Below are 70,578 nucleotides of genomic sequence, written 5' to 3' on the forward strand. Positions count from 1 at the left end.
CGCTCCCATCCTTCTGAATAGTAAGATACCTAGCCATCCATATACACTTGGAATACCCCAAACAAATTAATAAGTTATACACTCAAAGAATAAATGCCAAACCCAACCAAGGCTATATGAGAAGCATGGAAGCTGGTAAAGTCATAAGGTTTGTGCTTTGTGAGAGAGGAGAAAATGGAGCGGTTCTACCCCAAGAGAAGGGGAAGTGGTCTTGCAGAATGGAAACAGGGTGGGAGCATGGGCAATGTTTCTGCACCTCCGGGCCATTTGCTCACCATATTCGGCATTGTCATTGGCTTGTTGTCCTTCTCCCGTTACAAAGACTACAAGGCTCAGCTCCATACCACAGCCTTCAGCTTTCAGCTATTCCTCTTCTTGTTGCCCGTCTTCTTCATCTTCTTCATCTTTTCATATTCTACTACCTCAAGGCTCAACTTTCACGCATTCAGACCATGACTCTAACTGCCACTGGAGTTGCTTAATACAAAGTAACGCTTGTCTCTTTCTATTCTTTATGTAACTAATAAATAAACAAGTTAACATTTATGTTGCAACTTAATTGCAAGTAGCTTTTTTTATTTTATTTCTTGCTCTACTACAATTTCTCGCAATATTTAAGCAATGTTTGGATAGCATTGAAAAAGTAATTTTACGAATTCTAATGTACACAATGAATAAGTAAAAAATGTTACTTTTAAAAATACAAGTACTTTTAACAATGTGCTTAATTTTGTCTCCAAAATCACGGTGAAAAATTAAAAAAAAGATGAAACAACTATTTCTTATTTTTAGCTTTTAACATGAAATCCAAACATGAACTTAAAACATCTACCTCCGATTGCTTCTCTTTCTCTTACGAAGTAGTATGTCTTAAGGTATGACTAGAGTAGTTTATTTCATATTTACAAGATCTTGTAGTTAATATTTTATAGAGGTAGTATTGACAAAAAAAAGGTTACTCCTTAATATTAGATTTAAATAATTATCAAATTTACTTAAGAATAAAATATTTCTTGAAAAAGATGGTTTGTCATTTTGGACTAATTATTTTCCATTCTCAGATATTAACTAGCGATAAATAAGTGACTCGTAAAATTTTTTAATAACGCAGATGACAAGCTATCTTACAGAGCATTACTTGTCTATGGAATGTAGAGACAAAGCTATCTTACTGAGCATTTTGTAAAATTGCTTAATAACGCAGATGACAAGTTATTCTTTAACCCGGTTGAGTGTAATTCAGTACACTCAATAGCCAACAATTTATTATACAGGTCTCAACTCTCAAGAAACTAATGATGTCGAATTACATTATTTTAAACCTAAACAACAAGCAAATCCACCAAAATTGCGTTTCTTCCCTCATCTTTTAAGCAGAAATACCGGATCAAGTTTTGTTCTCTAATACTAAGTATCTAAGTAACGCAAGTAAGAAACCGTTGTTTCGATTATAATATAATCTTTTATTTGAATCATCAATAACTTATTTATCAATCTTTTTTCTTTTAATAAAAAAAAGTTATTAAAATCTTTTATATCCCTTTGCCCGTTTGTCATCATCATATTCATGTAGGAAGAAATACATTCATAATCACAAAACACCTTAAATACAATTCATAAATTCATATTCATAGAGCAGCATAATCTAATCATCTACATATCTACGATAATCACAAAGGCTTGCATCAAAGTTACTATGTTCTTTCTCTATAAATAAGTAATAAACACAAACAAAGCTCGTAACTATAGAGATACCAAGAAACTCTAAACAGAGGACGAAATAAAATCAAACAAACCAGGCATCAAGAAAAGTGGAGTGATAATGAAGAAGCACGAGAACAAGCAGGATCAAAGCAGCAACACCCCAAGGGGAGCTACCCTCTGATGGGAAGTGGTGGGTTCTCCTACGCCTCTCCCATGGCGAGGAGTTAAAGAAGAACCATTCTGAAGTATCCACTGACGATAACCAACGAACTACGAGTATTAGCACCACTGGTGTGGCTAACAGCATCCACCCCAGTTGTTCTTCAGCGGCTTCAACTACTTCTTCATACGACAAGTACCATGAAATGCCGAGGAATAGAAGGATCAGTGATAAGATTAGCAGAACGGGGTATGGCACGGGGTTTAGACTGAAACCGTCCAAAACAGAGGATGCTCTGCTTCTACCATAGCCCATTTTAATTCAGAACTGTTGGATGAGTTTGTGTCCTGTTTTGTTTATTTATAATAGCTGAAGATGAGGACGAGAGTGCTACGTTTGGTTGGTCGCTTATTTTGCGAAATAAAGTTTGTACTTGATGATTTGGCGCTGTCTGATTTGTGGGAGTGCAACCCATTTAAAATGATAGTCAAAAGATCGGAGTTAGTGACACTAGGTACGACATCCTAAACAAGGGTAATGTGTAGGACATCATATACCACAAAACAAAGTGTGTGTTTTATATGTATATACTATTAATTTTTAATTAATTGCTTTTTGAACGGGTAGGTTTGCATTGTGAATAACTGAATACATCTGGTTGTTGCTCAATTCATTACTATTTACGAGGGATGCCCCACCATTCAAATGGAGACACGTTGTAGTTATCCTGTGCGAAAGTAATGTTACCTGTTAGAATGAGGAAAAAGAGTAACGTACAACTAGTTAATTATATTCCTCGGCGAAAAAAAAACTAGTTAATTTTTTTATCATATAAAAGCTAGTTCATTATATTGATATGTAGTTAATTATATTTCATAAATGGTTAAAAGTAAATCAACATGATCCTATACTGGTACATAGTTAACGGTGTTATAAGGTTGGGAGAAAGATATTTTAAGTTTGAATTAATAAAAATTAATAACATATTTTTAATAAAAAATACTTAATAATATTATAAGTTTATTGAAATATTTATGATGTATTTGATTCAGGGGATGAAGATAGAGATAATGAAAATAGAAGATTTTTTTAAAAAATTAAATAGATAATGAAAATAGAAGAAAAATTTAATGAGTCTCGCATTGGATGCATCAAATTTCTCTCATCCTTTCTTAAACCAAACATAACTTTAAGGTTTGATTATATTTAGTTTGATAATTTATCTTTTAAAAAATTTAATTTAATCTTTTATCTTTTTAGAGCACGATTTTGAATTATGTTTAATTATTTCAAGATATGAAACTTGTTATATTAGATACCCTTATAAGAAAGATTATAAAACTTAATTGATATTTTGATAACGGTAAAATATGAGCTAATTTAATAGTTAATTTTGACTAATAAATGGGTGTGATTTCTTTATTTTATTATTATTTTTAATAAAATAATGAAGAAATTATCATCTTTGCTATTTTTTATCAGCATAATTCAAAAGAAGAAGATTTTAAGTGTTTTGAAGGGAAAATTGATGTAAAAATTGGACAAAAAAACCTTGAAGAAAAGTTGAAAGAATTGGACAACTTGCTTAGCATGCAATCCAAGCTAAGTGTGCAGTCTCGCTCAGCACGCAACCTAGGTTTAGCACGAGAAGGCCCACGAGAAAGCCTAGATGCGCTAAGTGCGAGGTCAGCGTAAAATGTAAGCTACCTTAGGCCTATAAAAGGAAGACAAAGCAAAAGGAAAATACACATCGAGTCTCAGAGCTATCCAAAGCCTACATCTATCCCTTAGGAAAAACCTAAACTCTTTTTGTTGAGAGTCTCGAGGCCAAATTCTTGTAATATAATTTGTTCCTATTATTTATTTAATGTAATTGCAATTATGTTTTTATTATTCTTCTGTGTGTTTTTCTGTTATTATGTACTGATCACCCATACATGGTAATGCATTAAAAAATGGTTATTTTCTAAAGAAATGAGAAATAGTATCTTAATAAATTCATTGCTAGGAATAGATAAACATTTATTTTACCCACGAATTTTTACATATCTTATCTTAATGCGGTTTGTTTATCTTTATAAAGAAAATTGAAAAAAAAAAGATAAATAAACTAGGTCCTTCATGCAGGAAATTAAAGATAAGATAATTTAGTAGATGAGAGTGAAAACAACGATTTCATTTATTAGAGAAAATCTACTGCAATACATTATAAGTAATTTTGATATGCTAGGTCCCAACATCATATTTCATCTCTTTTCATTAAATTGGTGTTTACTTTCCTTATTATCTTTTTGTCTATCTTACTCTAAATTTCATATTTATAATTTTTTATCTCTTTCTTTTCATTACTTAATAATTGGGTTTGTATCACTTAAAGTAGAACCAAAATTCTTGTTAACATGTTTGAAAAAAATCATAAACAATAAAAATCGTGTGAAAAATGAGTGTTACATGTAAATGAAAAAAATAATCTAATATTAAATTTTTCTATTTTTCAGTTGCTCATTAGATTTATTTTTTTTATAATTTTCAGTGTGTTTATAATCCATTTTGACTTGAATTTTTTTATGTATGTGGATCTAATGAAATAAATTTCACATCTTAAATTAATAAAATATGATTCAAAACCGTGTTCCAAAATTGACAATAATTATTATTATATATGATAAAATTATTGAGATTATCACTTTAAAATACCTGTATAATTTCTAATTAGTTCACAATGTAAAATTTTTAAGCTAACAATACATACATGAAAATTAAATTTATATTACAAATGTATTTAATATTATATTATGTGGAATATTTAATTCTTAATTTGTTTGGATTAAATGGAAGTAAATAACGTAGCGGGTAAAACGATTTCACGCTCATACGAATATATGTGATTTTTTTTTACAGCAAATTTATGTGATTGTTAGTGATCTTTGTTTTAAGACATATTGTAACCCCTCCTTCTCTAATTTTTTAAAACAAACTATATTTTTTTAATAAGAAAATGATATGAATTTAGAATTTATTAATGTAATTATATATTTGGGATAACAATATAATTATATATAATGATATACGTTAAGCTTTGTTTATTTTTAATTTCTCTTAAATGTTTTTTCAAATTCATGACTGAAAATAAGTGTTATTGGTTGATTAGTTTTTTTAGGAAAGTTGATTAGATATCTACTTTGGTTTAGTTAAAAAAAATTGAAGAAAATAATTTTTAAAATATTTAATCTTTCCCAAGTATCTACTTAATTTACTGTATTTGATTCAGTAGGTTTACATAGTGAATGCCAATCCGGAATGATGTTGCTCAATTGTCGATGTGAGGGTTGCCCCACAAGTGAAGCGTAGCCACGTCTTAGTTATTTCGTGCACATTTTTTTTAACTAGCTAAATCCCTTTATATTCCATACTTCACATTTGGTACCTCATAATTTTAAATTTTAGTTATTTACTTATTTATTAGTAAGTCTATTGTAAACTTTTTAACAAAACTTACGGATGTGATATGCTAATTATAACGTGACATTGATAAATGACATATGTTATGCATATGTTAACATATTATTAATAGTATGACGAGATACTAATATCTTGATATAGCAAACACATTAGTTATGTATTGAATTATCACGTTATCTATTAGTATGTTAGTGTTATGTCATTAGTAATATATTACACATAAAATTTGTAACTTTTTATCCAACTATAAATTAATATATAAAATTTCACCAAATGAGTTAAATAAATTTACAAATTATATATTTAGTAAGTTAAAAATAAATAATAAGTTAGTGATGATAATTTGTAAATATTTTTCTGTAACTTGACATTATATTATTTATATTGAAAAAATTGTTAGTTAAATAATAATAATAGAAATAAAAAAAACACATGTCTTGAAGTGTGTAATAACATTATTGTATAGACATAATTAAAACGATAAAGTCGAAAAATTATTAAAAATAAATGTGATTACATCTTAATTATAAGTAAGTGTAATGAAAAAATATAATAAATGACACTTTAATTATAAGTAAAGTGAATGTTATACTATAATAAGAAAAAGCTTGTTAATTGCAATTTGCAAATACATCCCCTGTGTGGTGGTTGCGCAAAGATGCGTAATCCCCTTAAAAGCTACCGCTTTATACTGAGTCAGGCTGATACAAAAGAAAATAGTTGAGCTGCGGTGGGGACAAACTTTAGGTAATAGGTCACGCTTCAGCCATTTCAATTTTCAAGTCATGAAGAAACCATGCTGTTTTCCTTTCTTCTCCTGTTCTTCTTTTTCTTCCCTGTTTAAACAATTGGAATAATCTCAACAAATTATAATCAAACTTCTAACCTTGCAAGAGCCCATTTTCCGTCACACGGTTTTCGCATTCCTAATGCCACAATTAATTTTATGTTCACACGAAAAGGAACCATATTCTCCCCGAGAATTAATTTCAACTATAATTTAAGTATTTAAACTAGAGGCGTCACAATTTACACAAATCCCTCTTCATTAACTGTTTGGAATTGGCTCTTCCAAGACAATAAAGCAAACACGAAAGTTCAATCTCCTAAAAAAAGGTACTATATTATTCTTAAATTATGGTAACATAATGACCCAACCCAGAACAATTAATTAATAACAAAAATATTGTTCTCATTTGGATTATATATAAATTAGTAACACAACCCTGACCCTGCCTTTTAGTTTTCGTAACAAACAATGAAACAAGCACATAATTTACACGATCATAATATTCCAAATACAATATTTTACTTAGTGACCAAAGATATGAGATAATCATAGAGCACTGAACACTAGCAGGTGTTGGACTGACACTAGCAGTAACAGTAGCAGACATGCTTACACCGATAGCACGTTGGCTTTGCATAAACCCTCCTGGGAGTTCCAATCAGTGACAGCAAAAGCAAGATGAGTAGTACTAGTATTGGTGTGATCAAAGCTGACCAATTCGTCTTCTTTTCTTCAACTACCACCACTTGTTCACGCGTAAAGAGCCAAGGTATGCCAAGAAGCATCAAGGCCACCGCCAACATCACAATAACATCTGATGTATGAGTACTATAATTGCGTTTATAGCAATAGTAACCCATCCTCAGAAATCTGGAAATGATTAATTATAGAGATTCACAGTGATCAAGTGGATCCAAGCATATAATAGCAAGGAAAAGCCTTGCCTCTATGGAACTTTATAGAACAAACCACTCATCACATCTAAGATTAATATCCACCTCACAACATTAGATATATAGTTGCCTAGTTGCTCTCACAACTTTTTTCTAGTAAGCCATCACATTCGGCAATAATGCTTAAAACAGGCACCATGACGTGGGGTCAACTATATGGTATATGTGGCATGTGCGTAAGATGGTGATATGAAATAACTTTTGGAAATTGGACTTGTTATAGGGGCAAATCATTTCATCATGAAAACGAATTCAATTTTTTATTTTGCTTTATAGCGCACTATAAACTATTTTTGTTGCACATCACTGTAATGTGATCCTTATCATACTCTTTATCTTGTAGGTAGGTAGGTATTGGGACTGTAGTCTGCAATATATAGTTTTACCTATAAACGCAAATATTTTTCTAACCTGTAGTTCTTATATGTAGCATTTAAAAACTTATTTGATCATCCACAATTAAACAGAAACAAGGAAACAAGGAAACTAACCCTTGTCATTTTTTACAACCACCAAAAGGGTTCAGTCTCTAATCCATTGCCCTACGTATCTCTATTACCTTTTGACTCGTAGAATTTGTTTTTTGTCAAGTTTGCAAAAGTCTAATATCACATCGACACATTATATTGGCAAATTAAGCAACAAAAAAATATCTGTGAACACCGGGTTTTTATTACTCCACAGTGAAAAAATGTCAGGGTGAAGGTTGTAAGCTTGGAGTTAAACGTGAATATAGATATTTTTTTTATGAACAAATATTAGTTGTTAATATTGTTAGTTTTTATTAGTGAAAATTTGAATTCACAATTTTTTTTTCTTCTTAGACCAATCTTATATTAAGTGGATATAAGTATCCTAACTTTTTGAGATGGAGAAAAAGAAAAGGGACAATCTGTTGTGTGATTGGAAAGTATAACATTGCTACTTCTGATGCCGCTACTTTTGGGATCCATATCCTGAATAAACCTATATCATATATAAACAGAGAAATTAAACTGCGCAGTGATCTTTTGCTGTTTTTTGAATCTGCTCTATAATTATAAAAAACAACTGGATAAGCAGAAGGAAATAAAAAGGATGTCATACAAGCGAAATACTGTTAAATTAAGGACAAAATAACCTTATTGCGGAGCCAAATAGTTTTTTTTTTTTATTAGGTATGCACATCAGTTTCAAAAAAGTTTCAAATATACTTGTTCAATTTTAGACAAATAAACAGTCCATTCCCGATGTGTTCCACAAAAGGAAATATCATGGTCCTATCAGTCAGATTTATAGGATAAAAAATGTCTTGAAATAGGCAGAGGTATCAGGTATGAGGTATGTAAGTATATAAAAGATTACCCGACTAATAGCATGCTTGGTTATGCGTGAGTTTTAGAAAAATCGATTCTATTTTCGTGGTGAAGCAAGTTACAAGTAATTACTTCAAAAAATTTCATTGTCATGCCACCATTTTGAACTTTATAATCGATTCTCAATGATAACCAAACACACACTAAAAATGATTTGAAGTTTAATCTTCTTGAAAAAAAAATTATATTAATTTTTATTAGTACGAGGAATTAAGGCAGTTACCTTTTTTTTTTTCTCTTAATAATTCCACTCACTTTATATTTTTATTCTCTTGAAATCCTTCTACTGTACTTACTAAAAATTCACGTTAGCAGAAATGACTGTTCGAAAAGTGGCTTTCAGAGTACAAGGTGTACAAATATTTTCAACAAGAATGGCCATAAAACCTTAAACTAATACACTCCTTTTCAATTTTTATAATAACAAAATTACTCCGTGGTAATCGATACTCACAACAGTGTCCGATAAGCTAATCATAAAGCAATGTCTGAGAAGATACTTTTTTTTTTCCTGGAGAATGTGAAGATATATTGATCAAAGTCAAAAATTTACTTTTTTAAAAAAAAAATTAACGTTGGGTCTTGTGTAAACATATATTATGCAGCAATCTACACTTTGTCCCTCAGCCCAGGTACATATTTCCTTTTTCTTGTGCGAACCGCAATTGTAAGTAATCAAACTTTAAAAGTTACATGTTCAATAATTTTTTAAAAGTATTTCCATACCGAGGCTAATTGAGGTCTCTCTTGTCCTCTCCCTCTTTTGTTTGATAACCAAAAATAATACTTATGAATGTAAAGATCGATATGCGTTTTTGTATTCAACTTAAGAATATGTTTCTATTCTACTATGATTTTGCTGGAAATGAACAGTGGACAAAATGACATTTTCCACAAAGTTGCATCAGTGCCATAAGTGTTCGATTCACCGGCATATGAATTGTGCAGGGTACTAAATATCACAACAAACTTGAGCTTTATTCGGAATCAATTTCTTGAGGGAAGTATTCGACAACTTGGAACTGGTGTTTGGCCCAAGAGTTAGGATGTTCAAATATAAGTAGATCTAAAATAAAAATCAAAAACTGCAAAAGAAAAGAAAAATGAATCAAACCGATTTATTTGGATGCTTTTTTTAACCTAGTTAGTATGGATCGATTTATGATTTGTGTTTTGAAATCAAATCAATCAAATTATAATAATTATGTTAACACTTATATTATTTTAGTGTTATATAGTTTATGTGTATATCACTTTAAGTTTTACAGTATTATAATATTATATTTTTTTTTTATCAATATAGTGTTATGTGGTATTATGTAAATAAATTTATATAAAGTATATCCTCTTCTTTTTAAAATAACTTTTTTAAGATGTGTTTGATTTAAAATTAATGAAAATTGATAAATTTTTATTATAAAAGGTTTAACATATTAATAAATTTCTTATATTGTTACTAATAATTTTTTTAATGAGTTTAATTTAAAAGTTGAAAAGAAAGTATGTAGATATTAATAAAATAATATTTTAGTAAAAATTACAAAAATCGAACGAATTAAATCATAAAATATTAATTTAGTTTAGTTTGAATTTTATTTTAAAATTAAAACTAAAATAAATTAAACAGCATATTTTTTTAATTTTAGTTTGGATAATTTTTTGATCAAAATGGAACCACGAACACACAGAGTGAAACGAGGATCTTTTTGTTTCCTTACTCGTATGGACCCGTTTAGTATAAGTGGACTGGACTGGGCCACACAGCAGGACAACAAAGGATATGTATATTATAAGAGATGGAATACATTGGGCAGGTCAATTTCTACATGGGAATTGCCTTTTTTATTATCTTTCTTTATTACATCACTATTCAGACTTCGATTTTTTTTATCTTATATTCTAAAAATATAATGTATAATAAAACGTCTAAATCTCTAAAACTATTTATAATAAATTTTGAAATTATAATTATTAAATTAATTAACAAAAAATTTTGAAATTAAATTTCCAGAACACATTCAAAATGTTTTTTATGCCTTTTAAAAAAAAAGAGTAGTGATTATATACCACAAAGTTTTGTTGATGCCCAATATTTATGAATAATAATTTTAGTTAAATTTCGATATTGAAAATTTATTTTTTTAGTAATTTTATTAAAAAATAATTTTATTCTAGTAAAAGTTTTGTTTGGTTCAGCGGAAATGAAGAAAAACAGCTAGCCTAGGCTATCCTTGAGAAGGAGAGACTCTAGGGGAGGGGAAGGAAGATCCAAAATGATTTAACTTCTATTGAATATTTAAAATTTTAAAATTTTAAAATTTATCTTGTCATAAATATATTATATAAGATTTATATTCGATGTATTATCGTTAATATACTTATTAAACTTTGACATATAAAATATTTTTTATTAATTATACATTCAAAAATTTAATTAAATAAATACTATTAAAATATTTCTCATTAAAGTTTATAACAATGAGATTAAACGTATTAAAATTTATATAAATTATTTAAGAAATATTATGATTATTTTTAAAAACAATCATCACACATGTATACAGTTTTTAGAATTTTATTATTTAGCTTAATAAAAATACAGAAAGTATTGTTAAAAGTTTAGAAAAAAAACATATTTAATTTATATATACAATGAAAAATATTAATATTTTTACGTAAATACTTATTTTAATGTAAGATAAACATCTTAATAAACTTTTAGCCTGTCCTTTTAACAATTTTTTTTATAGTGAAGGAAAATAAAGACAACAAAGAAACTAGGTTCTAACAAAATGGATGCCTAGAGCATAGTAAACCGCTAAGAATAGAGCTGAATAAATATATACTACTGTTATACAAATAAACAACCAATCATTGATAATTATATTCATATTTAAATAAATATAGCCTATAAAATTTCGTAATTGTATACGAATTTTAATTATAATAGAAAAATATTTTAAAACAATGTGTAATATATTTGCTGAATGAAATTCAAAATAGGTTAAATAGTCATTTTTGTTCCCTAATGTGATTCGTTAACAAATCCGTTCTTAAAGATAAAAATATAAAATTTAGTCCCCGAAAATGTAAAAAGTACAACAAATATATCCGACCGTTAACTTCCATTTGTCACCGTTAATAAAATGACCTACGTGGGATAGAGAGACAAATTTGTCACTAAGATGATTGCCAACGTGATCATATCGAATTGTCAACACATAGACATATTTATCATATAATATTTTTTTGACTTTTTATCTTCCTAATTGCTGAAAAGTCCCTAAGAGATGAAAATACAAAATTTAGTCCCCGAAAGTATCAAAAGTGTGACAAATATATCCGGATGTGGACGTTAATAGTAGATTATGACTAATTATTATAATTTGAAATAATTTATACTGATTGTGACAAATTTTTTTCAACAAACTCATAAATTAAATTGAGTCTAAAAGAAAAAAGAATACTAATTTTATTAACTGGTATATAACTTTTTTATACTCTTATGCTTAATGAAAGGTTTAAGTAAAAAAAATGTTTATTATAAAGCATTATAGTTAAATTAGATTTATGAATAATTTTTAGAAAAAATTGCAACTGCAATGACACTTTTAATTTGTAAAAAACACTCACTCCTTAGAAATGATTTTTTAAATGACGGGTCAATAAAAAATAATTTTGTATGAATAATTTTGTATGACATAAAAAATTAATTTAAAAATCAAGAAACTTTTTATTATAATTTGTAATTTGATGTCGTTGCATATACTTATAAACATTCATATTTTATTATGAAAAATTTATGGAAAAAAATAATTAAATAAATAGTGTTTGATTAAACACAAATAATGATTTCTTATCGTTTTATAATAAATTTTTTTTGTGTTGATAACATTTATTTAAGAGTTAACAACCAAAGTATTGGTTTTTTTTTTGTAGTTAAAGAAAAGTAAGAAGAATTCGTCAAAGTAATAAAAAATCACTTACATTGATAATATTTTGTTGCAATCATTATAAATTTTTTAAAATTATAATAATTAGTCACAATCTACTATTAACGTTTAGATATATTTATCGCACTTTTTACACTTTCGGAGACTAAATTTTATATTTTTATCTATCATGATGTTTTATTAGTGAAGTGAAAGACAAAAAGTCAAAAAATATTATATGACAAATATGTCCCTATGCTGGCAATTAGAGATGACCACCTTAACCATCCTTTAAGTGACAAATTAATTCCTCTATGTCACATCACATGAGTTATTTTATTAACGGTGGCGGACGAAAGTTAATGACTATATATATTTATCGCATTTTTTATACTTTTTGAGATTAAATTTTGTATTTTCATTTTCCAGGGATATATTTATGAGCGAATTACAGAGTTCGAAAAAGTGACTATTTACCCTTCAAAATATGTATCTTGTAAATATCGAAGCAGTGTGAGAATAAAAATGAAAAATAAAAGACAATGTGAATTTTGAAATTGTCACTTTGTGGCTGAGTGAGGGTCATGGTGATGGTAGAGTGAATGAGCAACATTTAAGATCACACGTAGCACCACAACATCAGCCCCTCCGTAAGTCATGCATAATAGTCATACAAATCCGTTCTTTCGTTGTTTCCTTCACAGATCACAAATCACAATCACAACACACAGGGAAAGGAAGAAGGACATTTTTGTTTCACGTGCTTTAACTTCTCTTTCTCTACAACTTTAAAGTACTGTAAACCAACTTCATTTCTACGCAATTTAAAATGATTATCTCATTTGACCCATTGAGCCCTCTTTGTCATGCATCATGTTTAATTTCGTGTTTGTGTTCCTACACTATACATTGTGGAGCTTGCATGATGCCTAAATGTAAAAGATCTTGAAAGTTTTCTGATCCTTAGTTAATTTGTGGCAACGTGCAAGTGGTTTTCTGATCACATTGTACAACCATGGAGATTTTAATTACAATGTTGTTTCTTCTGCATATCTATATTCCCTTACGAAATTATATATATTTCTTGGCTTTCATGATCTCCAGTTACCTCCTTTCTTTCTTTTTCTTTTGTGGTTATCTTCTCTTGTTTGCTCAATGCTTATAATCGTATATGAGACTTTCACTTTAGGATCTGGGTGAATTTTGGCCAGCTAGTTAATTAAGAAGTAACCCTTTTTTAGAATTTATTGAAAAACAATAGTGAGAAAAATAACGTTGTGCCTTTGATAGGGATCTTAAATTGGAAAGTTGGGACTACATAGTTAAAACCACTTGATTTTTTTTCTTCTGTTCCGTAACGACCAACCACTTGAACTAAATAGTGTGATGTTATTTTCAAAATTAATCACTTGGTTCGTGTTTATAGTCTTCATGTGGTATCCAAAAGTATATCTCAACTCAATCGTTTTGAATTTCGGATTAAAAGAACGATGCATTAGTTTGGAAATATATGCTTTTAGGCTCATGGAGTGTTAGCAGCAAGGAATAGGAGTTTGTGGGGGTGGTTTATATCTATGTTAATTTTATGTCAATAAACTTTACTGTGCAGGATTTTGAGCAAGACAATTGCAAGTGCTAATATTTTGGAAGATGTCTTCGTTTCCGATAGATAGATCCCATAATGGGAGTCTTAAGTGTCTAGAGGCACTAAGTAGTGTATCAGAAAAGGAGGAATTTGATTTCTCAAAAGCATTAGATAGGCCTAGGGCTCTGAATATAGAGAGACAGAGATCATTTGATGAAAGATCAATGAATGAACTATCCTTAGGCTTTTCTCCACGTCAATTGGCCACAAAAGTTGATAGTTCATCTCGCCTGGGAGATCTTCTTGATCATGTACATTCTCCTAGGCCAAAGTCAGATATTAATACTCCGGGATCAGTGACATTGGATCCACATCCATTAACATCAGAAGCTTGGGAAGAGCTGAGGCGTTCCTTGGTATATTTCCGTGGTCAGCCAGTTGGTACAATTGCTGCTTTGGATAATTCTGATGAGAAACTTAATTATGATCAGGTAGCATGATCTTGGATATGTATCTGTTTCTTCTATGTTGTCTTTTTTTTTTGTGTGTGTGTATGTCAGTGGGGGGAGGAATTGGCACAATTTCATCACAATACTTGGATTTTGGTTACACTTCTAGACCATGTTAACTATTATGGATCTACACTCATGGTTCAAGTGACATAAAATCCACTGTCCGGATAAGCATGCTATATTACAACTTAATCTTTTAGTTTCATTGTTTTAGTTTTTACTTGTCATGCTGGATCAGTGGCTTTGATCATTATCTCTTTCCTTGTCTCCCCATTTTTGATTTTGCTATGAGATCTAATCTAAGGTATTTTTACATTTGTGTATAGGTGTTTATAAGAGACTTTGTCCCAAGTGCTTTGGCTTTTCTGATGCATGGGGAAACGGACATTGTTAAAAATTTTCTTTTAAAGACCCTTCGCCTTCAATCATGGGAGAAAAAGATTGACAGGTTCCAACTAGCAGAAGGGGTGATGCCTGCTAGTTTTAAAGTATTCCATGACCCAGTTAGAAATCATGAGACCCTGATAGCAGATTTTGGTGAAAGTGCAATAGGCAGGGTTGCTCCTGTTGATTCTGGATTTTGGTGGATTATACTGCTTCGCGCATACACAAAGGCTACAGGAGACTCTTCTTTGGCTGAACGGCCTGAATGTCAAAAGGGTATGCGCTTGATCTTGAGTTTATGCCTGTCAGAGGGGTTTGACACGTTTCCAACTTTACTATGTGCTGATGGATGCTGCATGATTGATCGAAGAATGGTGAGTTTTATGAAATTTATGATTGTCTACTGTCTTGAAACTAGGCATTGATGATTCATGAACTATTAGGGGATTTACAATGACTTTTGTTGCTGTGGTTAATTTATCCATTTCTTTCTTTCAACTTTGTATTATGACTTCAGGGTGTTTATGGGTATCCAATTGAGATTCAAGCATTGTTCTTCATGGCTTTAAGATGTGCCTTGCAATTGCTTAAGCAAGACATGGAAGGGAAAGAGTTTGTGGAGCGAATTGTGAAACGGTTGCATGCCTTAAGCTATCATATGAGGAGCTACTTTTGGTTGGATTTGAAGCAGCTTAATGATGTATACCGCTTCAAAACAGAAGAGTACTCGCATACTGCAGTGAACAAGTTCAATGTTATTCCTGATTCATTACCAGATTGGATATTTGATTTCATGCCTCATCATGGTGGATACTTTGTTGGGAATGTGAGCCCGGCTAGGATGGATTTCAGGTGGTTTTGCTTGGGCAATTGCATTGCAATTTTGTCGTGCATGGCAACTCCTGAGCAGTCAATTGCAATCATGGATCTCATTGAATCACGCTGGGAGGAATTAATTGGAGAGATGCCTGTCAAAGTTTGTTATCCAGCAATTGAAAACCATGAATGGAGGCTCGTAACAGGATGTGACCCTAAAAATACTAGATGGAGTTACCACAACGGGGGATCCTGGCCAGGTAATTCTTAATTACTAATTTCTACGTCACATGTAATTCAGTTTCTCAATTCACAAGAAAAAGTTAATAAACCTCATTAACTGAAATCACTTACTAGGACCATGGACATGTGGTGGTGCGAATCATATGACAGCTTTCCCCTTATTAGGGTATGATATGATCGCAGAGCTAGACACAAGATAACGATCATTAATTATATTGTCCTTCTCTTGCATGTATGTATCCTAGTGTCCAACATCATATCCTTTTACTTAAGAACAGGAGAGGACTAAATCTACATTATATATAAAAGGAACTGTAACATTTTTGTTAAGTGAACTCTAATTTTTTTATCATTGTGAAATTTGAGTAGCTCATTTAGTAGGAGCTAGCTGACACACTTTCAATTGAGATGCTAGTAATCACATAATTTAGATACAATTATTTGTGATGGTTACAGTTCTTTTATGGCTTCTGGCTGCGGCATCGATCAAGACTGGGAGGCCCCAAATTGCAAGGCGTGCCCTTAACATTGCTGAGAGCAAATTGCTGAAGGACAACTGGCCCGAATACTATGATGGAACGACGGGCCGATATGTTGGGAAGCAGGCCCGTAAGTTCCAGACCTGGTCCATTGCTGGTTACTTGTCCGCTAGGATGATGCTCGATGATCCATCCCATTTAGGTCTTGTTGCTCTCGAAGAAGACAAACACCTCAAGCCTTTGCTCAAGAGATCAATTTCGTGGACTTTATGAGTCACTTTATTCTTTCATTCATCCATTTTGAACTTGTGGCAATGATAGAAAAGAGTTTTCTCATGAAAAGAATATACTATGGTAATTCAACTTTTTAGTTTTCAAATTAAACATTTCTATTTAAGAAAACCAACATCTTTTACAAGAAAGATTAATTAATGTATGGCAAGGAAAACATTATTAATCTCTCACAAGGAGATTATAAACATGTTTCTTATAAAACATTTTGAAATAAATTATTTATTATATTGAAAAAATAAGTGTTTTTCTGCATAAAAAAAATATTATTGTGAAATTGACTTAAACAAACAATATAAGTCAATTTGACATCATATTTCAATCTAAAATCTTAAGGCTTAAATTTATGAGTTTTATCGTCATTTGTATGATAATCAAATTTCTCATTCTTATCCGATATAGGATTTCACTTCACATTTGTATTCCAACAATTCTTCTCAAGTGTGAGTTTCTTCTACATAATAGTCTCTCCCTCACATGTAAGATATTCTATATTATAATCTTTCCCTCAAGCAAAAATTATTTTTAATTCATGAATATCTAATAATGACATTTAGAATTTAATCATAATTACCTTGACTTGTTTAATCCTTACTACCAAACATGTTCTAGTACTCCAACAAATACTCACACCTCATAAAATGTTTTTTTTATAACATAAAAGGATATCTTGATGTAAACTACAACTCCAACAAATACTCACACATCAGAAAATGTTTTTTTTTATAACATAAAAGGCTAAAAGGATATCTTGATGTAAACTACAACGTAAAATATAATTATATATATAAATTTATGATAATTATGGGAATTCAATTGGCAAAAGTAATTTCTTATCAATCTTTATTAACCAATCATATCAAAAGACATAAACCAATAAAAATTGAACAAATTATCAAGTAACAATATATATGAGTTAACATACCTTCACCATAAATAGGAACATAATTTATTTATTACAATGTTTTATATTAAAAAACATACATATTACTTATGAACATAAATTAATTGTCAAAACAGGTAATTAAAGATGAGATCAATAACAAATATATAAGGGTGTTTGTTTCAAGTTATTCAATTTCATATGCGCGAATAACATGAGTATTTTAAAGACTCAAAATCAAGTGTAAATAAAAAGCTCAAAATAAATTACTTGAAATTTTGAATTGTTATTTGTAAATCTAACGAGAATTTGAGATAGATTTGATTAGGATTTGTTTTAATTTGATTTTATAATTATTTCCTCTATTAGAATGTGGATCTTATCATTTGCTAGGATTTACTATTACTATGATTTACTACCATATATGTTTCTCTCTAAATAGGAAACTTGGTGATTTAAAAGCATCAAATTGAATTTGAATGAGATATGAATTTTATATAAATATGATATTATTTTTTTACATGAGTTATTATTATTATTTAGTACATATTAAACACTAGATAATATAAAAAATTATCACATTTTTTATTTTATTCTCTTATCCAACTTTTATATCTTATTTATTTTATCCATATATCAGTATTTTTTTTTGAAACGTACTAAAAACATCCAATACAGAAAATTAATATTTTAAATGATTAAGATAAGATCAATATTATTATTATTATTATAATATTTGGTATCGTGAAAAGTGCGTGAATATTGAACGACACTGAGGTTGGCAGTTTGGTTTGGGTGGGGTATTGCAGCGAGTCAGCGAGTCAAGTTGACGTTGACATTGACGTTGGAGTCGAGTTGTGCCCTAATTGGCTAATTCAGAAAGAATTGAATTCGGGGAAGAGATTCACAATTCTCATCTCATTGATTGCTTACCATCAATTAGGATTAGGAAGGAACGCAAAATCATCAAATCAAATAAAAGAATTAATCATGAGGAGTGGGAAAAAGTCTATTCACGCGATCACGACATGGGTGCGGCGGCAGCCCCCAAAGGTGAAGGCTTTTCTCGCCGTCGTTTCCGGCATGGCGGCTCTCGTCCTTCTCCGCTTCATCGTTCACGATCACGACAACCTTTTCGTCGCCGCCGAGGCTGTTCACTCTCTTGGAATTTCTGTTCTCATCTACAAGCTCATCAAAGAAAAAACTTGTGCCGGTTCGCTCACTTATCCCCTTCCCTTTTCACTTTCTTTCTTTCTTTCTATCAGTTACTTGTCAATTTCTTTTATATGTCTGCAATTTCCTTATAATAAATTTGGATTGCTTTGTTCTTATCCGTTAATATTTAATTTAATGTGACCTGCCTTGAACATCAAGAAATTGTTTGTTTCAGAACGTTTCCATTGAATGATTAATGACATTGTTTGGCTGCTTTTATTCCTTTTGTTATTGAATGAGAAGAAGAAACAACATTTTGTTGCTTTATTTTGCTATTCTAGCTTTGTTCATGTCTTGTCATGAGGATGCTTCCCTGTTTCACGCCTTTTATCGCTACTGTTTGTGATGTACAGGATTATCGCTCAAATCCCAGGAATTGACAGCTATATTTTTAGCTGTTAGGCTGTACTGCAGTTTTGTCATGGAATATGATATACACACCCTGCTTGATTTGGCTACTTTTGCCACGACACTGTGGGTTATATACATGATTCGTTTTAAATTGAAGTCTAGTTACATGGAGGAGAAAGACAACTTTGCTATATACTATGTGGTAGGCTCCCCCACTATCCTTTCATTTCAAAATTATAAGCTCATTCTATGTTCTTTTCATTTTACTCAACTTCAAAGGTTATATATACTTGTGCGTTTATCTGCTCTATTTTTTAAAATTGAATGCAGGTGATACCATGTGCTGTGTTAGCCTTGTTTATTCATCCATCAACTTCACATCATTTATTGAACAGGATTTCCTGGGCATTCTGTGTATATCTCGAAGCTGTGTCAGTACTGCCCCAACTGCGAGTCATGCAGAACACCCAAGTATATAAGAATATCCATCATGCATGTTATTTATGTTATCCAATTCTACACTTTTCCTTCTTAATTTCATTTTATTTTATGCTTTCAGATTGTTGAGCCATTCACAGCTCATTATGTATTTGCCCTGGGTGTGGCAAGATTCTTGAGCTGTGCTCATTGGGTTCTTCAGGTATGATCTGTTCGTCCAAACTTGTGATTGCATTCATCAGCTCTATGAACCATTTTCAAATTCGCTTGTCACTTGTTTTCTGGCTTGTGCTGCTGTCTGTTATCACTAAGATGGACATTTTCTGGATTGGCTATCTAGTCAATCAAGGAGTGGAATGTGAATATATTTATAATTTGTAATTTCAAGTTTGGCTTATTTCCATTGGCATAATAATCAGCTTTCTTCTATAAGTATTACAGGGACATGTGTTTGGCCAGTGGGTTATTAGTTTGCTGTTCTTAGCACATTTTTTTAGTAGTGCAACTTATTGGATTTACTAATTGCTGGTCTCCTACAGTCCTACTAACTTACCATTTCTTTTAACAGGTGTTAGATAGTCGTGGACATTTGTTGGTTGCCTTGGGGTATGGATTATGGCCGTCAATGGTGCTTATTTCTGAAATTGTCCAGACTTTTATCTTAGCAGATTTCTGTTACTATTATGTCAAAAGGTTAGTTGAGTGCATTATAGCAACTCTTTCCTGTTTTGAACCTTCTTTCGTGGGCTGATAATGTCTCAAGAACTTTTCAGCATGATTCTGTTCCTTATGATATTTATTTTATTGCAGTGTTTTCGGCGGACAGCTTGTTCTCCGCCTACCTTCTGGAGTGGTGTAATAGAAGATTCACTTCACTACATACTTGCATTTAAATTAACTTAATCAAGCAATATGGTCGGTTATCATTGTTGGAGTCCATATTGCATTGAAAAAGTATGGTTCCTTGGAAGAATCTGGTTCTTTGTAAAGTTAGAGATGAAGGGAAAACAAGATATTTATGTTGAAGGTACAGTATTTGTAGCTGGAAATGCTTTACACATAACATGTCTATTTGCTTAGGCTCTTGAAATTCAGTTCTTGACATAACTTTTCCATGTTATCGTATTTTAACTGCTTGACTTGAGCCAATGAGGGAATCGTCATAAAGTTGATTTGAAGTATCTGTTGAAGGTTTTCTTTATCCGTATCCAAAATTAGCTGGAGAGTTTAATGCCTCGTATAAACATGGTCCATGGTAATGATGGATTCGGGATTTCGGGGACAGTAGTAACGAACAACAAGACCGGTTAGGTCCCTGCTACGAATGTCTTCAAAAGCAATCCTAACTCCAAAACCCAGTAAGTATGTTTGGTTTTACGTTTCGGATGCAAGGTTTTACATTTTGAATGTGATTCCTTCTTTCTGAACAAGTCTCTTCTATGCGATTCATATTGAAGTCGCAGAGCTGCCCAAAACCTCCCATGTCCTGGAACACAACACCGGGCTTATTGACAACTAGCTACTTGATATCCCGTGTATTTATTAAAATGTTTCTCAATTTTGATATAAGTTTGGTAACGCTTAACGTTGGAGAAATAATCACGTAATTTTTTTAAAATTTCAAAAATTAATGAAAACAAGTGATTATTAAACAAATTAAACATGTAAGTAATCATTTTACAACAGGGAGGTAGGTTTTGCCTGTGATAGGTAAGTATTTACAATTTATTTTTTTAAATGATATTGAGTTTGGTTAAAAATAATGTTAAGTAGAGTGATTGATGTTGGAAGGTTTTTATTTTATTTTTATTTGTAAGAATACCTAAGGATTTGTTACTCACATTTTTTCTCAACCAATTGAACTAAATCTCTCTCTTTTGGATGAATGTTTTCATTTTAAAAGCAAAGTTAGTAATAAAACTCGGTTTATTTCTCAATATCATTTTAAACCTATAATTAATTTCTCAACGCGAAATTAAATATTTAAATATTTATCTGAAATTATGTTAGCTAATATTTCAATATTTTAAGTGATCTAATGTGAATCTGAAGAACACTTAACGAGTGTTTTTAAGTATCTCCTAACATGGTCCTTGTTTTAACCGGGCATTATGAACAAGGGCACCAAGTACGAAGATCACGTTTTTGTTGTGTGTGCATGTGTATTTTAATTTTTAAGCCATTTGAAACCCCTTCACCCCCCATGTATATGCTTACAAAGTCAAGCAGGTTTGTGCTTGAGCTCAGTGTTAACACACTGTCCTTGTTTAATGTCTGAATTTCATTAGCTTATATTCGTTTGTACAAGAAACGAGGCTATTTGGTTTGCCTAAGGTCCGAACAATATTGACAGGCCATAAATTGCAACTGGCAGTACGAGGCAAATTTAAATTCCAAACAAACAGAAACAACCATGAATTAGGGGCCTTCCATTATTAAAATCAACTTACTCAATCATTCCATCATCATGGAAAATTTCAGAGACAAATAATCATCCATATGCTACATGTGATTCACTAAAGTATGTCATCGTACATGTTTACAATGATTGCCACAATCTTTGCCAGATAACTTATACAGCCTGCAGGGCCAGAACAGTACAAAAGAGAGATGGGAGGTGGGGCTGCAATATCTTCAGTTTATAAGTTTGTATTTTTACTTAAATCTCACAAATTCCCAACCAAATAATGGTAGTAGTGTACAATTGGAGCCCACCGTGTAACATTGCATACAAAAAAAAACTCTGGAAGGTGAAATTGGGTTGTCAAAGTTCAGATTCGCACTTTCCATTAATAAAATTAATAACTTGTTCAACTGCCAGATCAAGTGCAGTAGTTACAGCTGCCAAATTTTGCAGGAATTCTTCTGCAGTTGGTTTGTCACCATCAATGATATCAGTCACAGCTTTTACAAATATTGCAGGAACTTTCAGAAGGTCAGAAACATAAGCAATAGCTGCTCCCTAGAGAAAAAAGTTGAAACGGGGAGTTAAGCCTATATTCAACAAAGGAAAGATGACAACTATTACTGATTATTCAGTACTGCGCAATTTAAGTGGACATTTATTTGATGGAACAAGGTATTATTAGAGAATATGTGAATTCATGCCATTCCCCATAGATTAGCTGCAAATAATAAGTTCTAGAAATTAACCCAAATAATCAGGTTACCTCCATATCTTTAACTGTGGCATCATTTGCAATGATTGACGATTCATCCTGCTGTGTCATATCTAAAGAGTCACCAGTAGACAATTTACCCACCTAAAATACGGACAAATACGTAATGAAATAAATCAAAGTATATTTTCATGTGTTTGAACTACAAATGAAACATCTCCTTGTTTCTGAGTAGGATCTTTATCTTGTGAGAAAGTGAGTTACTATTATTATTATGATCCAAGTTAAAGCGGGTTATTCACTTGCAAGGTTATCAATGCCAAGCCAGCAATACATTTATAACCTCCTCATAAACCAATATATAAGAAAAAAACTATTCCATTCAGTTCACTTAATAGGGTATGGGTAACTCCAAACTATGCCAAGATTGTATTGCCTGGCCTCGAAAGAACACACATAAAGGTAATAAGTAATAACAGTGAGAGATAAAATATTAATAACCGGAAAAAAGTAAAGGCCAACCACCTGAAAGCTTAACAATTTTTCTTACATTGTCATAAAATGTTTTCTCCATTCATCTATAATTTATTGTTGATAGTGTATTAGTGTGTCAGGCTGACTGATAGCCAAAGTAAATTAAACATGTAAAGCTCAAAGGCACAAACTTCATAAAATGCATGGGAAGTTCTTGAATCCAGGTAATCTGGTTAACAAAAGGCACCTAATTCTGAATTTCCGCTGACAAGACATTGTGATATTGAGGTATTTGGGTTGGCAATGTGAATTTTGAATGACTGTAATGGAGTGTTTTGTTTTCAGGAGGAGCATATACATTTTAGCAAATAGCACTCACCTTTAGATTAAGCTCCTTTACAAGGTTGGGTGCTACAAAGGCTTTACGTAAACCAACTCCATACAGATCAAAAACCTGCAAAAGACATTACAAGTGTATATTGATGTTGGTGGCAAAACTTCTACCTCACTATATTTAAGCATGGAGGCTTATTAAAAAGTTCGGTAGATTCTTAACTGGGCCAATTGAAAAATTTAAAAGAAAGCCAACATTAATGATTTGACAGGTCAACCACCTCACTCTTTCTGTCTTTTTTCTTTGATGGTTAAATGAGAAACTAGAGCAATGTGGTATCAGCTATGTCATGCTGAAATTGTTATAATTCTTTTTCTTGGATAAAATAATATTATTGGAAGGAAAGAAGAGACACATATAAAAAAAACAAAGTATCCTACAGAGGTAGAACAAGCCCAAACTAGAGAAATAACACCACACTTACAGGTATGGGTATTCTTCTGTCGTGAAAAGCACAATCTGATACAATGAAAACATCACCAATACTAGCTCCTTTGGCCTGAAAGCATCCAGTAATGAATACTACTTAGACAAATATGTTCATGTACATACAAATCCATTTATTTGTGACTGCCCCGTAATGTTTTTAGCTACAAACATAATCATTATAACATTTAATTCACTATAAAGAGTTACTATTTGATACATGCATACCAAGGGTGGAAAGTAGAACAACTGCACAGGCAGGTAAAACATAATTTTGTCATCAACAAATCAGATCACAATAATATGGTCAATCAATCCACTTAAAGTAGTCATACATTTTAGTTCAATCCATTTCTTGATTACAAAACAAGTTATATATAAAATTATAAGACATAAAATCAATGGCCATTATTGATTACAAATAATGTTTTAGTTTAATTGGTTTTGATCACTTTTGTTGTAAGTTAATTACAAAAACATTTTTAGAAGAATATGAAAAGCATTATTTAACATAGATTACAGGGTCAAGATTTTTTTCTTTGAAATGTTTATTCAAAACAGTTATATCAACTCCAACACCAGTGATATAAAAAAGGGAAACATTGTATCGGATCATTACAATTCTATTATTGCAAAAGGAATAGGACTACAATTTCACAGGAAGGAGGACCAATGCTAGCTAAACTAGGAAGAGATCAACAAATAACGCAACATACAAACAGTTTGGAGTACAAAACTAGAAAACCAGCAACTCTAACTGTATGGCTTGGGGGAAGACAGTGCCTACCTTGAAGCCACCAGCAGTGCCTGCATTGATGATCAAGTCTGGTTGTAATGCTTGAATAGCAGCATACGTTACAAGAGCAGATGATATCGTGCCTACACTATCAACCCCTGAAAGAAATGGATCAGGACTCATCAAATGAAAAATAGCAGTGAAAACAAAAATTACCACTCTATTATGTTCCTTGAAGATGCGTAGTGGGGTGTTATTATAGTTATGCTAACAGACATCCGAACTACTGCCCATGCAACACAATCAGGAAACATAGTCCAGGCTCGATAAAAATCGGCAGAAATCCTGCTTTTATGTTTGTTCCTAAAGGTTTGGATTGGGATAGCATCATAGCAACATTCATTATTCCCATCTCATAACATTTCTTCCAAACAATAAATACATCATAAACCTAATTAAGAACGGTGACCCATCGTAATTTTGCCCTATACTTGCTAAAAATCAGATATGAATTTAAAAAGTGAAATATAAGAATGAATTGAAAGAACAAGCATCCTTACCCAAAGTTGGATCTTTTCCCGGCCAAATCAAGCTTATATTAAGATCTTTGTATGTCCCCTGATAACGGACCCAAGGAACCCCTTGCGGAAACCTGCACCATTGTGCATGGACACCTTAATCAAAGTAAGTGAAAAGTAAAAGTACACTTTAACTTTACTTCAACCACAACCCCCCCCAAAATAAAAAATAAAAAAAAACTATTTCAAAAAATTCTAAGATTATGCACAAGACTAAAAACTAATTTGTAAAAGCAGCATAGCATAACAGAGCATCCATACAGTATTTCATTTCCACTGAGGTTAGTCGAAAAATAAAAAGTGTGTGAGTGTGATTAACTAATTAGAGTAAGTGATTTTAAAACCTAATAAAATGAAAACACACAGAGAGAGAGAGAGAGAGAGAGAGAGAGAGACGGACGGGGTGTCAGGGTCCTCAGTGAGCTGGAATCTGTTAACAATGGGAAGTGCCTCCGTCTGCATAGCTATTATTCATTCCATACTAACATTAACATTAACACGATCAAATAAAAAAAGACAATATAACTTAACATAACAATCGTAAGGTACCAACGACGATGACGATGTTAGAAATGGGTCGGTTCTGAGGTTTAGGTTGGGCAGCCATGGCTTGTTCCTCTGATTGGTCCCCAAGCGCAGCCATGACTATTTGTTGCAGATTCTTATGCTTTTTATGACTTTTCCTCTTCTATCTTTTTTCCCCACAACGTTAACGTGTCTTCCATTTATATAAATATAAATATAAATTCAATCAGAATAATTTTTGGGAGTTACTTTTTTTTTTTTCCTTCTACAAGCCATAAGGATTAAGGAGTTATTTCTCTGTCTTTAAAAGGACAACATTTTAAAAGTTTTTTTTGGACAAAACATTTTAAAAGTTTGTCTTCGATTAAATCGTATTTAAAAATTTCTTAGTTCTTATCTCTTTTAATTAGTTTAAATTTTTTTTATTGATAATTGAATATAATTTTATATCATAATATAAATTATTTTCATAAATATAAAATATAAAATATAATTTTTAAATATATTTATTTATTAAAAAATTTAGTTATAATATAATTTATATGTTTAAAGTTATTTACTTATTATAAATTTTAATTGTATAAAATAAATATTTATCTTGTGTTTTATACATGATAAGATACTAGTGTAATATATTAAGAGAAATTAATAACAGGTATTTTTTTTTTATTTCAATGATGTCTCACGCTTAAGATTTGATGTAAACTATTTAAATGACTAAACCTATTCTAGTGAGTTTAATTTAAGAACAAGTAATTTAATTTGCGGATTACACACTACGATCGATAAATGCCTGGATAAATGCAAAGGATTACACAATATGATTGATTGATAAATACCGGGAACAAAAGCAAATACACACTTTTTTTTTACGCGAAACAAACACGTGCTTCTAAATTTTGGGTAAATATAAGCACATTCTGTAATTTTAAATTAATTAATAAAAACATTTGAATTTTGACAAATTTTCCATTGAAATTACTTTCCTGACTAGATGAACTTATTACTTATCCTTAATTTTTAACAAATAATAAAACTAATGATTTGAATTTATTTTTGATTCATTTAGTTTTTATAATTTTTATATTTATCTTTTTTTATCTTTATAGTTGATAAGAAGTGAATTTTTTAGTTCCTAAAATTTATATTTTTAATTATTAAACTTTAAGACTAAAAAATTTACTTATTCAACTTCAGAAACTAAAAATTTATTTATTAATAAAAAAATAAGTTTAAAAACTATAAAAATTAAATATGTAATTAAACATTTATTTTTGGAGGGTAAGATCAAAGGTCCATAAAATTTGTCGTGAAACAATAATTCTCTATATATCATAAAAGATGATTAGTCTCCATATAAAATTTTATAAACTTTTAAATTTATGAATTAGACGACTACTCTTATAATATTCTTGAGAGGTCTTTAGTCTCATTTGATGTGATTATAAAAATCGGTTTTTTACCAAGTAATTTTATCAGGTTTATAAAATCTGTAAGTGCTAGAGAGTATTAGTTTTCACATTATTAGTTGTTCCCTTATTTCCTAATAAAGATTGAACAAATATGAATTCTTCATCCCTTTACAATTCTGCTATACAAATTTAATTTAATTTTAGCTTTTTCTTTAATTTATGATAATACATACTGTATCTTTACAATAAAAAAAAGTGTTCGACTCCATTTTTTATGAAGAAAAAATGTTAAAAAGAAAGCAAGAGTAAAACTGAAGCAAAATAAATGTATTACAACAAAGCACAGCAATCTTCAAATTTGAGGTGTGTTCAAAACTTAAGGAATAGCAAGCAAGAAACAAAAGGATAAATAAAAGACTGGAACCACAATAAGTAGATCTTAAACTGGAGCTACCATTTGGTAACATAGGTAACATGTCAGGTAAAGGCATTCGCAGTTCTCCCTGTAGAAATATATTCTTCTACTAGAGGATAAGGTGAAATTGAGTTGTCAAAGTTCAGATATGCACTTTCCATTAATAAAATTAATAACTTGTTCAGATCAAGAACAGCAGTTAGAGCTTCCAAATTCTGCAGGAATTCTTCTACAATTGCTTTGTCACCATCAACGATACTATTCACAGCTTTTATAAAAATTGCAGGAACTTTTAGTATGTCGGCAACATATGCAATAGCAGCTCCCTGGAGAAAAAGTTGAAATGGGGAGTTAAGCCTATATTCCACAAAGGAAAGATGAGAACAACTACTAGTTATTCAGTCCTCTGCAATTTAATTGGGGATTTGTTTCATGATACAAGATGTGATTTGTGAATATGTGGATTCATTCCATTCCCAATAGATGAGTGGAATATCCCAAGGTATAACACCAATAATCAGGTTACCTCCATATCTATAACTGTGGCATCATTTGCAATTATTGATGATTCATCCTGCTCTGTCATATCTAAAGAGCCACCAGTAGACAATTTAGCCACCAGAAATATGCATAAATATTGTTTAACATTCAAGTTTTGCACAAAGACAATGAACTCCTAGTCAAAATGTCAAGCCAAGACAATCATACAAAGATGAAAGATATTTTTGTGCTCAAAGGCACAAACTTCACAAGATGCATAAGCAATTCTTCAATCCAGGTAATCTGGTTAACAAATGACACATAATTCAGATGAAAAATTATTTTGTGATATCAAGGGATTTGGGTTGGCAATATGAAATTAGAATAAGACTAACTGTTATCAAGAGTTTTGTTTTCTGCAGAAGCATATCATTTTATCAAATAGTACTCACCTTTAGATTAAGCTCCTTTACAAGGTTGGGTGTTTCAAAGACTTTACGTAAACCAATTCCATACAGATCAAAAATCTGCAAACATCACTGACATACACACAGCAAAACTTCTACCTCACTACATTGCAAGCACGAAAAAAAGGTTAAAAAAATAAATGTGAAGGTTTATAAAAAAAATTAATTTGAAAATGAAAACAGGTATCTATTTTGCATTCATTTCACAAACCAAATATCTCAAGAAGTTTTAAAATTTAAAATCCACAAGTATTGACCAAAAAATATTGAAATATGTTACTGTAAGTCCCTATGCAAGTAGTTTCTTAATAAGATTCCTAACTGGGCTAATTGCAAAATTTAAAAGAAAAATAGTATTTAATCCGCTTGATTAATTAGCCAACACATTGGAAGTCTTCAAAACCCAACTTGACAAAACCCAACCCGCTTGTATACTTATAGCTAGTATACAGGTCAACCACCTTACTCTTACTCTTGTTTTTCTTGATTGTCGTAGGAGAAAATAAAGCATGATGAGGTATATAATGCTGAAATCATTATAATTCTTTTCCTAGGTAAAATTATATTATTGGAAGGTAAAAAGAGATAATGCAAAAAGAAGGACAAAGTATACCACACAGATAGAACCAAAGCCAAAACTAGAAAAAAGGATATATTTTAACACAAAAAGGCAACATATAGACATTTTGGAACACAAAACTAGAAAACCAACAATTCTAACACTATTGCTTGGGACAAGATCGTGGCCACCTTGAAGCCACCAGCGGTGCCTGCATTGATGATCAAGTATGGTTGTAATGCTAGAACAGCAGCATATGTTGCAAGAGCAGATGGTATCGTGCCTATACTATCAACCCCTGGAGGAAATGGACCAGGACTCACCAAATGAAAACTAACAATAAAAAAAAAATACCACTTTCTTTATTTTTGTTCCTTGACGACGTGTAGTAGGGGCATGTTATAGTTATTCTAACACACATTCAAACCACCCCCCATGCAACAAAATCAGGAAACAAAGAAAGTTTAGGCTTCATTAAGCTTAGCAGAAACTTTTATATATATATTTGGTCGTAACGGTTTTGATTGGGATAGCAACCCATTCATTATTCCCAGCTCATCTAATTTCTTCCAAATAATCAATACATCATAAACCTAATTAAAAACACAATCCATTGCAATTTTGCCCAACACTTGTGAAGAATAAAAAACGAATTGAACTATCGATAACTTTAAAAGCTACCTAAACTTTTTGAGTAGTTAGAAGTGGTGCAGTAAGCATCAAATTGAAAAGAACAAACATCTTACCCAAAGTTGGATCATTCCCAGCCCAAATCCAGTTCATATTGAGATCTTTGAATGTCCCATGATAACGGACCAAAGGAACCCCCTGTGGAAACCTACACCATTGTGCATAGGTAGACACTTCAATCAATGTAGATACGTGAAAAGCAAAGGTCCACTTTTCTTCAACATCCTCTATAAAAATTAGGTTAAAATATACTTTTTTCTTCTTCATAAAATTGAAAATATACTTTTTTTCTATAAAAAATTTTCCCGTAAATGTGTCGATTTTTTTGCCGAACCATGATTAGGTTGTTTCCAATTCGGATAAACGAACCTTGCTTGAAGAAAAAAAAATGACATTTTTTAATTTTGCATATATGAAAACAACAACAACAACAACAACTTATCCCACTAAGTGGGGTCGGCTACATGGATCAACTTTCGCCATAATGTTCTATCAAGTACCATAAAGCGTACTAAAATTTTTATAACAATAAAAATAAATATTTTTAATTTTACGAGAATGAAAAATATATTTAAACCTAAAAAATAAATAGATAATTAATTAAAAAGGTTATTTTAACAATTTTTAATTTCAAATTTCACTTTTAATTTCTACACAAATATTGATGAGTCTTATTAGTCTTATACTTTCATTACCTTACCAATTTTTATCCTTACTATAAAATATCACTGTTAAGGGATGATGCTAAGAAAGGTTGGCAACTTGCAAAACTAAAATTAACTAAAATTCTAAGGGTATATGCATAAAACTAAAAATTATTTCCTGTAGTCTTTATTTTATATATAAAAACTAATTTAGGATGTTTTTTTATAACTATTATATTTTCATAAATATCCCCTTAATTATAAGTCATTTTTATTATTTTATTAAATAATTAAAATATATTAATATAATTAACTCCTTGAAAGTATAACTTTTTCTTGTGTAACGAGAAAATCTAACTCATTTAATTATGTAAAATGTATGAGTTGTTGTAAATCTTGAGTCATAGGATGAAAAAAAACTTTGTTATGGAAACATTTTAAGAACAATCTTTTTTATCTTTTTCACATGCAATCAAAATTAAAACAACAATTATATCAATATTAATGAAGAGATAAATTAAAAGTTTTAAAGCTAATTATAAAAATATTTGAAATAAGAATAAGAATATGTTTTATTAATGCTAGAAATAATTTTAGAAAGAACATATAAATTTTGTGCAAATTTAATACTGTTAAATAAAGTAATTAAATTTCTTAATTCTTGTTATTGGTTAAATTAATTCTTATAAAGAAAGACTGGAGAGACTAATTTGTAAGTACTAAGTAGCATAGCATCATACAGTGCTTCTTTTCCAGCAGCGAGGTAGCTAAAATAAAAAGAAAGGAAAATGTGATTAACTAATTAGAGTGAGTGATCTTAAACCCAAAGAAAATGAAAAAGATCAGAGTGAGAAGGGTCCTCTGTTGACAATTAATGGGAAGTGCCTCCGTCTGCCTAGCTATTATTCATTCAAATTCCATACTAATATTAACATTTAGACCATCACAACATGACATAACATAGCATCGTAATATTTAAGGTACGTACCAACGACGAATATGATTGGTCCCCAAGCGCAGACAATACTATATATTTAGCAGTTTATCACTAATTAAGAACAAGTAATTTGATTTACAGATTAAACAATATGATTGAATGATAAAGACCGTAAATTAAACAAATAAAAACATTTTTTACGAGAAATGAACACGTTATTACTCTCGTATATATATTTTCGGCAAGACCAAAGGACCATAAAAATATAATTTTTAAGTTTCTGGTGAAGCAATAACTATTCTCAATGTATAATTTTAAAGATGATTAAATATATTTTTATCTTTAAAATAAATTGTTTAACAAAAATGATATAATTTTTATTTTTATTATGAATTAAAAATACACAACATTTATGCATTTTTAAGATTAAAAATGACTATTTATTTTTTTTTATAAAAAAACATATTTTGAAGCTAAAAATATACGTTAATTTTTTTTATATAGTAAAAATCATCTTTTATCTATTTCATTTCAGAACCGTGCTAATTTGTACGAAAAGTTTTCACACGAACAAGTACGAAAGCCACATGTTATTTGATTGGACAAAAATAGTAGATTAAAAAGTAAAAGAAAGAAGTGAAACAGAAATCATACTGGTAATTATAATTCGTATGTGATTTCGTGAGTACATTTTCGTAACAAAAAGCATTTTCCTTTATTTTGATGTAAATTTAAATTCACTTTATAACAAAAAGGATTTGAGTTAGTGTCTTAATAATACTTAACTGATTCATGAAATTGCAATTTAGTCTTTGCTTTTGGATGACTCATAATGGATTGAGAAGTTCTTACTCTCATTTTTTATGATTAAAAAAAAGAAGAAAAAATATAACAAATAATCATAATTCATAATAAATTTATTGATTTTTATGATGATTATTTTAAAATTTAAATCAATAATAATTTATTATTAGATAATAATATAAAATAATTTTACATAACTGATAGATGAACATTAAACTCTTAAAAAAAAACTAGTTTCTATCCAACAATTTTAACAACTTTGTGAAATCCCTAAAGGTTGAAACGAATATTCATTCTCTGTTGCTCCTTTATTTCTTCATGAGGATCGAGCAAATATTGGTCCTTCTCCGTTTCATACTGTATAATTTTAGTTTTAATTTTCTCTTTAATTTATGGTGCAATATATCATTATTATTAATTAAAATATATTAAATAAGCAGTACTCAAAATTTTGTGACTTTGATTAATTAATTTTTTTATGGAATCGATTAAATTTTCTCTTTAAATAAATTTCAACCAATAATTTTAAAAAAAGCATTAGAAAGTTTATTACCAGCATATCTCAAGAATGAGTTATAAATTACCACATAGTTGACAATGAATTTGCATGTGTTGTACATACAAGATACAACAACAATTTTCAATCAACATAAATGTATTACAAGAAAACACACAGGATTCTTAAAAAATGAGGTGTATATGTTCAAAACCAAAGGATCAGTAGTAGGGCAAGAAACAAAAGGATATATAAAAGACTGAAACCACAGTAAGTAGCTCTTAAAATGGAGCCACCATTTGGTAACATAGGAAACGTGTCAGGTAAAGGCATTTCGCAGTTCTCCCCGTTGAAATATATTCTTCTCGGAAATGCCCATCCATTACTTACTGTGAAAGAATTTGGATCTTTATCCAATAGTATTTCTGTAGTCACAAGACCCACTCCATCCTTATCAGAATGCACTAGCTCATTGTTGTAATAATCTATCCCCCAAAAAAGGGAAACTCCATCTACCAGAAATTTCTTTCTTAATTAGTGTCAATGCAACGAATGTAGTCTATACTTTGTCATGAACGGGTTATGTTATATTCTAAACAGATTATGATCATGGGTGACAATAAGTGTGTTTGGATGAAGATCTAAAAAATTGATTTTGTAATATGGTTTGATCATGGGTGACAATAAGTGTGTTTGGATTTGGATGAAGATCTAAAAAATTGATTTTGTAATATGATTTATATATTTGGATATTTTTATTATAAAATCTAAGTTAAAAGTAAAATTTTACAAATTTTTAAATCAAGTGATTTAATGTTGTTTTAACTCAACATCAAATTAATTTTGAATTTAAAATTAATTTTAAATCTTTTCTAATGTAAAATCAAATATATAAAAATATATCTAAAATCAATTATGGATGAAAATTAAATTTTCAAAAAAGTGAAACCAAAGACTCACTAAATCTAATGTTTCACGTTGTATAAAAAATTTAAATACTTCTTTTGATTAAATATTATTGTTAAGTACTGAAGTGTATACAATAAGAAAGTACCTTGGAGCCCAAGGGTGGGAAGTTTAGTGCTGTTGAAGCTGTAAGTTCTCGCTTTTTGGGTGAAACCAGGATGTTGAACGAGTACGTTCCAGTTTGAGTAGTTTCTGTTGTAGTTGTAGTTAGAAATTGTAAGCTTCACCCTCCATTGGTTCATATAATTGTTCTTGAAATGCCAATGGACTCGAACTGGGCACATGTGGTCGGTGCATTCAATCATTTCATCAATTGTGTTGTCCTCATTAGACCGTGACAAGGAACTAGACCTGGTTATATAAGCATACAGATGAATAAGGAGAGAGGATGATAATAACGGCATGCTCACAAATGTAAGCAATTGAAATGCACCTTATGCAAGTTGCTGTACTTTTATCTGCTTCTCTGCATCCACAACTGCAATTACGGCAAGATGTGATGGCGGGGTTGTAAAATGATGAGAGGGAAACACAGCATACCGGTATTGTGTTTGCTAAGAAACTGGAGTATGCACATGTTGACTTCCAAGTTCCTGAAATGCAAAAATGTTAAATCTGTGCTAAGTACACTAATCATATAGTGTCATTTAAATTCAAATCATAGATTGTCATGCTAAGATTGTTGAGTGTGACAATAATTACTTTTAATTGATCCACAGTGAAAAATCTTTACATTTATTGTACATGTCATTTAAATTCAAATCATAGATTGTCATGTCATTTAAATTCAAATCATAAATTGTTATGCTAAGATTGTTGAGCTTGTTAATCATAGGATAATTTTTAATTGATTAATAGTATAAAAATCTTTAGATTTACTGTGCATGACTTCATGGAAATTAAAATCTAAATCAAATCCTTTCTTAAAATGCATCTAGATTGTGTGTGTCTCATGCTTCTTTAATTATTCTATCTGAGGGAGCTCTCTTTGAGTGCGACAACAAAAGAAAAACCATTTGTTGCATGAGAATATTACATGACATAAGAAGTGTAACTTACTGAGAACAGGAACTTGTCTTAGTCCCCCAAAATCTGAGGACACTGAGAGATCAGTGTCAAGAAGGGGGCTACAAGTGTAACCAGGACCTGGGGCCATCAATGTAAGATTAATAGGTGCTTGTCCAAGTGGGTTATCTCCCACGTTGCGCACTTCAAGTTCAAATGAAGAGAATGCATAGAAAGGATCAATAGACCAGGGAGAGAGGAGGCCACCACGGCAACAATGCTCTGACCTGTTTTGTGAGGCATCTAGAGAGAGATCAACTATGGTGGGATCTTTCTTGCATGAATGTGGCATCTGAGAGCCGCTGTAAGATGAACAATTCCCTCTATCAGTTGCTATGGCACCACTCATTGACCATATCACTTCATTGTTAGCCCACGTCCATCCTAGTTTCCACCCAGGTTTGTCTACATGCCGATATTGATAGTAGTTTTGAAGGGTCACCCTTGCCTGCACAAAACATTCAATCTAGATTATTCATAATATATATTATATTCAAAACAGTAGAAGAACTTGATCAAGTAATTAGAGTAGTCAAAAGAATCAACTACAAGTGCCTCTATATATTCAGACCAAATTTATAGTCTTTGTCTATATAGTATACAGTGATCAAAATGACCAAGTTGATTGGAAATTTTGTACTTTCAGTATTTATCAATAATTTCTCAAGCTCCCGGGGAACTTTTGCTACACTTTGCTGAGCATAACTGTGAAGCTACTAAATATGTGGTTCAAAAATCAAATTTCAGCGTGTGATTCTACTAACCAGATATCCATTATCTGGAGTACGTTGGAAGATGTCAAAAGTTACGGAAATGTTCCCATTAGGATCCAATGGGTCATAACAATCTGCAGAGAAGGTTGAGAACGATGTAAATGAGCAAAGGAGAAAATATAGAAGAAGAAAAAAAGCAGCAGATAAAGGAGAAGTGCATTGCCTGATAAAGTGCAGAGAGCAAGTAATAGTATTATCGACTTCAGCGTAGGAGAATGTACGCGATGAACATTCAGCCCCATTTTTTCCGTTGACAATGGGTAGGTTTGGATGACTTTTATTTAATAAGTTGTGTATCAATCTAGAGAAACCCGTTATCTATTGCTTCTTATTATAGTACTCGGATCAAACAAGGGGTCATTGGAAATATCAATTACTTATTATGACTAGACAAATCCTGAATTTGGCCAGTATTATAGGAACCTTTCATAGATTCCACTCTAATGCTTGCTAACAAGCTACAGAATAATATTTTGAGCAAATTACAAATAAATCCTCTTGACCAAAGCTTGCTAATGCACCAGACTTGGTGAAAGGACCTTTCATGTTTTCTTGACCTGTCATTACTTATTGAGACAGCTTTTTATGCATTGTTGTTCCTGGATATGGTACTTGTCCTCCTTTAGCTACAACGGAAACGATGCACAAGGAAGAAAATCAAGTAAACTTGGTCGTCAAAAGTAATGTTGATCCAAGTTCACAAGTGATATAATCAAATTAGAATATATAAATAAAAAATAATTTTCACTTTATAAATTAATTTTGTTGTTAGATTGAGTTAAATTTATAATCAACATTCTAAGATGAGATTAAAATTTATTCTAACAATTTTTGTTGGACTTATAGTGTTATCCACTATACCATGGGAACTAGTACTATAAACTTTAGATTTCAAAGATGTTAAAATCTCACATTAACTAATAATATGATTAAATTAAAATATGATTGACACTCATATAATTTATATTTTATAATATTGAAGATCTTAAGTCAATTATTAATATGACCATCATAGTATATATATCTGAAAACAATTTTTATTTATTAACTAATTTTATAGGATTGAAGTAGGTTGAAACCCATATGTTAAAATGATATTAAAAATGAACTTTTTATTAATAGAGATAAACAAGATAATTTCATCATTCCACAACCAATAATAACTTCTATCAATAATATTTAATAACAAATTTTATTTTAAAAATATATTTAAAAGATATAAAGTAATTATAAATTATTATTTGACAAATTATTATATTGAGGGAATATATTCTTTATTGACACTTGCAAAATTACTTTTTTTATTACAAAAATTATATCTATTTTTGTCATTTGGATTTATACAAGAGATTAACTGATTTTGAGGAGTTAAGCCGAAGAGTATTGATAACTCCTCTCTTTTCTTGCCGTGATGAAACTCCAATATACATTAATGAATGAGGAGCGAATAGATGTTCAAGCTATTGCATATATGAGATTATTTCGAAAGTTATAAGTCCCACACATTGTTTGGTTTTGCATGCCTTTAAGTGTTTATATATTAAGTTTTGTTTTAAACTTTTAAATAGACTAGTAGAGATACGACATACATGTACGAGACTGGACTAAGTGGACTTAGTGTCACGCAAATAAGGATCTTTTAGATTTGTTTTTGCATTAATTATTTTCTAAAATTAAATTAAATTTCAAATTTGAGTTTATCTAAAAATGAATTTTTTATTTGACTGTTTTTTTTTTTTACCAAGTCTTCCTTAGAAAGTGGTCGGGTTTAAATGTGGGGTTAGAGGAATTATGTAATGTTCAAAAATTATTTGAAAAACTCTTCTATATCAACCTTTATTGGATTTATCATCATTAAATTTTGTCCATTTTATTGTCCTAATTAATATTAACAAGAAAGTCTATAAATTATGAGGACTCATGTTTCACGCGAATAAATTCTTAAGAATAATGAGAATTTCAAATGTTTCAAGTTTGTTTTGTGATTTCTAAGATTTATTTGTTATTTTGGTATGTCCTTGAAGCCCAATATTTATTTTGAAATGTAAAATTTTACACACCAAAAATAATGGTTGAGCTTGATATTTTAATTTCCCTTGTTCTGAGGCATGGCTTCTTGCCTTTGTCCACTAGCTGCCGAACCTTCAAAAGGACATTAAATATCTAAAAGGATTGGGATTGGTCTATTTATCTTTGGAAAACTAGATGTGTTTAAATAGTGTAAATGAAGTCTCCAAATCATATCAATTGATCATGAAAACATAAATTATGGGCATGCATATTTAATTCTTGCAACGGATTTTATCTTTATTTTTCATTTCTTATTTCTGATGTTTTGCAAAGCATGTTATAACCTCTATAAAAAAAAAAGTCCAAAATCTACTAACAAAAGGAAAATATATATGCTACTTTTTGGCGAGCATTTTCATTTTTCAAAACAGAGAAGATGAATATAAAAAACTACCGAGTTCTTTCTGTTGAAAACATATTGAATGAGAACGATAAGAACAGTTCCTCATTGGGGACGGCGACTGCTTCTGTCAAGTAGTCCTTTCTGTTTAACATATACCCGAAATAAGATACAAATGTACACTCGCACAGAAAGTATTGGATTCCAAAAGATAAAAACATAACATGCAATAAAAAGAAAAACAATTGTCTTCAGTATAAAAATAATGAATTTGATGGTTATGTATTAATATAAAACAATTTATACTATCAATCTATGAAAAATCAATGTTATTATGATTTTTAATATAATTATTATTAATAAATTTATTATATATTAATTGGATGATAATATAAAACTGTTTTATATTATTTTATATAAACTATTTTTTTATTGCACAGAAATATTTTTTTATTGGACTATAATGAACCTTTTTCAAAATGAATTGTGATGGTCTAGTGGTCTAGTTATCATCTACGCTAACATATTTACATATTATGTTTCACAAAGCATATACCTGAAATGTTCTCCTATATAGCTGCTATTTATGATGAGCCAGCGGTACCCAAGTACAATACTTCAAGAGGCTTGGATTCCAAAACCAAAAGGATAAAGAAATGTGATTTATATTAAAAACTAAAAGTATATAAAAGAATTCCAAAATTATAAATATGATAGTATAATTTTTTTATTGGACGATGATGTACTTTTAAAGCAAATTGTCTAGTGGTCTCGTTAATTAGAATTCAAGTGTAGATATTATGTTTGGTGTTGGTGACAGTGTCAATTGTGGAGAGCAAGAAGGGACATATTCCCTTGGTTGTGTCCAGAACTTATCCATGACCTAGATTTATACGCAGCTACACTATCCAATCGCTGAGCTCCCATGCCCCAACAACTATGTGATGCTACATCACTGCCTAACCAGCGGATTTTCTTTAGGGAGGGACAGCTGGGCTTCCATAACTTGATAATTAATTTCAACAATGTTATTTGCACCGTACCAAAATAATACATACATAAAAAAAATTATAAAACTAATCTTAAATCATCATTAATTCATTTAAAGATTTTTTTTTTCATCATTAATATCATAAGAGATATAAAAGTGAAAAAAGTAATTAATATTATATTGAAGAATTAACATATATAATAATTATTTTAAGATAATTTTTTTCCCTTACACAATAATTCTAATGAGATGAAAGGAGTATTTCTGTTGCTATTTACAAGACTCAATTACTTAATTCATTAAAATTAAAAAAAATATTAATTTAATTGATAACAATAAACTTATCCTAAATTTATATACTTCTTCAAAAATATTATTATTATTATTATTATTATTATTATTATTATTATTAATGTTTTGCTCTTTTAAATATATGCTAATATAACATATCTCTTATTTAATTAGAGATATTTTTAGTCTAAAAATAATTAATGCATTAAATAATATGAATTGAATCTTATATATAAAAAAGTATATCTTATAAATAGGAAACAAGTTCGTTAGGGCTTAGTTTTATGACAGTTGATTTCATTAATTACATATTTGAGCCATCTAATTTGAATCTTGTTGGGAGTGATAACAAAAACTGCTAGAGTAGTCCATAAGAGTGTGTTTGGTTTGTATTTTTATTTCCTATTTTCATTTTCAAAAGATTAGAATTCTGGAAACATGTTTGGTTTAACCATCCCTGTTTAAAAAAATTCTTGTTATGGTGGCTAACCACAAAGAAGACAATCCTCCAACAACACTCAAAGTAGAAGAGAAAAGATTGGGATGAAAGGAGAAGAATAACATAATTAAGCAACCAATTCTCAAAACCCTCAAATAGAAACCCTAAAATGAAGAATTATCATCCTCATTAAAGAAATAAGTAGAACATAGAAAATCCTAAAACTCTCATTAATGGACTCATGAAGCAAAAAAATGAGAAAAAATGAGACATGAAGCAAATCTCACCAAGAGATTGTCAATTGGGAATGGTGTTGTGGCAGTAGTGGTGCAGCGGAGCAATGGTAGTGGTGTGGCGGAGCAGGATCGACGAAGAGAGGTGTGAGGCAAACTGGTTTGAGAGAGGAAAAAATGTGATTGAAAGAGAGAGAGAGAGAGAGAGAGAGAGAGAGAGAAGCGTATGAAACTGAGTTGGGTTTATTGTCTGTGGAGAGAAGAAAAAAAGAAAGAGAGAGAGAAGCATATGGAAAAAATTGGAAGGGGTGAAAAAAAAAAAAGAAACTGAAAACACTGAAAATGAGATTTTATTGATTTCATTTTTTGGTTGGTTTGAAAAAATATTTTTATTGAAAATATTTTCAAAAATTCAACCAAACACATTTTCGTCACCATTTTTTATTTCTAGTGAAAATGAAAACAAAAAACAACAAAACCAAATACCCCTAATTTTGCAGGTTTTGAAACAAGTAACACTGTGCCATGTTTTTCAAGAGTTATTAAATCAAAATTTAAAAATTATCAACCTAGCCAGACCAATCATTTTTTACACCTCAATTTTCTTAGATAGTTTCGCCACCCCCACTTATTGAATATTGAATAGTACAAAGGGCTAATTCAAAAAGAGAACATATTTTTGTCATCTATGGGAGTAATTCTTTGATATGCACGATAAATTATGGACATTCAAATCAGTCGTGCTATGCACTAGTCCATATAGTACGAATGGGTATTGCATGAAGCTGAGTTTGTATTTTACCATACACGAGATAAAAAAAATGTTATCCAATTGGAAAAAATGAAAGAAGAAAATAGAATAATTTAAAATATTGTTTGACATGTTTTAAAATTCATGTAATAGACGCAACACTATGCCTAATTAAGTAGTTATGCCTTTATACAAGTCAAATAATAATTTATGAAACAAGTTGTTTGATGGATGATAACTCTTAACGAACACTCCTTGCTTCCATTATTGCCCATGATCAGTTGTTCATAAAAGAATTATTAAATAGATGTTTCGTCATTGCATATACTTTCAGGTACTTGTGTACCAAAAAAAAAAAAAACAAGTTACTTAAGGTATCCTCTAGCCGGCATAGTCCTACATCCCAAATTTCTTCAACTTTTTTGCCTCTGCCTGTTGATCCCTGTAATTGTATGCAAAAACAACAAACGGTCCAAAATAAAGATGGTGTGTGCCTAACAAAATCCATATTCATATTAATTTATATTTACAACTTTTTCTTTGCTCCTCAGTCCTTATTCATTCAACAATTGTCCAACTGCTGGTATATTGTATTTCCAAAGACAGTGATTTGAAAAATGTATGCCATATTATTATATTCTCTTTTTTTATGTTGCCATCAAGGCGTACAGCACATCTATCTAAATTACAACTGAAGTGATAAACAAGCCCGGCAAGGGATAATTAACATTTTTTTTTCTTTCCATGGCATTCTATAATTTTCAGATTCATAAATAATCCACATCATACAAAGTGATTTCTTAAAAGATAAACTATGTCAGTAACAATTTCCATGAATAAAAAATCTTATTGTACTTAGTTTTTGACCCGTCACAAACTTGAGACAATTATGCTGTTTCACTAGATGGCTGCAAGAGTGTAGAAGATGAGCCTAAAGGCTCATGCACAACTGAATTGGAAGAAACAGATATGGGATTTGCCTCTAACTGTAACGTGATACTACCCAGTATTTCACTTAAAATTTTCTTGAATTCGTCTTCTTTAACTGTCTTGGTGTCATCTGCATTCACCATCTTAAAGGCTTCAACAATAACCTTATCAATCTGTAAAATCAAACACGCAGGTTTTTAATCTCTGGCTCAGGAAGATGCAATGAACATAAACTGTAAGGCATCATTGTATCTCATGCTATGCTGGCATGACCTGAAAAACATAAACACTAGTAGTAGCACTGGTTCATGCCAACTAAGATTTTTGAGCTTTTATTGAGTATCATAAAATAAATTGCACCAGCCTCAATTTATAAACAATAGTTTTAATTAAGAACATTTCAATAAATATGTGACAATCTCTACTATAAGCACTAGCAGTAGCACTGACTCATGCCAATAGTGATTTTTGAGCTTTTAGTGAGTATCATAAAACAAATTGCTCCAGAATCACTAATAAATGAAGGTACTAAGAACACTTCAACAGAACATGTGACAAATCTCCTATATTTTCAGCCTAGTTTAGTTCTTTATTCAGCAGCATACAAAATTCAATAGAGTGAAAGCAATTGACAGCTAGATGAATCTGAAGTAAGTTGGAATGTGGATGGTTGACTGTGTCTGCATGCATTGGCAACATACCTCTTCAATTGCACCAACTGGAGGTAAACCAGCAGATGGAGACACCAGATCTAGTGCCACCTGTTGGTTTTGTGGAGGAAATTATAAAAAACAGAGGAGAGAAGAGAGACAATACGTATGCAGAGAAAATAGAATTATTTTATTCTAATTCAAATTGTTCTCAGCAGCGATACAATAAATAGCAAAAGATAAACTAATTAGATAACAAGATATTAGCAAAACAAAATATTAAAACTAACTTGCTCCTTAAAGATAAGGAATCACTTATTGACTAGGCTAATCCATTAAAACTGACTTACCCCTAAAATATAGAAAAATTAACTTATTTACTAAATCCTATTTTAAAAATTGAAAAATAAAATATTATGCAGTTACAAAAGTATATCTTCAACACTCCTCCTTGCTTTTGGAACTGCAAACTCCAATTCTTTGAGTTCAAGTTTGTTGATAGGTAATGACTTTGTAAACATGTCAGCCAGTTGATCTTTAGACTTACAATAAATTAAGTTCACTTCACCACTTTGTTGCATCTTTATCAAATAATAGAACTTGATGTTGAAATGTTTAGTCTTCCCATGACACACGGAATTGTTTGCAATAGCAATGGCTACTTGATTGTCAACAAAAATTCTAGTTTTGTTCTTTTGAGCAAATAGAATGTTTGGCCTTGTTGTAGTGAGATACATTAGACATCCAATCAAGCTCCCACAATATCTTTCATCAATGTTATCAACACCTTCTTCCTTGTTGAACTTCACCTTTTGATTCATTGGTGTGCTAACAGATTTGCATTCCTCCATTTGAAACTTATTCAAATTTTCTTTTGCATATTTCCTTTTTTTCATGTTTAGCATTCTTTCAAGATGGCAATGATCAAGTCTCTTGTGCCAGAGTTCCGTGGGTGTGACTTGAGTGAAATAGGTTGTATGCTCCTCCTCTGCTGGATCAAATGAAAAACTTTTACCTTTCATTTTAACCCTTAGAACTTCCGGCCAAAATTGTCATAGATAAAGCAATGTTGATGTTCAAAGGACACTTTAAATCCCTTTTTAATCAACTGACCTACGCTTAGCAAGTTTTGGTCAATGTTAGGTACATAAAGAACATCTGATATTAATTTGATACTTGAACACGTTGAAATTGTAACAGTTCCTTTTCCTTTTACAGGAATATAGTCACCATTCCCAATTCTAACCTTTGAGACACTAGTTGGCTTCAAATCCTTGAATAGAGTCTTATCATTTGTCATGTGGTTCGTACAACCACTATCAATCAACCAACTTTCACTTGATTCACTACTCAAGAAGCATGTGGCCACAAACAGTTGGTCCTCTTCTTCTTGATTAACAATCTAAGCTCCCTCATCATGGTGATTTTTGTTGGCGCAGATCACCGCTTCATGCCCTATCTGGTTGCACTTGTTACATTTTGCATCTGGTCTCCTCCAACATCTGAAAGGTGCATGACCTTTTTTGCCACAATGCTGACAAGGTGGATAATTTTTCTTTTTATCCTTACCTTGGTTGTTTGCACTGTTTTCGCTGCTTGTTGGTTGATTCTTCTTGAAAAAATCCTTTTTGCTTTCATCAATTTCATGATGTTTGGCGGGCAAAGCACCTTCGACAACACGATCTTGCCTCATCAACCTTCGCTGCTCTTGAGCTTGCAGGGCATGTAGCACTTCTGCCAATGTGATTTTCGACAGATCCTTTGTGTTCTCCAATGAAGCTATAGATGCTTCATACCTCTCCGGCACCGTTACCAAAATTTTATCTACAATTCTCGAATCAGCAAAATCACTTCCCAACAACTTTATCTTGTTGGCAATACCCAACAATTTGTTTGAGTATTCTTTGATTGTCTCTGACTCTTGCATCCTTTGAAGCTCAAATTCCCTCCTTAAATTCAGCACTTGCATGCTTCGTATTCTATCATCTCCAGCGTATTCCTCTTTCAGATAATCCCAAATTGCTTTGGGTGATTTAAGAGTCATGATTCTGATGAATATCATTTGTGAAACACCAGTGAACAAACATGATCTCGCTTTTGCCTTCTTCATCTTTCTTTCCTTGTGATTTTTAATTTGGGCCATGGTGGGATTTTCAGGCAGCGGATATATTTCATAATCCTTTTCCACAGCATCCCATAAATCCAAAGATTCCATGTAGGATTGCATTTTCACTTCCCAAAGATCATAATTCTCTCCATCAAAGATTGGAAGAGTTATGTGGAAAAAACTTGCTTCACCTTCCATGGTACAAGTCCCGTAAGAATAAGGCTCTCGATACCAATTGTTGGTTTTGTGGAGGAAATTATAAAAAACAGAGGAGAGAAGAGAGACAATACGTATGCAGAGAAAATAGAATTATTCTATTCTAATTCAAATTGTTCTCAGCAACGATACAATAAATAGCAAAAGATAAACTAATTAGATAACAAGATATTAGCAAAACAAAATATTAAAACTAACTTGCTCCTTAAAGATAAGGAATCACTTATTGACTAGGCTAATCCATTAAAACTGACTTACCCCTAAAATATAGAAAAATCAACTTATTTACTAAATCCTATTTTAAAAATTGAAAAATAAAATATTATGCAATTACAAAAGTATATCTTCAACACCACCTGCAGATAGTCCTTTGATATTTTTACGTTGCGATCTTTCGGCAGATTCTCTAAAGCTAAGTTCAACGTCTGCATCACGCAATAGAGTGGTAAATTTCATGTATGGATGTTTAAAAAAAGTAAATTCAAAACAAGAAAGATATCGCAATGAATCACAATAAAATAAACCCTGTCTAATTCAAACTTGTTGGATAAAAGTCTCTTGACACCGCGTCCATCAAATGTGTTTTCACTGTGGGCAACAATGACAGGTTTCTCTTTAAGAAAATCAACCACGCTCAATGCCACTTTCTTAAATTCTTCCAAAAATGTCTCTTGAGCAGCAGGCTTGTCCAAAGCAGGGCCAGCTTGAGATAGTGCTGGATCCACAATGTTGTTGAAAACCTTGATGAAAAAAAGACAAACCAGGAGGGTAAGGAAATGAAAGAAGGTTGAGACATATTTCTAAATGAAATCTATTTTAACCATGTTTCGATCACACAAATTCTAGTTTCAAAAACATCTTTCAAGGACACAATAGTTGCATTTACCCAAGAATCTGATGTTGGAGGAATTCCTTGATCAACAGTGAGTCTCCCAAAAGCTTCAATCACATGTTCACGAAGGGATCCACTAGGGGACTCAATCTGAGAAAAAATGGATGCCATTTCTGCTTCATAACTTGGACCATTAACAAACTCAAGAAGATCTTCCCCATCCATGCGAAGTATAACAATAGGGTCTTGCTTTAGTCCAGCAGCCATGCCCAAAAGAATGTCCGAGAGAACCTCTTTGAACTCAGTCTTGCTCACTTTTTCTTGCTTGCCATGGGTGAATTCATTCAAGACCTATAGGACAAGTCAATAGAATTTTCTACTCTTTTAGTTTTGTTCAATTAGTAGTACAAATTAATGCATGGATATTTGGGTAGTACATGTAGAAATCATCAAAGGAACTTGGAGACTTATATTGAAAATATAATGACAAATCAAACTCTTATTCTAAAAAATATAATGGATGCAGATTGACATCTTGGTTTACCCAATAATACCTATATACCCCACAAACACATATTGATCCTATATAGAATCCATTTCTGGCTAAAATTACAGCCCACCAGGTAGTTTTTGTTGGTCCAATATATAGTTCTAGCATGATAATAGTACTTCATATTTCATAAATAACAGAATAAAAGGAAAATAACCAAAGGGAAAAGCCCTACGGTAAATCCACATTGTATGCTAACATGTCATCAAATAGAATCATATTGCTTCTTCTTCTTTATTGGGGCTAAGGTGTCTTGTACTCTAATTTTTTTAGTATTTATTGTTTGCCCATATTTAGCATATATATAGGTAAGGATTTGCTTTTTCCCAAAGCACGCCACTATAGGAACACCTTTACTTGTCCACAGATGGAGCACTAGCAGTTTGGGTCCCAGGAATCCATCATTAACTATAATAACAGATTAACTTTTTGCTACTCTAAAGTCTAATATAAACTACAAATTTTCCAGCTTTTCAGCAGTAGGGTCTAGAATCAAGTATGGTTTAACATATAATTTATTAATTTAACATATATTAACGGTTATAATTGCTATCTTAACATTGTTTCTTCCTCTAGATACATCACCAGATTCTGTCACCAGGAAGATAATAAAAAGAAAAATAGAGCAGGGCAAGCAATTGCAACAGAAAAAGCTGCTGATTTCCACCGGACCGACCAAGGTAACATGGTTCATGGACTATGGTACTTCTGGGATCAGCTAGAAGTCAAAATTTTGAGAACTTGTTCTAGAAAGTAAGCATCACACTAACAATAATTTTAAAAAGCATATTGTTATTTAAGATTTTTTTCTTATCCCAAGTTCAGACTCAGACTGTTTCTTCATCTACATCTGAAGCATTAAAAAGTTATAGAGTCTGCAAAGAGGCCACATATACAGAAAGAAAAATTTAACAAATGGAAACCAAAAGACATAGGAACCGAAGCAAATCAGAGGACGGTAGTGAGTATTTTATTGATGAAAAGTAAACAATTTTTTTCTTAGTCATCATGACAGTATTGTCAGGGACAGAATTAAAATAATAAGCATTCGAATACTGCCAAAGCTTAAGCCAACACAAAAGTCAAATAAAGCTAAATAGCCAGCCCCTTACAACATCAATCTTGTTAGCAAGTCAGTTTGACACTATGTAGCAACCTGTTTGAGTCTTATCACTTGTTTTCTAAGTGGGAATTATAAAAAAATGACAAAGACTTGTTAGTTCATTAGTAATTTCTTTCAAATAAAGCCATGTACATCTTCTTTCATGTTTAACCCCCCCACCCAACACACAACATTGCTAAGATTCCAATCCAAGATATTTTCAAAACAAGACAAAATCCCAAAAAAGAAAAAAAGTAGAGATATTGGGCAAGAAAAAGAAAGAAAAGAAAACCTCAAAATAGATGTGATCTGAATCAGGACTAGTGCCTTGAGCAGGCAAACCAAGACCAGCACCAATGTCAGCAACGGCAGGTTCAAGCTCCTTCATGGAGAGTTTGCCATCTCTGTCTTTATCCAACTCATCAAACTTATGGTCCACAAAGTTGCTGAAAACTTGCTCGTTTCCAACTAACTCCATAATCTTGGAACCATCCACAATCTCTCCCTTCCCACCATTTTTTCTCTTACTCTCCATTGTTTCTGAGTGGTAAAGGTAACACACTAACACAGTAACACCCTTTTCTTTTGCCTGTGTTTGGTTTATTAATGAGTTTAAGCACAGTGGAGGAGCAGGAGGAAGGAAAGGAAGAAGGTCATTATTATTGTATCTGTCAGCAATGGTGTGAACTGTGAACCCCACACGTGGCTCCCCAAACAAAGTATATATATACACGTAAATCTTAATCATCATATATAAATGTAAGAGAAAAAGGGCAAACACAACATGTGCTCAAAAAACGTTGGTCGTTGGTCTTGTTTGTTTTAGCTCATGGAAAGGAAAGTTACTTCCATCCACCACCAAGCAGACCTGCTTTGTCCCCTTTCCACCTCTCTCTCCTCTGGTGAAATTCATTCATTTGTACTTTTAGTTGTTATTTGATGTGATTTTATATATTCTTTCTCTCTTTTCTGTGTGTTTGTGTATCTAACTTAATTCATCTAATAAGTTTATTATGCAAATATTTATATATCGTTTAAATTTAAAAAAAGTAATTTTAAATAAGGACTTTTTTAAAGCATATAACATTTATTTCTTAAATAACTAAAAAATTAATTTTTTTAAGTAGAAATAATAGTTATTTATTTATTAAAATAAACGCTTAATTTAATAAATAAGTTTAAACAACTGGTCCTAAATCTAATCATAAATACTTATTTAATAAAGATTTTTTAAAAAATGTTTTGATATATTTTATAATAAAATTTATTAAAATAAGTTATAATAAAATTATAAAAACTCACAAGTCACTGTTAAACTTTCCCTGTCATGCAATGTAAGAAACCTCTAAGTAAACCATCATAGAATAAAAACATCTTTTTTGGTATGAAATTAAAGATGAACAAAGTACAAAGATGTTATAGACTAAACCCATTTGTAGATCGTGACTTTGGGCCAATTTTTTTTACCATAGTATTGGACTGGAGCGTGTCTAATCCGTTTAGAATACGTGTCGCTGTTGCACTACAACTCATTTACGAATTGTGGGCCTCACTCACGAAGGTTTCCATGTAATTATGATGCTCATCTTTTTGTTATTGCTAGCTTCATGTTGCTTCCTATGTATTTTCTTTTTCATTTTGAAATATAAAATTACATTTTAAAATGCATTCTCTTTTAGATTTCTGGAATAGTCATTAAAGATTAAAAAATATTACAGAAAAAGTGCAAGAAGCAATAGCCTCATCTTCTGCATTCCTTGCCCAATGTTCACTTCCTAGTATCTATCCACTAATGAAGGCAACCAATATCTACCTACTGAAAATATTTATTATAAATATAAAAATAACATTTATCCTACGCATTCCACAAATTAAAATACTAATTTATTTTAGGAAGTTTAAAATACTCGTTAAGAACAATATAGTTACTATGACAAAAATAAATATAGTTACCAATTTATATCATCCTCAATGTCTCACCTTACTTATATGTTTATTATTATTATTTTTATTAGGTGTTTAATTTGGATATAAAATTTTATCTTTTCTCCTATAACAGTTGCTACTAGTCATTGAACGTTCTGTTTTTTCACCGTCTACAAACGTCAGCCAAGTTTGGGATTATGTTTCTGGCATGGGTTGCATAGGTTCATGAATCCAATACTCAGGTGTACACAACATGATCTTGATCACTTTTTAATTCAGCCATTTGAAAAGAATTATATACACAAATACTCATTTTATTTTCAACATCTTATCAACACCTTTTATTTTTTTTATTACATAATAAATTCTATGATACTTATATATGTTTTTCTCTCGATTAATTTTCTCTCTTCTAAGGTTTTGAAAAATATATTAGTGTCGATCAAATATTTTCCATTTAAAAATGCAGAGAAAAAAACACACAACTCCTGCATTACCTCAAATCCTAATTTAAACAAGAATAATCATGCATCAACACCTATATATGTTATTTGACACATAGATAGAAAGAAATTAAAGAAAAAAGAGAAAAATATAAATATAATAGATAATTAAATATGATTTGATAGGAAAAGCAACATAGAAAGAAAAAAAATTAAATAAGTATTAATGATATATGATATATCATTACCTTAAAACACAGTATATTACAAGCTTAAGTGTATGCACATTGTATATAGTTAACTTGTTATTGCAATAATCCAATTGAGGTGGACGATTGAAAAACATAACCATTTACTGGACAGAAAACTTGCAGTAATAATGAAAATGAAAAGCTTTTCTACCTGAAAACATAATATAAATATATACAGTTATACACTAAAAGTGTACGTGTCCTAAAAGTATACATTACACAATGTGTAACTTCTCAGCAACTGCCTTGTTTATCCACAGGCACCTGATCAGTACGAGGCTGTAGTGTTGCCTGAGAAAAGTAACACGGTTTAGAATTCCAGTGAATCCTTTTTGGCCGTAAATCACAGCCTCATGCCAAGCAAATCCTACAAAATCTGTAGCCTAAACTTTGAGCTCTAGCAAGCTGTCGTCGATTTTCTTCTCATGTTTCACCATATAAGGCCGAATGAAGGAATATTGTAAAGATCAACGCTAGCCTGAGGTCATTATCACCAACATGAAAAAAAGACGAAAAACTAATACATAAAACCCAAAATGAAAATAACAATCACCTATGTTTGAATACTTTGAAAATTAATAAAAACATTTTTGAATTCTTCCAACTAAAATCCAAACATGCACTTACAAAAGTAATTTATCTATGTTGAAGGTGTTAAATACTTCTGTTTTAGGACACCAGAGATACACAAAGAACGCCAATTTTGCTTCGCTGTACAATTAATGGTAACCTTTACAAAGAAAGAGAGCATAGCCAGAACAATAAATAGGAATTAGTGCAAAGAGAAAGTGGTAGAAAGCCTTAGTCAATAGAGTAATAATAGTACCATGAAATTCAAGTACCCCCCAATCCTTCAACAAACGTAATGAAAGCAACTACGATCCTACAGCATTTAACCAATGAAAAATAATGGTTATCAGTTGTTGACATCATTGTTTAAACCTTAAACATATATTTTCATGTGAAAGTTGAAGACGTGTACACCAAAATGAGTCTTTTTATGTCTGGTTTGCTATTGTCCACAGTTTGGAAGCATTTATAAGCGGGCCAAGCGTAACCAAATGCCAACCTACAAATAAAATTATAGATTTATTTAATTACGATAACAAATATCAAGTTTATATATAAACCTCTTACTTACGAGATCGAGGACTTTTGAAACGAAAGACTCCATCATTCAACGTTTACCAAAATAAAGACGCCAGGTAGAAGTTTCCCTAAAACCAAACCCTGAAAGCACGGGGGGAATCCATAATTAGACCGAAGAAATCAGGAACATCATTACTAGAATCTCAGTTGTGCCATTCATTGTTCTTTGCGTCATAATAAAAGTCCGTGGCAGTCCTGAAAGATGACTAAGGAAATTTTAATTGTTACTAGTGAATTTTTTTAATCGAGATTATTAATTTTTGTTAGCCAAGATTTAATTCACATTCTCACTTCTTTTTCTTTCTTCCTTTAACGCTAAATCAACTTTTAATATCTGTGTTACTAGTGAAAATTAACAATGCATGCCTTGAACTAATCTTATCTTGCTAATTGTGTTTTGTAATCAGACTTTACAGAATGTTATTTGGAATTTGAACACTAAAAGATATATAGTAACTCCACGTTCAATTCATTAATAAAAATAAAAATGAACAGTAGTACAGTGTTAAAGACGAACCCTAAAATGCCAATGGCTTCCTTGTAAAGTCGTACGTAACGAAGGGATGAATCGCTGATGTATGTAGGCTTCGCTCCTTCTCCACGAAACGGCGCAAAACTGAACCCAAAACCCAAATTTCAATATACCTCTCTGCATTTGAATGTTTGAAAAGCTAAAAGATTTCCCTACTTCAATAATTTAAAGTTAACAAAACGAGTTTAACAGATTTCAAAAATATTTTTATTGCAATGAAATATATGTACGTATAAATATAATACTATAAATTAAAAAAATAATTAAATGCTTAGGTTATTATATATTTTTGTTTAATATTATTTTTAAAGAAATTAAAAATAAAATTATTATTTTTAAGGTAAATTTTATTTGCATATATTGATATTTTTTTAGATGATAAGTATTTTTTATTAGAGATAATCTTGTTATAATTAAATAGAATCATTATAGATAACAACATTCTTTTTAAGAGTATTTAATGTATTTATACATAAACTTGAGGTCTCTAATTAAGTTTTAATTAACAATCTAAAAAACATGCAAAAATGTTAGAGTCTAGGAATTAGTATATAAAATAATAAAATGAAACAGTACGACTAAAAATAAGTATCAAGTAAAAATAGCAGCAGATGGTATTTGAAGTAGATTAGCATGGCTAAAACTCCGTGTAATTAAAAGCTCGTTTTTAAGATTTCTTCTTCCAAAATAAGCTCCTTATAATTTTAAGAACTCTTGTATCAATAGTGTTTGGCCTAATTTCTATTTATAAGAAACAAAAAGCCACACAAAAAAAATCTAGGCCACAAAAATGCCAAAAAAAAACTAATTGTAACCTAGGAGAGTTGAATCTAATGTACGGTTAATTTTCGAATATTACGATAAAAACAAACTAAGGTTTGAATTTTTGCTTAAAAATGTATTTATATTTACTACTTCATCTGGTCTTTTTTATTACAAAGCATTTTTAACATAATTACACAAACTAATAAAAGTAGGTAAATAAGATGGTTTTATTGGATTTAAAAAAAACTAATGTACTAATTTCATCATTGTTAATTATCAACTTTACAAATAACATAAAGAGAAATATAACCAACGTTTATTGGAAAAAACAACCTCAAAGATTTGGGACCAAAAGCAATTAACAATAATCATTGAATAAGTTTCCTCAGCTTAAATTGAGTTAAAAGCTTGTGCTATCACCATCTTTAAATAAAGTATTTTCTACTCTGATACAATGAATAGCACATAGTAGTGTTACGTCCAATACACCAGCAACTTCCATCATATGAAATGGGTTTAATATCCAATTATGAAATCCTTAAAAAAAGAGGATGTTATGGTGATACAAAAACATTAAAGTTTAGAGCATTATCTACTTTATCCAAAAAAAAAGAGCATTATACACTATCATCAATAAAAACAAAAATATTTAAAGTAATTAATAGGAAAAAAAACTTAATAAATACTTTATAAGAATTGTTAAATGTTTAACTTTCAAAAAAGAAAGAACTGTAAAATACTTTATAAAAGAACCCTCAATTCCTTCTAATAATTTGTGCCTTTTAGTATTAAGAATTGGGAGTATTTAATAGTATTTTAAATATGATTTCCTTCTTAAAAAAAATATCTGGGAATGATAAAGCTACGGTAAATTAATGAGAGATTAGATAATATATATATATATATATATATATATATTACAAAACGTTGACTAAATATTAATTAAACTAATACTGCGTGACGCAAACATTTTTCTTGGGAAACTGGATATGAGAAATTATAAAATTTGATGAAGCTTTGGGCAAAATCCCACCCCGCATTTTTGTTTGGCATCATGTATCTGCAATTTTGCATTTTGAGTTTTGTCAGAAACAAACACTTTAATGATGACAAGGATAAAAAAAAAAGGGAGTTTTGTAATTTGTGAAATAGATGAATTATTAAGGATCACTTTGGTGGAGATGAAACATAGAGAAAATAAGAAAGAGAGAATAAAAATAGAGGAAAGATACATGGAAAAGGAATGATCAGTATTTTGTAATATTTTTACTTCTATTTCTTTTAAATCAAATATTATTAATTTATTATTCTTATTCTATTTCTTATTTATTTTTATTAATTTATTTCTTTTTTTCTATTTTCATTAATTTTATTTTCACGTATTTCTTTTTTTCTTGCCAAATGCACCATAATTAAAAAGAATAGAGAACAAGTTCAATATTCGGCATCAATTGTTAGTAACTTGCATGTTTTGAGTTTTTTTTTTAAGCAAACTTGTTTTGAGTTTAATAAGCACTATTAGTGTAACTTTTATTTATAATAGATCAAAATCATTGATATAATTTTTAAAATAATTATTATAATTAAATGTTAATAAATTTATTATACATAATGATCAAATATAATCATAAAGTTACTTTACATTTTGTTGTAATGATCAATTGATGTGAATAGTAAAATGGAATAAAGTGAAGTAGATATTTTTTATGGAGGGTTATAATATTTCATGTTATTAATATACCTTCATTATATTTTGTAATAATATTTTTACATGTTTTTGGTTGTTCTACACTATGGATCAGGCAAAGATTAAAAAAAGTTGTTAGGAAATGAAGAAAGAATTGTTTATAATGTATTCATTTAAAGATAATCCAATAATTATTTAGATAAGAATATTTAAATATATCTTTTAGTAAGGAAAAAATAGATTAAATTATTTTTAAATATTAAATTGTTACTTTTATTTTGAAAAATATTTTAGTATAATAATATATTGGATTGGTTACAGATAATTATAATTAAAGATCATAAAAATAATAAATAAAGAAAAATTGATTAATTAAATATTAATGTGGGTTGTTCAAAGATTTTTATATAAGGGTACACAGTTTATTCTTTTAAAATCACATACATAAATGGTTATTTTAAATTACGGTTATGACCCTTCTTATTTCTTCTTGTACATTAAATTTTTGTGCATTGCAATTCTTTCTTTCTTAAATATGTGTGATGATGTGTATAATATATGCCTATATGTACTTGATTTATAATAGGTTATATTATATTCATGAGTTAAATTATGTGAATTTTAAATGCTAGTAGTTAAAAAAATGAATAGAATATTCAAATAGCATACATTGACGTAAATTCATTAATTTGATTTGTGAATATTTTTCGGTGTGTTTGTGTCTCGCATTTGGATGATTGAATACATATTCATTTTATTTATTCATTTGACTATCGATATATATGAGATATCTCTATCTAAGATGGAGATAAAATTTATATTAGATACTTTCATATGGGATGAGAAAGAGTTCTGAATATCTCCATCCATGATAAGGAAGACAATAAGACCTCATTACATATAATATGAGTTTATAAGTCATTTGAAGAATCTAAGATCTATACAAATTTTGGGAACCAAAGAATTAAGTTTTGTGATTTTGACAATCACTAAGTTGTGTCTGTTAAATTTATTTTGATGCATTTATGTGTTGTTGTTTATTTAAATATTTTATTTATTCAAAATTTCATGAATTGTGATTATTTTAATATGATTTTGATTGGCATGTAAATATACACATATATAGTCTTATTTTAAATTCATCGTGGATACCACAGTTGATTTTTGGATTACCGCATTGATTAAAAATAATATTATTTACGAATTTTTATTAGTTGTTTTATTTGCTGGAATTATCATTTTATTATAAGTGTGATTTTAAAAGCATGAGAAAAAAATTATTGAGTTTGAGAAAACTTGAAGACATAATTTTTTTTAGTTAAATTTATTTTAAGTTGGTTAAAACTTAAGAACAAGATGCGGGATGGTATCATTTTCATTGTAACGAAGACTAGGGATTTACATTCATGAACACACAACAAGAAATAAATAAAAAAAATACTGAAAGCACTTATTCTATCAAAATAATTTAGCATTTATTATTTTAAGTAATTAAAAATATTTAATCATTTTAAATATTTTTACATAATATGCCGATATAGCTATATAATAGAAAATCGTATAAAAAAATTCATTAAATAAAAAAAAAATTATTATACTAAAAATGATCTATCTTTGTTTGAATTTAAGCACTTTAGTACATAAGATATAAAAATTATTCTATTTACTGATTTATTAATTAATATCTTTAAGATACTTATTAAGACCTTAATAAAATATATAAAAGAAATAATGAAACATACATATATGGATATTTCCGATTTACAAATTCTCAGATATTGATAGACATTCATCAAGCGAGTAACGTCAAAGATTGAACATTCATGGCGTTCTCTATGAAAAACGGTGGGAAGGACCTGTGATTGCAGTCAGTACTGTACAGAGAGGTATATAAGTATAGGAAGGTGCCCCTCAATTTTGAATGAAAATATATCTTATATATAAGTATAGGAAGGTGCCCCTCAATTTTGAATGAAAATATATCTTATATATAAGTATAGGAAGATGCCCCTGGGATGCATGTATGTCTTTTTTTTTACTTTAAATAGTAAATCTATGATTTTTTTATGTTAAAACTTAAAATAATTAAATTATAAATAAATTGACGATAGTAAGTAATTTTTTTATATTTTATATTTTAAGATTTTTATTGAACGGTATATTTTAATAACATTTAAAAAATAATAAAGATTATTTAAGAAATAAAAAAGAATATAAATAATAATAAATAACAAAAAAGAATGATATATATATATGATTATAAATCACAAATTTAAAAATAATTAAAAATATGTATTGATTATAATTTAAGTGTATAACATTTATGTAGCTTGACTATTTAAAGCTCGTCTCTATAAGGATATGTTATGTAATAATCGAATTTAAACTTTATCCTAAAATTTTATATGTATTTTCAATTGAATCACATTTATTGGATACATAAAAATTAAAAGGTTTTTTTTTTCTTTGAAAACAGATGTATCCTTTACTATATTCAAAGCAATCATGTTTAAGTTTAGTAGGCCGACTATAAATTATTATAAACGATTTTTTTGACCGATGCAACTAACTTTGATTAGCTAATTAATTATGTATTTTTTTAAAAAGTATTATTTCTCTTATTTATTTAATAGACTCATTTATTTATAATATCTCTTTCCAAAAAATTAATTAGTGTTGCACAAACTTAGTACTAATATAGAGAGATTAAGACCCACAAAAAGAAATTCCAAAACTCAACGTAAACAAAAAGCTCTATATGGTTTTTTATATTATTAGTACTACTAAAACAATATACGGTTGAAGCAGTAAATTTTTTTATACATGAATGAAACAGTAAATAAAGTTTATTAATATAATATCATAATTAAGGATAAAAATTAAACGAAGTCGTTAATTGCTTCACGACTTAAAAATAAATAAAAAAACATAAAATGAAAAGTAAATCTCTATATGTATATTTCTTTCATTTTCTTATAGAAAAAAATGTGTTATGAATTAAAAAAATTTGAAAAGAATTTTTTCAAAACTATACTCCATTTTTATTTTCCAACATGCAGAATAGAAATAATTAATTATCATGTTTAAGTCATTAAATATATTAAATATGATTATTTGTAATTGGATAATGATAATCTAATTTTTTTATTTTTATGAGAGAAAAAATATTTATGTAATATATTTAAATAAAAATTTATTTTGTGGGAACAATTGTCCCATTATTTTGTACATAGATCCTCCCATATATACATATTCATCTTTTTATATCTCTTTTTAGTAGTAAAATTTGTTTTAAAAATATACTGCTATTTAATTTCTTTTCTATAAACTTGTGATGCTGTTTCAAAACTAACACAGATAACGAATCTAATCGAACCTACTTCTAGTTCTAGTTCCAGCATTGACATAATGATTAAACTCCAGCACTGTTTAGTAACTAGCCCTTTGCAGTCAGTCACATTATGATGATCCACTACCGCCATGATTGAGAGACCCACGCCCTTGTTCTGACAATATGCATGCATTTTGCAATAATGCAGATATATGTTGTGCTTTTCGATGTCGATTCTCTTACCATCTTAAATAAAGGAGGACAGTATTTAAATAGTATTTTTCACTCCATAATAATTGGAAGATTAAGCCTTTGTTTTAAAATTATAAAACCTGTGTATGGAGTGACATATCCTAATTTCTGGGTGCAACTTAATTCGAGTGAATTTGAGTTTAAATTTAAATAATATTTTAAGTTTGGATTATTAAAATAAATAAAAATAAAAAATATTTTTTTATTAAAGGTGATTAATTAAATTCTCTTATAGATATAATCATAAACAAAGTTAATGAAAAATTCTGCACTTGTAGCACAATAAGAATGAAAAATTAAATTAATGAACATCATTTGTTTTATTTTTTGATAAATTCAAATGTACACCATTGGCTCATAGGTTTGGTAGAGGTGGTTCGCTTAGGATTCTGAATGAACCATTAAGTTATTAAGTTGTGAATCGATTGATGTAGAATTATTATAGGTTTTGAGTTCGAATTGAAAGTGTGAAACCACATTAAAAGCTTGGAGGAAAAAAATCATGGCTCGATCAAAGTGATGTTACTTGTCTCCAACAAGTTGGTTGGATACGTGTTGTTCATAAAAAAAGAAAAGTAGAAATGTTAGTAGTAGATATAATATTAATAACTTTGAAATATCTTGTTAATTTAATTTAAAGGAATGAAAGAGATATAAAAATGAATTAAAATAATAAAAAGGATAAATATTTAAATTAAAATAAAATATAAAAATATAAGACTCACGTGAATTTTTTAAATTTTTATTTCAAATACATCGAAGTATAATAGAAAACTAGCTAAGCAAAAGGTAATAGTTTGTATATAGTAGAAGACTGCTAGCTGTACCACGTTGATTACCATCTAAGCCAAATAAGTCAGGCTTTTGGCAATGAGTTCCAAAGTAACAGATTGCTAATGCTACTGTTAGGATATCCATTTTGTAGTTGTAGCTCTGAAGAAAATATAGTAAATACTAGTACTATATATACACAGTCAGAGGCACAGTTATGATAGAGGCAGTAAGAGGTGCAGGGCATATGGTACGGATGTGTGATTAATAGAAATTGCATTGACGTTCCTAAGTTTTGGAGCCCTCATGAATCGGGTCTTGTGCTAAGCCATCACATGTGAGGGGTGTGATGATGTGACCCTTTTCGTTTTCAGTGTACGGCACGCTGTTTTCCATAGAGTGAGTGACTGAAGATTGAATTAGAAATAAGTTCTGCCATGTGAGAGCATTTTGTGACTTTCATGAACTGGGCCCCGGCTTTTGTGGCACCATACCCCAACTAGGACTTGGAGTCATCTACTCTATGATGATCCTTTCTGGAAATGTATGGCTTCCCATTCTGTGATAGATAACATCACTATAAATACAACAGCAACATTGCCAACCTCTTTTCACTCCTAAATTAAGTCAATCATTAGATGATCTTCAAGTGCACGCTCCAACAATATTCACTTCAGTCTTCAACACTTATTCACTACCTATAATTGAGCTACAGGTACACCATCTTGAATTGAAACCACCCCAGATCAGATCACAATCACATTAGATATGGGTATTCGTCTGCCAATATTCATGGCTCTTCATGCCAACAAGATGTTCAAGTGGCAGCAGCATCTCCATAGTAGAAACCACTCGAATGTTCCAAAGGGCCACATAGCAGTGTATGTTGGAGAGGCTCAAAAGAAAAGGTTTGTGGTTCCAATATCTTACTTGAACCATCCTTCGTTTGTTGACTTGCTAAACCGAGCTGAGGAAGAGTTTGGCTACAATCATCCAATGGGCGGTCTCACAATCCCTTGTAAAGAAGAGGCATTCATCACTCTCACCTCTCAACTACGTGCCTCCTGAAGGATCTATCTATCTTCATTTTTCAGCCTGTACTCAAACATTTGAGTGTTTTTCCTACTGACTCCACTCTTTGTAATTATATTGACTGTTTGTGAGAGCAAAATAGCCACTACCTAATTTAACTAGTTCAGTTTTTGTAATTTTGTAGATTCTAAAATTCATTTCCTGTCATTTTAAAGCTTGCAAATTAAAGCTATGCTAGTAGTTCAATGCTGCAGCTTGCCTTTTGTAGTTACCATATTATTATATTATTTTGAGGCTACCGTTGGTTCATTGTAAATGATGATTAAACATAATTTATTGTAAAATCTTATAATTAATAATAGGAATAATAATAACAATAATAATAATGATTTTAACAAGTAAATTAAATTAATATATATCTTCTTAAAGTTAAATTGAGTAGTTATTTATTTATATGATAATTGAATTCAATTATAGTTTTATATTCAATTTGCGTAGTGTTATACGTATATAGTATTTTTTTAGATAAGCAAATATTAAAATCTTATTTGCATCAGGACATGTTTGCCGTCTTTTGTATTTTAATCCCCGACTAATGCGAAGTTTGTCCAAAGTCTATGTAAAATTTGTGAATATCCATATCCCAACATATTAAATAGAGTCTTGTAAGGATAGTTAAATATTTTAGAATATTTTCTCCTACAAGTATTCTTATGATATACATAAATGTTAATTAAAAACAAGGAATAAACAATATTAAAAATATTTGTTTCATTTTTATTTTTAAAATTGATCGATCATCAAGTTATAAGATGACAAAAGTTTAAATATTTATTTAATAAACCAAAACACAACCTAGTTGTTATGTCTTGCATGCACATAATTCAAGTTAAAAGTTAAAAATATACTTTAATTTGGTTAAATAACCACATTAATTTCAATTTTTATAAATGGGTTTGGAACTTAAATTTGAGAATATATAAGCATTTGGATGCAAGGATTCTTAAATGAGTTTTAAAACTATTTTAACTCACTTTTAAAAACAGAAAAAAATTTTAATTTTTTAGTTTTCAATTTTTAGAAGTTATCTTGTATCTTTCGATAATGTATTCCTCCCTTCTTCATACGCTACCTAATCTTTTATGCCTCCCATTTTATTTTTTTTGACAGCTTTATGCCTCCCATGTACTCTCTGCTAGAGGTGACAAATTAAAAGCGTTAAGTTAACTAACCTGACTCGAACTTACTTAATGAAATATAACGCTTAGGCTTTAAATTTTGAGCACAAATTAAATATGTTTTTTAACCTATAATTTGATCCGTTCTAATCTGAGCTTAACTTGCAAAAGCGTACATAAAAGCCTTTTACTAGTTTAAGCCTTATTTTAGAAGCTCGAATTAAATGAGTTTTTCATCCGACTTGCATCAAGTTTGCAACCATAATCCACTCAATGAAATGTGAGATTGTGTTCAAAATTTTCAGCACAAATTAATTTTGAGCATTTTTATCTTGATCTAATCATGCCCTAGTTTGTATTAGCTCACAAAAGGTCCATTGGCTTTAACTAGGCTTCAACCTCATTTTTGAAGCTCAAATAGAATTTATTTATTTTTAATTGACTTGCTATAGTTTGACACTCACATCGAGCCCTCAATTGACTTGGTCTGAATCTGTTTTCAATGAAATATTGGGCTTAGGCTTTAAGTTTTGGTCAATTCGAATTAAATTTGAGCATTTTAATCCAATTTTGTTTAGTCCAAAAAGCCTATACAAATTAACCAAACTTGAGTCTCATTTAGAAAATCAAATTGAAGCTGGGAAATTTGGCTTGATTATTATAGCTTGTGACCCGGCCCACATTGAGCTCTCAATTAATTTGAATTAAATCCCAACATGCATATGACCAATAATGAGCACAAATTAAATTTAGGCCATTTTAACCCAACCCAATCATGGCATGATTAGACTTAACTTGCAAAAGGCCTTTATGGGTCAAACTTTCCATGATTGGGCTTAACATCACACACAGAATGTTTTGTTCGTCAAATGCTTCTGGTGCCCAACTGTCCATGTGGCAGTAATCACCACCATATGTGAGAAAATATAGATCTGATGAGGATGGTATGCTTCAATTGAACTTATAGCCGTGTTTTGCATTTACAAAACGCACATTTTTATGTAATGCTCTCAAAGATAAACCACTACTTTACACTCTCCTTTTGCACACATAACAGAGAAACAAATCACCCCCAATGTCATTGGCTCGAGAGTTTTATGAGAAGTAATATTTAGGGAAGGGTTTGTAATTTTAATCAAATCACCATATTCTTTTCCATCAACTTTAATTACCATTATATTCAATAAAAATGCCTATAGAATTTAATAGTGCAACGGTAAGAGTCCAGTGGGGATCTAATGGAGACCACTGTAGTTCCAGGCTACAATTATAGGGTAGTATTCAAGTATAGTTCAAGTATTTTCTGTTCACTTTGTTTTGGAGGTCTAATTGGTCTTCAAGACCATATAAATAGAATCCATAACTCCATCTCTGTTGTACCTTCAAAACAATTAACCCGACCGTAGGAAGCATGCTAATTGATTACTTGATGACATTCATTTCTAAGCCATGTCTAAATGATTCTGGTACATTGTGTGCTTCCCAATAGACACGATGAAGGGAACATCTGATATGTCTTAGACATGTCTGGAGGAAATAAAATATGTCAGACTTTAAAACATATTAATTAGATTGGCAGAAGGTTTTAAATGGGAATGGTACGTCTTGGCTTTTTCTTGATCTTTGATAAAGACGTTCAAGAAAGCATCATGTGATCCTTCGTGCCAATGTCTCTACCTAGACCATTTGGCCTTTGCCCTTTCATGAATACATGAGGCTATCCTTCTGAGGTGTTTGATAAAGATGTTTAAGACAGCATCATGTGGTTTTTATGCCAATGTCACCCACTTGACCCCATTTGCATATCCCTCCCTCCATGAATCATTTCAGTACCAAATGTTATGTCATTTCCAAACTCCTCTCTTCATCTATATATATAGAGAGTCATGGTTACAGTCCAAATTAAGCAATTCAAGTCCAAGAATTCTCTAAGCATCAAAAAAGAATTAAGCATAATGGGTTTCAGTTTGCGTGGTCTTCAAAGGCGTGTGGATGTCCCAAAGGGCCGTGTAGCAGTGTATGTAGGAGAAAATCAAAAGAAGCGCTTTGTGATTCCCATATCATACTTGAACCAACCTTCATTTCTTGAGTTGTTGAATCAAGCTGAGCAAGAATTTGGATTTGATCATCCAATGGGTGGCCTCACAATTCCTTGCAATGAGAATGTCTTCCTAGATGTCACTTCTCGCTTGCATAGCCGATAGATTAAGGAGCTCAATTAACATAGATATATCATGCAAGTGTCAATATTGATAAACTAATTATATAGTTTTGTAGAAATGACAAAGTCTAACCTTGTAGACTTTTTCTTCTTTCCATTTTGTTCCCCCAAGGAAACGGAATGATGTACTGATTGTACTCTAACAGAGAATTCTATGAACAAAGATTATTAGACTTTTTCTTCTAATATGAGTTTGGTTTCTTTTTGTTTACCTTTATTTTGGTAATAATATTTTTATTTTGCTGTTAACTGAACGAGTTTTTATTCATCTTTGTTCGACAAAAAAAAAAAACAAAAACTCAAAATTGGTTAACTCATGAGTAATTGCATATTCGATGGAAGAAATAGCAATTTTCTGCTTTTTAGAATGTCTAATTTATTATGAGGTACACGATTTTAATTGTTTGTGGAAATGGTATTAAAGTGGGCTTAGAAAAGACTTATGTTTTTTTAATTATATACTGTTTAATTTTAAAAAAATCATTTTTAATTTCTGAAAAAAATATAATTTTTAGTTTTTCCTTTTATTTTAAGAAATTATTTCATCATCGTTTTTTAAATTAAAAGAAAAACACATATAAACTACTTTGGTTTTGTGTGGCTCAATTATTTTTGGAGAGCAATCCAATTTGGTGTATTTTGGCCACCAAGAGTGACCAGACAAAGGCCCATGTGAACATGACGCCATATTATCTTACATCCATATACGTGAAATTTGGTGCAGATACATATATTCAATCATGTTGCGAGAACTAAGGTTCAATATTTTCAATGGGTTCACTTTGTTACTGACACCAACTCCATATACAACCAAATACCAAATGCATGAAACTGGTTAATGACTTCCCGAGCTCTACATGGTTAATGCGGCTGTTGGGTATTTACATGATTATAATCATACCTAATAAATAATTAGATTATAAGTGGGTATTATAATTATAACTAATTTTTAAAATATGAGTATAAATTGATATAACTAGTTATTGTTTTTAAAATATGGGTATATAACTAGTTATAACTAGTTATAAATAAACTAGTTATATATCCAATTATATAATAAGTTATGTCTGATATCAATTATATAACTAATTATGGATGAAAAAAAATTATTTAAAATATCTATAACTATAAAATTAGTTATAATTTTATACCTATTTTATATAACTAGTTATATAAAATTAGTCATAAGTATTATATTAAAACTAGTTTTTGGAGCATCCCTATGCCTGGGATATCATATCAGTGCAGTTGTGCTTTCCTGTTCATATCGCTTTTATAGAAAGTAGAAACAGATTTTTTCCTTTTAATTATAATTTAAAAAAAAAATCCCAATTTTTTAATTGGATAAAAAGTTATGTTTGTAACACATGGTTAAATCACACTTAGTTATTTTACTCGGAATGTTTATTTGTCATCTGCTTCTGCTGCCCAACAATTCATATGGTAGTAATCACCACCATATTTGAGAATATATATAGACCTGAAGAGGATGGTATGCTTCAATTCAGTATATATCCGAGTTTTACATTTACAAAAGGCGCATTTTTATGTAATTAAGCTCAAAGATAAATAACTACTCTCCTATTGCAAGCGAAACAGAAACGAAACACACACATTATAATTGTCTCTGATAGATTATGAGAATTTTCAGAGAAAGACTTGTAATTTTAATAAATTACCTTATTTCTTTTCCATCAACTTTCATTACGATTATATGTCATACTTAATAAAAATGCCTATAGGATTTAATAACGTAAAGTTGTGAAAGTCGCTAGTTGAAAATTAATGGAGCAGAGGGTTGTCAGGACTACAATTACAGGATAGTACTCAAGTACATCTAAAGTATTTTTTGTTTCACTTTGCTGCCGGAGGTCTAGAAGGTCTCCATGACCACATAAATAGTATCAATTATATAACAATATTTATTTCTCTAGAGACAACTTAAAAAGACTATTTTCAGAATATTAAAAGCCGTACAATTTCTGATCCTAGCTTATCTAGGTGATTCTGGTATATGTTTATTAAATGGTTCCTAATCAACTTGATGAAAAATTGAGATGTCCTAGACATGTCTAGAAGAAAATAAGCTAGACTTTAAAATCTTTAGACATGCATTAGGTTTCAAATAAAAATGGCGTTAGTTGTCTCTTGATCTTTTTGATAAAGACGTTTTAGAAAGCATCATGTGATTCTTCATGCCAATGCTTCTGTCTCTCACTAGACCCCATTCGGCCATGCCCCTTCATGAATTTCTTGAGGCTATATATCATTCTGAGGTGTTTATTGATAGTAATTGATAAAGATGTTTAAGACAGAATCATGTGATCCTTTATGCCAATGTCTCCCACTAGACCCTATTTGGACAGCGCCCTTCACGAATCATTTATGTACCAAATGGTATGCCAAACTCCTCTCTTTAACTATATATAATATATATAGACTCATGGTTGCAGTTGCAGTCCCAAGCAACTGAAGCAAGTTAAGTCCAACCCAAGCATTCTCTAAGCATCTAATACTTTCTATTCAATTCCTTTGAGCAATTCAAGTCCAAGAATTCTCTAAGCATCAAAAAAGAATTAAGCATAATGGGTTTCAGTTTGCGTGGTCTTCAAAGGCGTGTGGATGTCCCAAAGGGCAGTGTAGCAGTGTATGTAGGAGAAAGCCAAAAGAAGCGCTTTGTGGTTCCCATATCATACTTGAACCAACCTTCATTTCTTGAGTTGCTGAGTCAAGCTGAGCAAGAATTTGGATTTGATCATCCAATGGGTGGCCTCACACTTCCTTACACAGAAGAAGTCTTCCTGGATGTCACTTCTCGCTTGCACAGGCGATAAGATGCTCAAGATATATGCAACTGTCAATATTTATCAACTAATTAATTGTGTAGAAGTTACAAAATCTTATCATGTATACTTTTTGTTCTTCCGGAAAGATGTACTCTAACATAGAATTCTATGAATACAAGATTAACAGAGAGCCTTCTTTTAATATATTACGAGTTTGATTTCTTTCTTTTTAACCTTTATTTTGGTAATAATATTTTTATTGTATTGTTAGAAGCAAGCAAATTTTAGCTCTATCTGTCCATCATTATCTTCATCCCCTCTTAAACATGACATAATTTATTTTTTTCCTCTTCTTATGATCTTTTTTTCTTTACATTATTGTCTAGTAAAAGTTTCATCATAGTTTCTCTAATCGAAGTTACTACAAACCTTAATCTTTTTTTGAATGTGTGCAAGATGTTTCTTTAACCTAGTAATTCTACTAGTTATCACTTTCCCACAAATTTTTGAAGCTACACTATTTCAACTTTTAATTGAAATTATTTAAAACTAGATATATTTTATTTTTCTTTAATTCATATTAATTCCAGTTTAAAATTATTATTTACATTAATTTAAATTATTTAAAACTACAGTTTTAAAATACAGGAATCAAATTTAAAATGAAAAAAAACTCTATAGAAACTAAAAATGTGATTAAATTGATTTAAAATGTCTTTTCAAGTTCTACATGTTAAGTTGGTCCGATCATGTTGAACGGCCGCGCATCCACCTTCTCATATTTTTAGTTACATATTTACTCTTGCACCAAATATGGAAAGCGAGTACTTTATCTTGAAAAGCCTTAGCCAGTTGCTTCCAGAAAAAAAAATGTTACTCGTAAAACATGAAAGACTTTATTGAAACTTTTAATAAGAATAAGGATTTTGTTGTGTTTACTGGTCAATAATTATAATATCAAACTTAAATATTCCATTTTTCATCAATTAACTTAAAAAAATACAAAGGAATTATAATTTCATTTTGGATAATATAATAATACCATGATTGTATTGTATATTTTAAAGGTGGAAAAAATGAAACGACAAAATCATGAGTATGCTGTATTTATTGTATATAACACAATAGAATTATGATTCTATTTTAAATAACACAATCAAATCATAATTTTATTATATATTTTACTGTTGTGAAAAATAAAACAGTAGAATCATAATTAATTCCATTATATGTTGTAGAGAAGGATATCTTTGGATTAATATAACAAAATCACCCGCATGGGTTGTGAGAATAGCAAAAAAGGGGTGAAAAATGAATATACTTATTTAGCAGGCTAGTTGGATCAAAACGGATAACACTGGCCAGGCTTGTATGCCCTAGCTAGATACTTCAGTTGAATGTGGAAACCCTAGGCAAGCGAATCCTTGAAATGCTCACTCTATTTGGAGAATCTTGGGATGAAAACCATGGAGTTGGAAGGAAATGGCAGAGCTTTAACTCCCGAAAACCATGAAAGAAACGATGATACCTTACGAGAATTGATGACAGCAGTGAAGCAGTTTCGAGAGCAGTTTGAGGATCAACTGCAAGGAAGACAGGCGGCTGAAGCTCGAGAGAAGCAAAGTCAGATGAGCAGAGTTACTGACAGTGACGAAGGAAGGCGTCCCTGGGATTTTCAGATGACATTATGAAGGTCATAGTGGAACCTTACGATGGCACAAAAGACCCACATTACCATTTAAAAGCTCGACAGTGGGCCGGGGAAATGACGCCATCAAATGTAAATAATTCTATGCTATTAAACATTTAGAGAGAGAGGAAGAAAAAAGAGAAAAAAAAATATAAATATAATATGATTTATGATATGATAAGAAGAAAAATATATAAAAAATGATAGATATACAATAGCAGATAAATATATTATCCATAAAATTAATAATACTTCAACTAGGCGTGACTGGTTTTTTCTCAGTTTGCTTAATGTTAATTCTTCACCAGTAAACGCAGCAAGTACCGATTAGAATACTTCAACTAGCACCAATAATAGTTAGAATCTCTGCTAAATAATTAGATAACTTTATTTATTATTTTTTTTAAAAGTATTTCTTAATACAGTAGGTTTTTCAATTTGATTGGTACACATTCTTCAAATTTTATTTTCTAGTATTTCATATCACAAAATCATAACATTTCAATTTTTATTATGATCCGGTTTCCATTCCTATTGTGATTCCATTTGCGTAACTAGATAAGTAAAAAATCTTATTATGCATAAAATAGAAAATGAATTATTTGAATAATTATTGTTCCTTTTCATTCACGGTTAACTCACTTTATATATTGATTAATTGAATATTCATTTCTTTGGCTTGAAAAATATCTGACCATGTTATAGTGTTGGATGTAAGTGAGACAAAATTAATTGGAGGTGCTAAAGCAGATAAGTACATTATCCATAAAACTTTCTGTCACCTTTTCTGTTAATTCAAAATTGTTGGTTAGTATTCCTCTCGTAACCACTTTGTATGAGTGTTGAAATTCACCAATTAGTTGCCCTTGGCAATTGGTTCAGTTATGCAGGCTATCAACTGTGATATGTTGTTTCAAATCACCAAGTTCAAAAATAAAAGTTATTATTTCAAATTAACCAAATACCAATGAGTTTGAAATGTACATCTTGATATTTGAATAATTAAATAGATCTAAACACCAAAACCATAACAGAGACAGAGAACTTACAGTGCGAATGAGATTGAAAGTTGAAACTGAGGTAATATAGAGTTCAAAATTAACACAATTGATCACTTTATGTTACAGAATGAAAAGGACAATGAAATAATAAAAGAGGTTGCCCAAGTACTAGATTAGGTAATCTAAGTACTGGATTAGAATTATGGCATGCATTTAAAGAGATTGCCTCCAAATATAGCTTCCAAGTACTAGCAGGCATTAGATAAAAGTTACGTTACAAAAGTTTGATCAAAATATTTGATATGTTTAGAGCATGTTTGAAACATGTGAAGCACGCCATTACAGTTCTCTTTCACAGGCATACATTTCAAAAGGTGGGGCATGTATTCTCATATCTCATGTGTCATCCTTGATAAAAACCTTCAAGACAATACCATGTGGTCTTTATTGAACATTGTCTCTCGCTAAGCACGGTTGAATAACCCATTCAACATCCAATTTGATAGGTTTACGCCATCTATATGTATCCGTCATTGGGTGTACAAGAAACACAAATCATTCTTGTACTGAAGCATCAGAATTAAAGTACACTGCTTTTTCTTCTATTACTTCTTTCAGCTCATTCTTTGGTGTATTGTGTGAAAAAAAAGGCAATGGGAATTCGCTTACCTGGTATTAGACGATCATCATCCAGTGCAAGCCAAGCATCTTGCAAGGATGTGGAAGTTCCATAAGGGTATCTTGCAGTGTATGTTGGAGAAAAAATGAAGAGGTTATTGATTCCAGTATCATTCTTGAACGAGCCTTTATTTCAAGAATTGCTTAGAGAAGCTGAAGAATTTGGTTACTATCATTCTATGGGTGGTCTCACACTTCCCTGCATGGAGGATGTCTTCTTAGATATAGCTTCTCACTTGAAAAGGTTATAATTCATACTGCAAAACATCCCGGCGTACGTAGACTAGTTGAGAATTTTGTATAGCAAGCTTTTCTTTTTTTTCATTTTTTTGTTTCCCCTGAAGTGGAAAAGTGTAATCTGAATGAGAACCTTGTGAAATTATGTTGTTAAGAATTATCTGTTCATTTGGTCTATTTAAATGAACAGAAATACATGCAATAGCACAAACCCGTACTAATTTTGGAGATACTGTGTATCACATATTATGTGAAGGCATAATAATCATTTCCAATATCTTCAGAGACCACCCAAAGACAGAATTTACTACTGTCCTGCAACATACAGAAAGTTGATGACCATGATAAATGTTCTTCCCTTTTAGGCATAGGTATATAATGCCCAATTTTTCAGAAACTCAGACCATAATGATCGTTCAACTATCAACGATAACAGATTGATATGAAAATTTCAGTGTCAGTGGGACAATATTTGTTACCGGGGGCTAAAACCTGCATAAAAATTTATTGCCCGTCTTTACCTGAGCAAATTGAAGTCAAAATGAAGAAAGGGATATGGTAATAATTGATCCAAGCTTAGAATGATCATGTCTTAGTCACCAATTAATTTTACTTTGAAAAATTGAGTTACGATAAAGAAAATCACAAAGGGCCCTGTGCACTTCACATGGGTTTGTCGTTAAGATATATAGTTGTGAGAAAGCACAGTTATTAATTTTGAATAGAGTCATTTTAGTATATGAATCCAACAGGCAACAGACCAACAGCAACCCTAGATTTAAGGTTTCTATCAGCCAGCTAGCGTTCCCTGAATCATCATAATCACCTTTTATTTTAATGACAGAAAACATATTTACTTGTAGCGAAGAGGGTAACTCCACAATAGTAATTGCACTTCAGATTATGTAAAGACTAATGTTTCTAGACAAACAGCCTTTCACTGGAGTCATATATAATATGGACAATGAATTAACTACTAAAAACAGATGGTAAATCCATCAACTAATAGAGTCGGGCTTACCAATGTCATTTTGAATCAGTTCTCATGTCAAGAACATCTAAGTATTGCTAAGGAATAATTTGGCTTTAGTCATGGCCATACAATTCCCTGGGGAGAAGACATTTTCATTAATCTCACCTCTGTCTCACATGCTGCATAAGGACAATTTCTTATGTTTTCAGTAGGATGAATATAAAGTCAATATTTCTCTTTTGAAAATAGTGTTCCAATCAAGAATTTATAGTAATAATGGTATTTTTAAGTACCCTTTCAAAGGATTATAGAAGCTAAAAAATCCAGGTTAGAATTAATCTCTCTCTGGAAAAAACGATCACACTGTAAACAGCAAATAGCTAGCGACTGAAGTTAAGTGCCAAGATTGACAGCAGTTTCTCCACGACACTTGTGAGGATCCATTTTTCCCATGCACAGCCATATAACCTCAGCAACTTGTTCAGAACTTCGGATGAAGCATGACATATCACATAAAAGTCAATTGGAAGTTGAAACATATCATGTTTCGCAATTTTCTCAAAAGTCTAATGCTCAATTCTTTAGACTAAAATCACAAGGACTCCTCATGCATTTCACATGGACTTGTCGTCAAAGTAAGCCACTAATTTTGAATGGAGC

At 30.5% G+C, this 70,578-nt stretch overlaps 9 protein-coding genes, 1 long non-coding RNA gene and 2 pseudogenes across 14 annotated transcripts; 6 read left to right on the top strand and 6 right to left on the bottom strand.

The window, feature by feature from the left end:
• Window positions 1–1,590: 1,590 nt before the first annotated feature.
• LOC100793388 (uncharacterized) lies at window positions 1,591–2,243 on the bottom strand. The gene has a single exon (XM_003522710.5). The coding sequence runs from the start codon at window positions 2,177–2,179 to the stop codon at window positions 1,787–1,789; it is 393 nt and encodes a 130-aa protein (XP_003522758.1). The 5' UTR covers window positions 2,180–2,243; the 3' UTR covers window positions 1,591–1,786.
• A 3,654-nt stretch (window positions 2,244–5,897) lies between these two features.
• On the bottom strand, window positions 5,898–7,251 carry LOC106798358 (uncharacterized). The gene is made up of 2 exons (XR_001387748.3): window positions 6,730–7,251; window positions 5,898–6,162 (listed from the first exon to the last, which is right to left on the bottom strand). It is a non-coding gene; the product is annotated as an uncharacterized lncRNA (long non-coding RNA).
• A 5,918-nt stretch (window positions 7,252–13,169) lies between these two features.
• LOC100796722 (probable alkaline/neutral invertase B) lies at window positions 13,170–16,799 on the top strand. 2 transcript variants are annotated; one of them, XM_041014723.1, is made up of 5 exons: window positions 13,194–13,291; window positions 13,966–14,432; window positions 14,780–15,211; window positions 15,355–15,913; window positions 16,353–16,799. In XM_041014723.1, exons 2-5 carry the CDS (start codon window positions 14,007–14,009, stop codon window positions 16,646–16,648), a joined length of 1,713 nt encoding a protein of 570 aa, XP_040870657.1. In that variant the 5' UTR covers window positions 13,194–13,291; window positions 13,966–14,006; the 3' UTR covers window positions 16,649–16,799. The 2 variants fall into 2 exon arrangements, with proteins under 2 accessions (XP_003523504.1, XP_040870657.1); XM_003523456.5 differs by having other exon boundaries at window positions 13,170–14,432.
• Window positions 16,800–18,314: 1,515 nt separating this feature from the next.
• On the top strand, window positions 18,315–20,643 carry LOC100797621 (ER lumen protein-retaining receptor erd-2.2). Its single transcript, XM_003522718.5, has 6 exons — window positions 18,315–18,762; window positions 19,118–19,317; window positions 19,446–19,586; window positions 19,675–19,755; window positions 20,122–20,246; window positions 20,364–20,643. The coding sequence occupies exons 1-6, from the start codon at window positions 18,540–18,542 to the stop codon at window positions 20,410–20,412; spliced, it is 819 nt and encodes a 272-aa protein (XP_003522766.1). The 5' UTR covers window positions 18,315–18,539; the 3' UTR covers window positions 20,413–20,643.
• A 1,316-nt stretch (window positions 20,644–21,959) lies between these two features.
• Window positions 21,960–25,992, bottom strand: LOC100800253 (5'-methylthioadenosine/S-adenosylhomocysteine nucleosidase). 2 transcript variants are annotated; one of them, XM_003522722.5, is made up of 8 exons: window positions 25,830–25,991; window positions 25,681–25,744; window positions 25,263–25,354; window positions 24,754–24,860; window positions 23,965–24,039; window positions 23,526–23,600; window positions 22,724–22,816; window positions 21,960–22,515 (listed from the first exon to the last, which is right to left on the bottom strand). In XM_003522722.5, exons 1-8 carry the CDS (start codon window positions 25,921–25,923, stop codon window positions 22,318–22,320), a joined length of 798 nt encoding a protein of 265 aa, XP_003522770.1. In that variant the 5' UTR covers window positions 25,924–25,991; the 3' UTR covers window positions 21,960–22,317. The 2 variants fall into 2 exon arrangements, with proteins under 2 accessions (XP_003522770.1, XP_014629875.1); XM_014774389.3 differs by lacking the exon at window positions 25,681–25,744 and having other exon boundaries at window positions 25,811–25,992.
• Window positions 25,993–27,480: 1,488 nt separating this feature from the next.
• LOC121174754 (5'-methylthioadenosine nucleosidase-like) lies at window positions 27,481–30,149 on the bottom strand (annotated as a pseudogene).
• Window positions 30,150–32,789: 2,640 nt separating this feature from the next.
• LOC100305816 (COBRA-like protein) lies at window positions 32,790–35,761 on the bottom strand. The gene is made up of 6 exons (NM_001250165.2): window positions 35,677–35,761; window positions 35,505–35,587; window positions 34,735–35,188; window positions 34,109–34,268; window positions 33,764–34,026; window positions 32,790–33,221 (listed from the first exon to the last, which is right to left on the bottom strand). Exons 1-6 carry the CDS (start codon window positions 35,753–35,755, stop codon window positions 32,917–32,919), a joined length of 1,344 nt encoding a protein of 447 aa, NP_001237094.2. The 5' UTR covers window positions 35,756–35,761; the 3' UTR covers window positions 32,790–32,916.
• A 5,644-nt stretch (window positions 35,762–41,405) lies between these two features.
• Window positions 41,406–47,896, bottom strand: LOC100808079 (uncharacterized). Of its 2 annotated transcripts, XM_006577841.4 has the most exons (6): window positions 47,308–47,896; window positions 45,418–45,714; window positions 45,056–45,271; window positions 44,888–44,956; window positions 42,260–42,319; window positions 41,406–41,731 (listed from the first exon to the last, which is right to left on the bottom strand). In XM_006577841.4, the coding sequence occupies exons 1-6, from the start codon at window positions 47,764–47,766 to the stop codon at window positions 41,516–41,518; spliced, it is 1,317 nt and encodes a 438-aa protein (XP_006577904.1). In that variant the 5' UTR covers window positions 47,767–47,896; the 3' UTR covers window positions 41,406–41,515. The 2 variants fall into 2 exon arrangements, with proteins under 2 accessions (XP_006577904.1, XP_040870658.1); XM_041014724.1 differs by lacking the exon at window positions 42,260–42,319.
• A 10,787-nt stretch (window positions 47,897–58,683) lies between these two features.
• On the top strand, window positions 58,684–59,438 carry LOC102663761 (auxin-responsive protein SAUR21). Its single transcript, XM_006577842.4, has one exon. The coding sequence runs from the start codon at window positions 58,891–58,893 to the stop codon at window positions 59,188–59,190; it is 300 nt and encodes a 99-aa protein (XP_006577905.1). The 5' UTR covers window positions 58,684–58,890; the 3' UTR covers window positions 59,191–59,438.
• Window positions 59,439–62,103: 2,665 nt separating this feature from the next.
• On the top strand, window positions 62,104–62,764 carry LOC100527820 (auxin-responsive protein-like protein). Its single transcript, NM_001251004.3, has one exon. It carries the CDS (start codon window positions 62,219–62,221, stop codon window positions 62,534–62,536), a length of 318 nt encoding a protein of 105 aa, NP_001237933.2. The 5' UTR covers window positions 62,104–62,218; the 3' UTR covers window positions 62,537–62,764.
• A 2,134-nt stretch (window positions 62,765–64,898) lies between these two features.
• Window positions 64,899–65,541, top strand: LOC106798359 (auxin-responsive protein SAUR23). Its single transcript, XM_014774391.3, has one exon. It carries the CDS (start codon window positions 65,139–65,141, stop codon window positions 65,385–65,387), a length of 249 nt encoding a protein of 82 aa, XP_014629877.1. The 5' UTR covers window positions 64,899–65,138; the 3' UTR covers window positions 65,388–65,541.
• Window positions 65,542–68,094: 2,553 nt separating this feature from the next.
• LOC113001438 (auxin-induced protein X10A-like) lies at window positions 68,095–69,173 on the top strand (annotated as a pseudogene). Its single transcript, XR_003266699.2, has one exon. The product of XR_003266699.2 is annotated as an auxin-induced protein X10A-like (transcript).
• Window positions 69,174–70,578: the final 1,405 nt, after the last annotated feature.

This window comes from Glycine max, chromosome 4 (assembly GCF_000004515.6).
Source record: "Glycine max cultivar Williams 82 chromosome 4, Glycine_max_v4.0, whole genome shotgun sequence".
NCBI classification, from domain to species: domain Eukaryota; kingdom Viridiplantae; phylum Streptophyta; class Magnoliopsida; order Fabales; family Fabaceae; genus Glycine; species Glycine max.

What these genes read in the sequence shown, in the direction of transcription:
- LOC100527820 (NM_001251004.3), top strand. Translation starts at nt 62,219, where the DNA reads ATGGTTACAGTCCAAATTAAGCAATTCAAGTCCAAGAATTCTCTAAGC.
- LOC102663761 (XM_006577842.4), top strand. Translation starts at nt 58,891, where the DNA reads ATGGGTATTCGTCTGCCAATATTCATGGCTCTTCATGCCAACAAGATG.
- LOC100793388 (XM_003522710.5), bottom strand. Translation starts at nt 2,179, where the DNA reads ATGGGCTATGGTAGAAGCAGAGCATCCTCTGTTTTGGACGGTTTCAGT.
- LOC100796722 (XM_003523456.5), top strand. Translation starts at nt 14,007, where the DNA reads ATGTCTTCGTTTCCGATAGATAGATCCCATAATGGGAGTCTTAAGTGT. An exon ending in AGAAACTTAATTATGATCAG is followed by an intron (nt 14,433 to 14,779) that starts GTAGCATGATCT and finishes ATTTGTGTATAG; the next exon opens with GTGTTTATAAGAGACTTTGT. An exon ending in GCATGATTGATCGAAGAATG is followed by an intron (nt 15,212 to 15,354) that starts GTGAGTTTTATG and finishes TTATGACTTCAG; the next exon opens with GGTGTTTATGGGTATCCAAT.
- LOC100808079 (XM_006577841.4), bottom strand. Translation starts at nt 47,766, where the DNA reads ATGATGATTAAGATTTACGTGTATATATATACTTTGTTTGGGGAGCCA. An exon ending in CTCCAACATCAGATTCTTGG is followed by an intron (nt 45,272 to 45,417) that starts GTAAATGCAACT and finishes TTTTTCATCAAG; the next exon opens with GTTTTCAACAACATTGTGGA. An exon ending in TATCAAAGGACTATCTGCAG is followed by an intron (nt 42,320 to 44,887) that starts GTGGTGTTGAAG and finishes CAAAACCAACAG; the next exon opens with GTGGCACTAGATCTGGTGTC.
- LOC100797621 (XM_003522718.5), top strand. Translation starts at nt 18,540, where the DNA reads ATGAGGAGTGGGAAAAAGTCTATTCACGCGATCACGACATGGGTGCGG. An exon ending in GAGTCATGCAGAACACCCAA is followed by an intron (nt 19,587 to 19,674) that starts GTATATAAGAAT and finishes TTATGCTTTCAG; the next exon opens with ATTGTTGAGCCATTCACAGC. An exon ending in GTGCTCATTGGGTTCTTCAG is followed by an intron (nt 19,756 to 20,121) that starts GTATGATCTGTT and finishes TTCTTTTAACAG; the next exon opens with GTGTTAGATAGTCGTGGACA.
- LOC100305816 (NM_001250165.2), bottom strand. Translation starts at nt 35,755, where the DNA reads ATGGGGCTGAATGTTCATCGCGTACATTCTCCTACGCTGAAGTCGATA. An exon ending in AAGACAAGTTCCTGTTCTCA is followed by an intron (nt 34,269 to 34,734) that starts GTAAGTTACACT and finishes TTTGCATTTCAG; the next exon opens with GAACTTGGAAGTCAACATGT. An exon ending in TCCCACCCTTGGGCTCCAAG is followed by an intron (nt 33,222 to 33,763) that starts GTACTTTCTTAT and finishes AATTTCTGGTAG; the next exon opens with ATGGAGTTTCCCTTTTTTGG.
- LOC100800253 (XM_003522722.5), bottom strand. Translation starts at nt 25,923, where the DNA reads ATGGCTGCGCTTGGGGACCAATCAGAGGAACAAGCCATGGCTGCCCAA. An exon ending in ACTGAGGACCCTGACACCCC is followed by an intron (nt 25,355 to 25,680) that starts GTCCGTCTCTCT and finishes ACAATGGTGCAG; the next exon opens with GTTTCCGCAAGGGGTTCCTT. An exon ending in CCACAGTTAAAGATATGGAG is followed by an intron (nt 22,516 to 22,723) that starts GTAACCTGATTA and finishes TTTTTTCTCTAG; the next exon opens with GGAGCAGCTATTGCTTATGT.
- LOC106798359 (XM_014774391.3), top strand. Translation starts at nt 65,139, where the DNA reads ATGGGTTTCAGTTTGCGTGGTCTTCAAAGGCGTGTGGATGTCCCAAAG.